Raw genomic sequence first — 72,089 nt, 5'->3', positions numbered from 1 at the left:
GAGTACTACTCAGCAATAAAAATGACGATTTTACATCCTTTGGGGTAAAATGGATGGAACTTGAGAACATTATGCTTAATGAAGTAAGCAAGGAAGTAAAGGAAAACCACAAAATGGTTTCACTCATGTAGAATTTAGAGAACTGAGCAAAGGAACTAAATGCAAACTTTAGACTGTGAAAAACTATAGTGGTTACTTAGGGGGTGGGGTGATGGGAAAGATGTGAAATTATAATCCTATTGATTTATATTCTCAAAAATCACTACTAATGTGACATGTCAGAGAGGAAATAGATGTAATACTTCAAGTTCTCTAGCTGCCTAGCCCACAGCTATAGGTATGAACATTTGCTTTAGCCTAAGTATTCAATACCTCAGATTCGTAAGATGATCAAACTCTGACACTGGACTTAAACTATTCAAGGACCTCTAATATATATATCTGCATAGATAGCCTTCTGAATCTAAATCAACTACAACTTTAGGCCAGACAAATCAAGACCATCTGGCCCTGTCAGTAAGTAAAATACAAAGATGTTCAGATACCACTCAAGGGCATGAAGCAAAGTGAGACCTAGTTTATTACTATAGATGCTAACCATTGAATTAGCATAAAAAGTAACCCCCAAGATATTGTGGTTTTAATAATGATTAATTATTGCTATCCTAAACTCTAAGAATACAAGAAACCCCTTGCATTCTCTTTAAGATCCTCATTTCTCCTAGAACTGGAACCTCCAGTACTATGTCCACACTTCTCGATAGTTCTTCTCTCTGATTCCTTACCACCACACCACACCACTTATGGTGAACGCAACCAAATCACTACAGTGCTGCCATCCCACATTATGCTGCTACTGAATTCTTATGGTGGACAGCAACCAGAGATGCGGAGCCCGAGATAGCAACCTTGTTCACTCTTCAAATGGTGAGATCTTTCCTAACACATGGGGCTACCTTCACCCACTTTAGGTGGCACATCATCTAACGAAGTTACAGAGACTAGGTATGGTGTAGTACTTAGGGTACTGGGCACTGATGTACATGTAGCCATAAGCTAGGGCAATTATATAACTCACAGTTATATAAAGTAATTGTATTCAGTAGTCCTTGATGATGAGACTTAGACCTAGTAAACCTGGAGCCCTAGTTGCAGTGCTTAAAGAAGGCATCATAAATTCTCTAATCTATTAGACTTAGACCAAATTAACTTGGCAGCCTAACAGAAAGGCCCAAAGAAGAGAGATCCCAAAAAACTAATTCTGGTTGGGATGAACAAATGCCACTCAATCCTTAAAAACTGGGAGAAAGTCTAAGGTCTTCAGACAACAGGCCAGACAGCAAAGTGGGAGCTGGGCTGGCTCGTTCCCCTGAGGAACCCGACAACTAGTAAGGGAATTCTTGGATTCCCACACAAATATGATGGGCCTAGATCGCTAATGGATCCCTCTCTGCACCACCACTGGTCACATCTATCAGGAATGTTACCACAAGCCCTCTTATGGCCCTTCCCAGGACCTTGGCCTCACCAAAAGGAAGCTGGGGTATCCTGCCCTGCAACTAAAGGAAAATTGGTCCTGAAATGAGTGCAGCCTGCAATGTTCCCAGCTGTGGCCATGAGATTCAAGCTCGGACCAATAGGGAGAGGTTACACAGGCTCTGGTGATAAATATAAATAGATATATGGGCCTTGGATTGTGTGGATGGAGATAAATAGTTAATCCTATCTACAGAATATTTTCAAGAATGGGAGCTACTTTCTGCCCTAATCCAACTCTCTAGTTCTTTTCTTTACTCTGACGCCATTTTCTCAGACTGATTTTAGTAAGCTCTTTAAATATTTTAATTAGTAGTCTTTCATCTGATATATGGTGTGTAAAGATAATCCCTTTCTGTCTGTACTGGTGATAATTTCCTTTGCTTTACAGAGGCTTTTTGATTTGATCTATCCCCATTGGTTTATTTTTGTTTCTGTTTTCCTTGCTGTTGGACTTGAGTTTTCAAAGACATTTCTGAAGCACAGTTTGAGAAGTGTTCTTCCAATGTCTAATTCTGTGCATTGGATGGTTTCTTAGATGCCCACCTTCCATCCACATCATTGGTCTTTTTGGTGACAAGCTCCCATCCTGAGTTATCCCCATTTAATTCAAACTCAGATGTGACCCATGAGGCTCATGAACAACATGACATGGGGAGCTAGAAGATCTTACCATCTCCTAAGAACCAGAGATAAGTGCCAAATTTTCCCCATTTTTTCTTTTATTTTTTGCCACTGGGGTTATCACCGGAGTGGTGCTTACACTACAAATCCACCACTCTCAAAAGCCGTTGTCTTTTCTTTTCTTTTCCTCCCCCATCCCCCCCACCAATATAGACAAAGAGGAATAGAGAATGGAGGAAGAGATAAAAGAGGATAGAGCAAGAGAGACACCTTGTTGTTTTCGATGGGTTAGGTTGTTTTCACCGGTCTGGCTTCATGGGCGGGTAACAGACGACCAGGGACTCATGGTTGAGCTGTAGGCAGTATCTCTTTATTCATGCAGGACAAAGCGCAATCTAAGCCGAGCTGAGCTAAACTAAAGGTAAAGTACAGTAAAACTCACAATGCTGTCTTTATATATACTTGCCAAGTAAGGTGGAAACAGGATGTGACATGGAGAGGGTGGAGAGAAAAGTGACTGGTGAAAATCAGAGTGTGACAAGGAGGGGGTGGAACAGGCGAGAATCCTATCACTGAACCACCAATGCCCTGGAGGGAGGGTGGTGCTTGTTAACAGTGGTTATGTAAATAGAATGAAGTGGTTATGTAAATAGAATAGTGTTAAGCAGGGGGGATTTAAACCAATTGAAACAGAAGGGGTCTCATGCATACCAACAACACCTGAAGCACTGAAGCATCTCTCCTATAGGTGGGGACTTAGGGCTTGAACTTGGGTCCTTGCTCACTATAATGTGTGCATTCTACTGAGTGCACCTCCAAAATTAAAAATCGTGTGTGTGTGTGTGTGTGTGTGTGTGTGTGTGTGTGTGTGATCTTTTTGTTGTTAGTGTTGGGTTGGTTAGAAACCCTTTGTTTTCTATTTAATCGAGTGAGTTAATGCCAAGAAAGATAACTGGAGTCATAATGAAGGCATTCCTGTTGAGAAGTTGCCAGATAAAAATATAGTTTTCTTCTCTCCAGTGAAACAGATGAAGGTGAAAGTCAAAATCTGGTTGAATCAGAGGAGGTACGACAGAGCTACCATTTTCACCAGGTTGTTTCATTTGCTCCATCCAATTGGTTCCATGCGTCAGTGACAGAGGAGGCAGGGCAAATTGAGGCCTGGGGCATCCATATAAACACGTGATCTAGAGGCTGCACACAAGGCATCTGTTCCTAGCCCACTAACCAGGGCTCATCTGTGTGATCATGCCCCGGTCCCCTGGAGTGGCAAGGTTGTCTCCAGCTATCACTTAAGGAATCTGCTTACTTGGAGAGTTGTATTTTTCTTTTCTTTCCCTCTATATTTCCATGCAAGCATTATTTACAGATATCTACCATGTTATCCCCTCAGGGTATTGCTAATTCAGTTAAAACCATTGCAACAGTTGCTAAGGATGCTTCCACCTTCCCAGCATGCCCTTTGCCTCTCTCCACCCCCTTTCCTAGCCTATCTCATCCTGACTTGCCACTTCTGGAATCCTCCCATAAAAGCCGCTCCTATTTCCGCTTTTACTCTTTTTGCTCTTCTCTCTTCCACGACCCAACCTGGAGAAGGGCTGTTGGGATAGTGGGAGGTGGCCATTTTGCTAGCTCCATCTGGCCTAAACCACTGTGCCCACTCATACCCAACTCTGGGGCGCCCGCTGAATAAAGATTTGTGTTCCCGCTCTGCCACAAATTCCTGGTCTCTTCTCTCTCCCCATGACGCAACCCAACATCCCCCTCTCTGTCTTCCTCTCCTCTCTCCATTTCTCTCTGTCCTATCCAGCAACAACATCAATAACAACTATAATAATAACCACAACAACGATAAAACAACAAGAGCAACAAAAGGGGAAAAAAGCCTCCAGGAGCAGTGGATCTGTGGTGCAGGCACCAAGTCTCAGCAATCATGCTGGCGGCAAAAAATAAAATAAAATAAAATAAATGCCTATAAAAAATAGATCTACCAGAGATCCAACAACTCTGTGCCTAGTTATTTTCCAAAGGACACAAAAGCACTCATCCATAAGGGCATATGCGCACCTATATTCACTGCAGCAGCATCCGCAGTAGCCGAGAGACAGTAACAACTCATGTGCCCAACGACAGAGGATGGATAAAGAAGATGTGGTATACGTATGCACAAGGGGTCCTGCCAAGCTGTCAGAAAGGATGAGAGCCTGTCGTCTGTTACAACGTGGAGAGAACTAGAGAATATAATGCTAAGCAAACCAAGAAAGTGAAGAACAATTTCCAGATGATTTCACTATTACATGGGATAAAAAGAAACAAAACAAAGAAACAGATAAATTGAACAATAAACCCTAAGGCCCTAATGCTGTAATGAGGATATTAAAGGGGAAAGGGAGAGGGGTGGGAGGGTGGAGGGCATCTAGTGAATTGTGGAGGAGGGATATGTATACCTTGATGGTAAGTGTGGTGTGGTAATAAAATTAGAAGAGAGGGGAAATCATGCCTTCTGTCTGTGTGTGTACATGTCGAGTGATATTACCTCAGTAAGACAAAACATTTGTTCTAGTGTAATTTTTAAGAGCTCTTAAGACCTTTCTGGGTAGACATTATATATAGCCACTATCTTTTTTCAGAGCGGAAAGACTTATGCATGCATGCCGCAGGGGTGGCGGTGAGGGGAGGGGAGTTAGCTTTTAATCCATAGCATTGGGGTCAATGGTTCACACCAGGGCTTGGGGAGTGTGAATGGGAGGGAGAGCATGGACTAGGGGGAAGACTCAGAAGTGAGGGAATGGGGCTCTATGGGTAAACTTTACCCCTCTCTAGACTTTCCAGGGATCTGCCCTGCTTGTGAGGAGTCCCAAAGCCTCTGCCGGTGGCTCATGATCTTTCCTCCTCTCTTTTCACATAATCCCAGGCCACCTTGAACAAGCACCCCTGGGCCTCCTGAAGCCTACCACCTAGCAGCAGTGACCACGCAAACTCTTTCTCACCTTTGTTATTTTCCTGTCCTGGTCTAGATAAAAAGTCTCTCTGAAATCGTTGCACAAGATTAACAGTAGTGTTATGTGAAGTGAAAATGTCACTTTCACTCATGAGATTTTCATTCTGCTTTCTCCCATACCTTTTCAGACTCTCAAAATTTGAAGGTTCTTGAAGGTGCCCCCTCCAGCCCCCTTCCCATGCACACCCCCTCAATACAAACAGCTGAAAATTAGGTCTGTCTTCACTGCACCTCTCACTTCACGGTTGATGGTGTTTTTCCTGCCTCTGGTGCTAATAAAAACAAGTCACAAAAAGGGAAGGTTATTCAGGCTGGCAACACATTTTGAGTACATAAATTAGTCTTGATTTAAATTATATAAACTCATTATCTGTGAGGAAACTGGGTTGCCCATAAGCCTATTAGAATGATGAATGTCATGTGTGCAGCCCCAATAGCTGTCCCTGGAGAGTAGAAGCCAGGAACAGAAAGAGTCCTGGCTCCCAGAAGCAGCACAAAACCTTGAGGCAACCCTGTCATCTAGCGCCTCAGTGTCTGGCTACATGACAGCAGGGGGAAGGCAGGGGCCTTACAGGGGAGGGACCTGATTCTGACTCTAGCTGGAGGCACAGCACAGTAGCTTGACTTCTTTCATCTTGCCTTACAGGCCTGACTTTCAAAGTGGCTGTTTGGGTCTGTGACTCTAGAAGCAGGGGAAGCTTGAACATGAGGGGCAGGGGGCCACTGCGGGTCCTGACTAGGGCTGAGGGGGCATGCAGGCTGTGAGTGCAGGTGGACTTCTGAGCACCTATGGCTTGACCTATGGAAAACTGACACGCTCCCTAGACAAAGTATTCCAGTTCTCAAAGAGAAAAGTATTTAATTCATCCAGTACAAATTAAATGAATGTGGGGCCAGGTGGTGGTGTACTTGGTTAAGCGCACACATTACAGTTCACGAGGACCCAGGTTCAAGCCCCTGGCCCCCACCTGTAGGAGGAAAGCTTCATGAGTGGTGAAGCAGAGCTGCAGGTGTCTCTGTTTCTCTCCCTCTCTTTCTTCCCCTCCCTTCTCAATTTCTCTCTGTGTCTACCCAATAATAAATAAATAAAACCATTGAAAACAAATTAAATGAATGTCTACTATAGACCAGGCATTGAACACACACATACACACACACACACACACACACACACACACACACACCTCCAAATGATCCAGGCACGAGGACCTGGCAGCATCAAAAGAAAAAGGATATATGTCGGGCTGGCTTCTCGGGCGGAGAGGGACTCATGGCTGAGCTGTACGTAGTATCTCTTTATTCATGCAGAATGCAGCACAATCTAAGCCAAGCTAAACTAAACTAAACTGAAAACACAATCCTATATATACTCACCAAGTAGGGCGAAACAGGATGTGATGCAGAGAGGGTGGAGCGAAAAGTGACTGGTGCAAATCAGGGTGTGCTACGAGAGGGGGCGGAGCAAAAAGACATCGTGAACCAGTGGGGATTAAACCAATGCCCTGCAGGCAGGACGGTGCTTAGTCATGTAAATAGAATAGTGTTAAGCAGGCGGGATCAAACCAAATGAAACAGAAGGGGTTTTTAGAAGCAGAATTAGAAGCAGACCAACAGATATATATCTCCAGAAAGATGACTTCTGTTCTTTCAATGTCAAACTAAACTTTGTTGACCAAAAGTCTCCCAACATCTTGATCCAACTACTATTACTACTAGCTAGGGTCGAGATCTTGGAAAGATCTAGGTTCTAGATGTTACTTTGTAGGAGAGTGTTAAGTTGCAGGTGTATTTTCTCTGGTAGAGCTGCAAATAAAGGTTTTAAATTTTTATTTTATTTTATCATTTAAATCATATGAAAGTGAGAAAGAGCCAACAGCATCACTCTAGTACATGAGGCATCAGTGGTAGAAGCATGAGCCTTAGGCGTGCGAGTCCAGCTGGGCCTTTGCTTGTTTCCACGGGAGAAGGAGGGTGACTTTTTGTTGACAGTAGGACATTCCACTCCTCTCAGTTTTGCATCCAGGCTCACAATCTTATTTCAGAATTCCTTCCTTCTTGGCTACATACAAATCAGCTTCTCATATGTCCCTCTGATCCCACTATCGTCCCATGGTTTTTCTTATTGATGAGTTAGATAAATCTTTAGTGAAGACTCCAGATGTGTTGGTAGGAGAGCTGTGCCTACAGCTTTCAGGAAGCTGCATGTTGATACAATATTAGAGATAAGGTGTCAAGGGATCATAGATAAGAGATAGCCAACTCAGGCTCCAGGGGCTTAGAAGACTTCTCACAGAGTTCACCAAAAGACACATGAAGATCAGACGAGATCCGGCATGCTCAGGGTGGTATGGCTGTCGATCTGTCAACACTCAGTGGGGAAGCAATTTCAGAAGCCAGACCTTCCACCTTCTGCATCCCATAATGACCCTGGGTCCATGCTCCCAGAGGGATAAAGAATAGGAAAGCTATCAGGGGAGGGGATGGGATACAGAGGTCTGGTGCTAGGAATTGTGCAAAGTTGTACCCCACTTATCCTATGGTTTTGTCAATGTTCCTTTTTATAAATAAAAGTTTTTTTTTTAAGTGATGAGTTCAAGTTTCACGTACTTGCTGTCCTCCTATTTAACTTTCCATTATGCCTTAACTCTTTTTGAACTGGTAACATGTTCTTTAATAAATTTACGTCATACAGAATTAAAAAAAAAAAAAGACACATGAAAAGGGTAAAGGAAGTAGATGCAAGTGGCGGTATTTATGAGCTAGAGGGCAGAAAGCAAAAAGGTGAGGCGCCTTCACTGCGCACCGGTCCTGATGTTAAAGAATGTGTGTGGTGGACAGGGGCAGATAGCACAATGGCTATGTAAAGAGACTCTCATGCCTGAGGCTCTGAAGTCCCAGGTTCAAACTCCTGCTGTGGGAGAGAGCAATGGCCAGGCTGTGGAGGACCCCGGGGCCTGGGGGAGTTGTGTACAGAGAGCACTAGGATGTGACTCAGCAAGTTATGAACAGGGGGAAGACATCTGGGTGGTGAGGCCCCTGGGTTCACGGTCTTAACACCAAGGTGGGAAGCACATTCAGTGAGGCTGCCTATAAAACGCCTACATACTAGCTTGCTAGAAAAGGCACTATGAATTTTTTTTAATAGAAAAACATAGAAAAAGAATACATCATGAAACTCCTAACAACCTAGTAATTCTGGCTCCATTCAATTTTCTCCATAACTATCACAAAAGAAAGTACCAAATACATAAACTTGTGGAGACACTTCTATGTTTTAGCTGGAATGTCAACAGTGAGTCTTGACCATCTATCAAGATTTGTTTTTCCTTTCTTTATTGGGGGAATTAATGTTTTATAGTTGACAGTAAATATAATAGTTTGTACATGCGCAACAGTTCCCAGTTTTCCCCTTAACAACACAACCCCCACTAGGTCCTCCACCATCATGTTCCAGGACCTGAGCCCGCCCCCTGACAGCCACCCCAGAATCTTTTACTTTGGTACAATACACCAGCTCCAATCCAGGTGATGCTTAGTGTTTTCTTATCAAGATGTCTTTCTCTCTGCTGGTAAAAATAGAAAATGCACATGTGCAGTAAAAGCTGGGATGACATATTTCAAAGTAAAACCCAGAGCAACAGGGAAGTCAGTCCTGGAGAAAGAGACCCCAGAGACCAGCTAGTAGGTAAAATCGCATTGCTCAGAAAGGTTGCTCATCCTTCAAGTTTCCTTGGCCAGATGCTTCCATCTCAGCAATAAATAGCAAGGCGATCTGCATTCTCAGCACAAAGGAACATCATTTGGTTGTGGTGCGGCTCACAGAGAACTGTTCAGCAGTCACAGCACTTTTGTTTCTCATCTCACTTCACCTTTCCAAGAGCCTACGAAGCAGAGGGACTATGTGCTATCATGCCCATTTCGCAGGTGAAGAAGCCTGTGCCCAGAAAAGGTAAGCGATCATCCCGGTACCACAGACCATAAGAGATGGAATGGGGGACACCCAGCTGCTGGAGTCCGGCTGGTACTGCCATGGAATTTCCACCAGATGTTTCCTTAAATGCAAGCAAGGAGTGATTGTGCTTTATTCTTTACTTTGTGAGTACTGAATATGTAGTTATATACCGAGGTATTAACTCCTTTATTAAGCTCACTAACTTAAGAGTCCAAATTGTACTGCTTCACTTGACGAGATCCTGTGACATGAGATAATCCAGAAAGAGAAGGATGAATATGGGATGATGTCACTCACAGACAGAAGTTGAGAAAGAAGAACAGGAAGTGGAAACATGAACTTGAACTGGAAGGGTAGGGGTGGGGTGGGGAGGGAGCTTTCGGGTCCCAGTGCAACATGGTGGAGGAGGACCTAGGCTGGGGGGTTAGAGTGTTTTGCAGAACACTGAGCACAACTGCATTTACCATTGATTGAAACCATTAATCCCAATAAATTTTTATTTTTTTTATTTAAGAAATGATAAATTAACAAAACCATAGGGTAGGAGGGGTACAACTCCACACAATTCCCACCACCCAGTCTCCATATCCCATCCCCTCCCCTGATAGCTTTCCCATTCTCTATCCCTCTGGGAGCATGGACCCAGGGTCGTTGTGGGTTGCAGCAGGTGGAAGGTCTGGCTTCTGTAATTGCTTCCCCGCTGAACATGGGCGTTGACTGGTCGGTCCATACTCCCAGTCTGCCTCTCTCTTTCCCTAGTAGGGTGGATCTCTGGGGAAGCTGAGCTCCAGGACACATTGGTGGGGTCTTCAATCCAGGGAAGCCTGGCCAACATCCTGATGACATCTGGAACCTGGTGACTGAAAAGAGAGTTAACATACAAAGCCAAACAAACTGTTGAGCAATCATGGACCCAAAGCTTGGAATAGCGGAGAGGAAGTGTTAGGGAGATACTCACTGCAAACTCTAGTGTACTTCTGCTTTCAGGTATATATTTTGCAGTAGTTTATGGATACATGTGAACATAAGCTCTCTCTCACAGAAATTGGTGTATATCTAGGTTTTGGGACTTTGTTAGAAAGTGAACCACCTGATATGAAATTAGAGTATACTATGAAAGGAAAGGTCTCACCTGAGTAATGAAGCTGAAGGGTTGTCATTCCACATGTGAGGTCTCTGGACACAGTCTGAGGTGAAGCATGTTGAGGTGGCAATCGTTGCACTGGTTAGGTTGTGGTCGGCGGATGCAATATTATTTGATATGGATTGGGAGAGGCATACGGGAAAGTGGGCCCTATCCAAGGGTTCCAGGACTGGGGGAAGTAGGGGCTCTATAGTGGAGATGTGAGGTTCCTGCTGTCTTAGGGTTCAAAAAGACAATCGATAGTTAATGTTATCATCACATTATTTGGTAATTGGGTTAACTTTGAAAAGTCCTTTTGTTATGGTTTGCTGTACAGTACCCACTAACTTGTATATAGCTGTGCTATTGGATGCTTCTGATCTACTTGGTCTAGGCTTTTGAGAGAGTCCGCATATCAAATAAAATTTTTTTTAAAAAAAAGACTTTACAGTTCCAGATCCAGGTCCTGCTACTAATAAGCTGTGTGTCTCGGGTCTTGGATAAGGTCTTGACCCTCTGTGTGCTTACCTAAGGGGTGTGCAATTCCGTAAGCAGTGCTCGCCTCTGTGTGGTGGTATATATCACAACAGTACAGGTGAAATAATGTTAAGTACAGAGCATATTAGCTTGTGCCTGTGTTTATATGTTGCCTGTGACAATACGGAACTCTTCCCCTCTACCCATGTGTGGCCTCTCGTGGAATACTGTTGTGGCCCCAGCCCCCCAACAAGTCCCCCTCAGCTGCGTCCATCTCCACAGGTATTTAGAGAGATGCTGTTAACATCTGGTGCTGCCCCTGGGCACCACTCCTCTGACAGAAACCTGAGACCTCCTGAGACTCCCAGCCCACAGTCTTCTTCCTGGGGCTGCTTTCAGGCAGACAGTAGTGGTGGCTGGCCGAAATCTCTCTGGGTGCTTCTACAGAGACGGTTCCGTCAACTGCCCAAGAAGCGGAGTGTTGCTGGGGGTTGATCTGGTCCCAGGGTGAGGAGGCCATCTGCGGTCCTGATCTACAAAGCATTAGTTCTTTGTTGGTGCTGTATTCTTTGATAACTCCATGGGCGTCCTGGCTTTCTGGAATCGACACTGAACTTAAGATGAATGAGTTTGGCTTTGAATGATGGCTTTGGCTCAGATTCTGTATGTCTGGGTCTAGCTGGCCTCTACATCCCATTAAAGTCAGACAAAGACTCTAGCTGTCATTTGCTGCTGGCTCCTATAGTTGTTTCCTTCATGTGGATTATAAAGACTGGTGAGGGTTTGACAACCTACTCTTGATTTAGAGCAAGCAGCTCCCTAATTGCCAAGATTCGTCAGGGTTAGGAGTCTCCATCGTTAATACACAGAGCTACTTATTCTCTGAAATGGAGGGCGCTTGACAGCAGGACTGTCCAGCCCACATGCTGTCCAGCCAGCTAGGCTGGTGTGGGCTAGAATTCTGTCCATACTTGGCTTGCCGACCAATCTGTCCTGACTCAGACTGAGAAAGCGTTTTCTGGGAATTTGCCCAAGTCTGAGAGATAAGTAGGCAGCAGGGCATGCTGGACAGCTTACCTTGAACAGGAGCTACAGAATCATGTTGGCCATTAGATGCTAATCTTCAGCAATTTTTACTCTCGAAAAGAGACATTTAATATAGAGTAGTGCAACCCTGGGCTACACGAAGATTCCTTTCTACCTCTTAGTCTTGACATCTCAGTCTCTGGAATGCCTGGGTGGCATGCCTTCAGCCAAGTACCTACCAGAATGAGTTTCTGTTTCCATTTTTAACCATAAGCACATACTGATGAGGTTTGGAATTCATAATTAGTGTCTAGCTGGTTTAAAAAATAACCCAAGTCCATAAAACTTGCCAATCTTTGTGAAATGTCCAAAATGGATGGATGTGTAACGAATGACTGCAGAAGGATAATGATTGCGTGAGGCTGGGACTGGGAATAGCTGGGAGGGACAGGTGAGGACATGGACTCTCTAGGATGAGAAAAGACTGAAGCTGTCTGTGGTGGTGTCTACACGGCCTGTGAACACAGCGAGAGCCACTGAAGGGCAGGCACATCGCACGCGGGCGATCCTGCGGCAAGCGACGTACATCTCCATTCAACTGCAGGAAGTGTGTGTTTTCAGTATTCTTCAGATTTTAACGCAAGGCAAAAACCTTAGTTCTGTAATGCACCTTGGTTATATGACACGCCTTCATTTGTCAAAGCCTCTGTTGAGGGTCTGAGACTGTTGAGACTAATGATTTGGCCAGGAACATCATGAACAGCTCCCTGGATGAGGCTGTAATTTGCCTCTGGCCTGAGGGGTTACGGTTCAGAAGGGACAGAGTCCTTCTAGGGGCTGAAATCAGCATCAGGCATCTTCATGGGCCAGACTCTCACTAGTGTCCACTACTGTCTTCCTAGGTCTGGATTCTAATGAGTGAAGAAACTGGATGCAAAAAAAAATAAATAAACACTAGTCTTTTTACTGACTCCTCATTCTTCTTTAGCTCTGCGCTGCTGATGTTGATAGTTCTGGACAGCTCACACCAACTAATCAGCCAGGGCAGGAACATGCCAGGGAGAGTGTGGGAGGGAGGGAGGCAGCTGGGAGGTGAATGACAGCAGTTGCCATAGTCCCCGTGCGACTGATTCTACTACAGGAGCTTCTGTGTCTGAACTGTCACTGGACGAGTTAGAAATGGACCAAAAGGTAGCTATTAGCCATCCAGACAGTCCACTGCAAGCCTTAGATTAATGTCCAAAGGGGTTATTTTGCAGCTGAACCTCACTGTTTACACTGTGCAAACCCTTTCATGTGACTCACTCTTCATCTGACCTCAGAATCAACAGTTTTCCCTTGAAAAGAAGGTGAGCTATTAGACAATCAGAGTTTCCCTGATGAGTTGGGAAAGTGATATGAAGATGGTCATCTAACAGATACATGGTGGAACCAATGAAATCTGTGTTAAGTCACAGGACTAGAAGAGCAGGGGAGGGGGTCGGGTGGTAGCACAGCGGGTTAAGCGCACATGGCACAAAGCATAGGGATCCCGGTTCAAGCCTCCGGCTCCCCACCGGCAGGTGAGTTGCTTCACAGGCAGTGAAGCGGGTCTGCAGGTGTCTTTCTCTTCCCCCTCTCTGTCTTCCCCTCCTCTCTCCATTTCTCTCTGTCCTATCCAACAACGACATCAACAATAATAATAATAACCACAACAACACTGAAAAAGAAAAGAAAAGAAAGAAAAAACAACAAGAGTAACAAAAGGGGAAAAAATAGCCTCCAGATTCAGTGGATTCACAGTGCAGGCGCTGAGCCCCAGCAGTAACCTTGGAGGCAAAAAAAAGAGCAGGGGAATGGGACATCCGGCATGGCCATGGAGTAACAGGGACCAGAAATGATCCCCCCCCACCTCACAAAACAACAAATATCTACAATTATCCACCTTAACAAAATCCACCAACTACAGCTGAGACATTTGCAGTCTCAGCCACCAAGTTGCAAACGCTATTATGATGCCATCCTGACTTCCCTGGGCAGACGACCTCACCAGTGTGTCCTGGAGCCTCCCCTCCCCAGAGCCCTGCCCCACTAGGGAAAGACAGAGACAGGCTGGGGGTGTGGATCCACCTGCCAACGCCCATGTCCAGTGGAGAAGCAATGACAGAAGCCAGAACTCCCACCTTCTGCACCATAAGTCATTTTAGTCTATACTCCCAGCAAGGGAGAATTGATAGGAGGAAGATGACCAGAGGGCTCTGAACTCCAACTCCATCAGGACCTGGAGAGAGAAGAGGAAAAAAGAAAGGCTGCTTAGATGTAGTAATCGGTGTAGGTGTGACTTACAGGTGTGACTTACTTAAAGGAAGAGAAGATGGGACCATGGGGGTGGGGGGAGGCAAATATATACAAATGTAGACAGATAGTTGTAGAGATAATAGTTCATCCAAATCTACAGCTGTAGGAGAAGTGCTGTAGCTTCCAATGAAGGGACTGGGGATCCAGAACTCTGGGGGTGGGAACGGTGTGGAGTTGTTGTACCTGTTATCTTGTAATTTTGTAAAGATTAAATCACTAATAAAAAGAAAAAAAGAAAAAAGAGGAGGAGATCAGGGGGAATGAAGGCAGGAAAACTTCTAGAAGTGAAGGAAATGTAACACCCAACTCCAGCTTCCAAGGCTGAATAGTAACCCTTCTCAGAGCAGTATTAGCTACAGAGATGAAGTAAAGTTTGAGCTAGAGAGGCAAGTATTTCTGCCATTACGTTTGGTTGCCAGTGGTTCCCTGTTCTAGGGTAACCAACTAGCCATGAACTCCCTGGGACTTTCCTGGTTTTTTTTTTCTTTCCCTCCAGAGTTATTGCTGGGGCTCAGTGCCTGCACTATGAATCCACTGCTCCTGGAGGCCATTTTTCCCAATTTGTTGCCCTTGTTGTTATTGTTGTTGGATAGGACAGAGAGAAATCAAGAGAGGAGGGGAAGACAGAGAGGGGAAAAGAAAGATAGACATCTGCTGACCTGCTTCACCGCCTGTGAAGAGACCCCCCCAACCCCCCGCAGGTGGAGAGCTGGGGGCTCAAACTGGGATCCTTGTGTCGGTCCTTGCGCTTTGCGCCATGTGTGCTTAACCTGCTGTGCTACTGCCAGCTCCCCAATTTTCTGATTTTTAATCCCAAAGTTTTAAGTATCAGGAATCCACTCATGACAGTCATTGGTCACCCTATTGCAAGGAAAGACATCTATCCCTGTGTGCTAAGAGAAGAAATTACCCAAAAGAACGCAGAAAACAAAGAAGTCACCTTCTACCTCCAGAGTTTCAAATTTGAGGCCTAGATATGAGAGAAGATGACTTTGAGATTTTAAGATTGTGTAAACAGGTGAAGTCTGAGATGGGGTGCTGGGTGGAGGCACACCTCTTTGGGTGCACATGTTACAGGGCACAAGGACCCGGCTCCCCCCTGCATGGGGAAAGCTTCATGATTGGTGAAGCAGGGCTGCAGGTGTCTCTCTGTCTCTCTCCCCCATCCTCTCAATTTCTGGCTGTCTCTATCCAATAAGCAAATAAAGATAATATAAAATTTTTTTAAACAAAAGACTGAGGTGGTGACAGTGGTCTATGATAAAAATCATTCTTTGCAGTGTGGTGTCACTTGCTACTCTTGAGCATTTCAGGTGTGGGTGATACAGCTTGATGTAAATCATGGAATGCTGAGGGCCGGGGGTGGCAAGCTGGTTGAATACACTCATCACCATACACGAGGACCAGACTTCAAGGCCCTTACCCCTCCCTACCTGTAGGGGTGTCTCATGAGAAGTGAAGCAGGACCAGTCTTCAAGGCCCTTACCCCTACCTGTGGGGGTGTCTCATGAGAAGTGAAGCAGGACCAGTCTTCAAGGCCCTTACCCCTCCCTACCTGTGGGGGTGTCTCATGAGAAGTGAAGCAGGTCTACAGGTGTCTATTTTCCTCTCTCGTCTCTCCATCTCTGCCTCCCCTCTTAATTTCTCTCTGCCCTATCAAATAAAATTGAAAAAAAAAAAAAGAAAAAAAAGAAAAAAATGCCCCTGGGAGTGGTGGATTCATAGTGCCGGCACCAAGCCCCAGTAGAAACCTGATGGTAATAAAAAATTATGCTATGGTATGATTCCGTGTAATTCTGATGATTTAAATGGTGTGGTTTAATGTAAGTGTATATAATTATGTATATATTTTAATATAAATGTAAACATGAATGGCTGTACCTGGCTAAGAGTACGACACTGAACAGCTAAGCTTCAGATACTGTTGAGAACTTCCTCTTCTCTGGAATCCTGAAAGAAAAACATTTGGCTGATACTGAAAACAGCATCTCTGGATTGGACTATGGAATCTAGAGCAGGAAGGACTTAAGTCTCATTGCTAGGCAATGGGCAGACTCCAAAAACCCTGAAGCCAAAAGAGCATAAAGCCAGAAGGTGTATCTGCAGGACGAGTCACGACACACTTGTCCCAGACGATGTCACAGAGGTGCCTGGCATGCAAGGCTAACTCGGAAACTGCTGTCTGTTGTTGTTATTTTTTTTTAATTAAAAAAAAACATATTTACTTATTTATTCTCTTTTGTTGCTCTTATTGTTTTAGTGTTGTAGTTATTATTGTTGTTATTGATGTCGTCATTCTTAGGACAGAGAGAAATGGAGAGAGGAGGGGAAGACAGACAGGGGGAGAGAAAGACACCTGCAGACCTGCTTCACCACCTGTGAAGCGACTCCCCTGCAGACGGGGAGCCAGGAGTTCAAACCGGGATCCTTACGCTGGCCCTTGTGCTTTGCGCCACCTGCGCTTAACCCACTGCGCTACTGCCTGACCCCCGGCTGTTGTTATTATAACAAGTAACCTAGACAAGAGTTGGCAGGTCTGCGGTTGTTTGGTGTCTGGAATCAAGGGAGGACCTAGCTGTGATCCACACAGAACAAAGATGAAATGGTCTTCAGGTTCCTATAGTGAACACCACTGCCGACAAGAACGGTGTGCAAAGATAGGCACACGCCTACCCTCTCACCTCTGCAGACCTGGGTCCCCTTCAGCTTCCTGAGCCTGCACAGAATCCAGGGGAGGCAACACATTGACTGGGTCCCTTTCTGTCACTAGAAGTAAAGGGGGGCTTAAACACCGACATTAACTGCAATACCTAAGGCTGAGTGAAAATTTCACAGACAACAGAATTCAGTCCATAAACTTACACGGTCCTATCATATACTGACGTTTCCTCCTTGTCAACTGTCGTGTCAAGTACTTGACAGACATTAACTGCTAGAACTGAGCAGCCATCTTTGAAGGAAGTCCAGCTTTCAGGCAACCAAGGCCCACACAGCTCTTATGACTCTGCTATAAACTCCTAAGTCTGATAACATAAAAACTTCACTCTAGGTTTGACTGGCTTTAAAATATGTAGCCTTGGGGCCAGGTGGTGACCCACCTGGTTGAGCACTTATGTTACAGAGCACAAGGACCCAAGTTCAAGCCCCCGGTCCCTAGCTGCAGGAGGAAAGCTTCATGAGGGGTGAAGCAGTGCGGCAGGTGTCTCTGTCTCCCTCCCTTTCTATACCCTCCTTCCCCTCAATTTCTGGGTGTCTCTACCAAATAAATAAAGGTAATTATTTTTTTAATACTGAGCCTCTAATTCATATTGAAATCTATGACCTTGTTGGATTTAAAGTCTTATTTTCTTTCTAGATGCTATCCTTTTGTTTTGGAGATGCCTTACTTTATTCCAAACACATACTTCGAGAAGGATTGCCATCAGGATAATTTACTCCCATGTCAGATGAGGAAAAACCAGGAGTATATATTCAAATTCTATTTCTGATTCCCTTTGTACTGATCGACCATGAGCCTGCATCTCCTAACCTCTGTTCCCATTAAATGGGCTAAGTGGATGAGGCCTAGAACATGGGAGATTCTTGTGTGTCATTTATAGGCACAGAAGGTAACCAAAAGATACAAATGAGGCAGAAGGACTCTTCACTCCTACAATGTAGGCTAACTCTCGGGGACGCACTCCACGGAGATTTCTAGACGGCGGCTGCTGAGCGTGCGCGGATAATGTGCTACATGCACGGTGTCCGGCAGACAGGGTGAGTCAAACTACATTCCAGCCCGTGGCCCATTCACCCGGCGAGGTGTCCAATCCATTCACCTAGTCGTCTATCCTAGATTTCCTCTAGCTGGGGCAAGGTGCTTAAATCTTGCTACTAAGTACCTGCTTCTCACCAAGCCACATATGTGTAAGCCTCTGCCTGATAGAGGGAAATGTACATTTTCTTCCTTTCCTTGGAAGCATTTTTTTTTTTTTCGGTCATGGAGGCTCTATTGTTCTGGGCTGAGTTCATATCGACAGAGACAGAGGGAGAAAGGGAGAGATGCCACGGCACCAACAGTTACTGCAGTATAGTAGCGGCTGGGCTCCAGACTTGCCAAGCAGGAGACAAAGCAGGCACTCCACCCAGGCGAGTGAACTTGCTGGCCCAGGAGCGAGCAGCTGTTCAGCATGTGCTCAGAGGGGCCGCATGGGCTGGAGGAGACTCTCTGTGCTGTCTGAGAGTCAGCTGGGGGCTGACCACTTCCCTTTAGTGGCCTCGCTTTTACAGATGGTTGAAACAGGAGGCTGTGTCTCTTCGAGTCTTTTACTGGAAAGACAAAAGGCCGAGTGAGTTTATGTCCAGAGAAGTGCTGGGTGATACTATCCGCTTCTTTCTCCTCTTGAAGGAGAGGTAAGAGGAGAGATGAGGTGCTCTCTGAGTGTGAGTGTGCCCACAGCTCTCAGGACTTTGAGATCGGCTGGAAACTGGCACCCATCCATCATTTTTCTTCTTGCCTCCTTGATTGGGTATTTCTAGTAGAGCTCCTCATTAAAGTGATATTAAGAAAACTCATAAATATGTAGATAGTCTCCTTAATTATCTACTGCTGGATACTACTCTGGTGCATTTGCATAATGAGCTTTTAAAAGATGCAGATGTGTTTTACAATTAGGGTCCAGGTGGGGGCTGGGAGACTGCCTGGAAGGAAAACTCAGCTCACTCTTAACAACACCAAAGGCGCAGGACCAACCAGAGAAAGCCTTAAGTCTGAGGAAGCAAATTTGTGCTCCTGGAGGGCTTAGTTCCTCCCCACAGATTTCAGATAAGATTAGGGAGGTTGTCAAGTTAGAATCAAGGCCAAGCAAAATGGAATTACACGCTGTTCCAAATGCTGACAGCAAAGCTAATAAATCAGAACAAAGGCAGTAAAGCAGTCAAGGCTGGAAAGCCAAAAATGGTGTGTGGGACACTGCCCTGTTCACTGGTTCTCTGACAGAGGAGAGCTGATGCCCTCCACTGGGGCGCAAAGCAGGGCACGCCCCCACCCCACCCCCACCAGGAAAACAGCGTGCCCATGAAGCCAACGGGCTCTGGCTAAAGAAACGTGAGCAGAGATGGTGTCGGTCATTTGGGGACAAAAATTCATAGTATTTGCTTTGTGATCAACATGATTTGCTCTTCCGCTGAGAATTTGGAAGGAGTGCAGATACTGGCGCTTTCTTACACCTGGGTGATGGGATGTGACAGTGAAGATGCCGAGGGAAGGAGGCTGCCACCAATACACACTGGGCACGGGTCAGAGAGAATCCTATTTTTTAATGGAACCAAGAATTTGGAGGGTTGTTGTTAAAATTTTCGGCGGCTCTTGCTGGCCGGGCTAGCTTCACGGGCAGGTAACAGAGACGCGGAGACAACGACTGGGCAGGGAAGCTGTATTTCTTTATTTAAGAACAACGATTCATAAACTAAGACAAACTAATCACCAAACAGAATTCTGCTGTCTCTTTGCGGCGGCGCAAGCTCTCTCTCTAACTCTGGAACTCTGCAACTCTAGAACTCTGCAACTCTTCAACTCTCCAACTCTGGAACCCTGGAACTCTGTCTCTCTCTCTTACTCTCGAACTCAGGAACCCTCTCGGGGTTCCTAGGGGCAGGGCCAAGCAGGCCCGCGAAAACTAACTGGACTGATCCAATTCTCTTGGCGGGGGAGAACTACCCAATGTAAAGCATACAACAGAGGGTCCTTGTTATAGCCAAAACAAAGCAAAATGAACAAACAAACAACAACAACAAAAGAAAACCAAGCCCATCCTGACTAGCAAAATAAAGATAAGGAAGGATCATGGTGTAGTCTGGTGGTAGAAAGTACATCACATAGCCAGGCTATGGATTTAACCTCTACAATGAGAGAGAGGGAGAGAGAGAAAGAGAGAGAGAGAGAGAGAGAGGGAGAGACACAAAACAAAATACCTGAGGCCAAGAGCATGGAACACTGTTCCAAAACCAGCCTTCAGAGTCTAGTTCAGAAACTGATTAAGGACACAAAACCAAACCACTTTTCTCTGTTCGCTTACAGGGGCCCTTCCTGGGGCTCTTGAATGCTTCTACCTAAACAGCATGGTACTTCCTGACGTTTCTCTCCAGCTAACGTGATTGATATTCACAACAAGTAAATGCATCTGACCCATGTGAAGGCTCATGATGAGGGTGAGTAGTGATCTGATAAATTCATTCTGTTAAAATAGAAACTGGATCCCCTTATATGAAAACTGTGATGTAAATCTTTGCTTGATAGTAATATCCCAACAGAGGAGAAGATGGGACACCAGTAACAGCGAAAGAATCCTAAATGAGACATTAATTTTGATGTGCAGAGGAGCAGCATCGATGCTGGCTATGGTTTTAGCACCATAAGACGCAGCAGGTCGCACAGTGACAGAGAGAAAGACTTCTGTTGGGAGTCGGGAGGTAGCGCAGCGGGTTAAGTGCACATCTTGCAAAGCGCAAGGAACGGCATAAGAATCCCGGTTCGAGCCCCCGGCTCCCCACCTGCAGGGGAGTCGCTTCACAGGCGGTGAAGCAGGTCTGCAGGTGTCTGTCATTCTCTCCCCCTCTCTGTCTTCCCCTCCTCTCTCCATTTCTCTCTGTCCTATCCAACAACGACAACAACAGCTATGACAACAATAACAGTTGCAACAAGCACAACAGCAAGGGCAACAAAATGGGAAAAACAGCCTCCAGGAGCAGTGGATTCATAGTGCAGGCACGGAGCCCCAGCAATAACCCTGGAGGCAAAAAAGAAAGAAAGAAAGAAAGAAAGAAAGAAAGAAAGAAAGAAAGAAAGGGAGGGAGGAAGGAAGAGAGAAAGAAAGAAAGAGAAAGAAAGAAAAGAAAGAAAGAAAGAAAGAAGGAAAGAAAGAAAGAGAGAGACTTCTGTTCTTGCAGTCTGAAGGACATAAAAGTAACTGGCTTTTTTCTATGGCCACCACACTTTTCTAAATGCTTTCATTATGTGCACCATTTAGTCACCATGAAACCCCGTGCGGTGCCCTCAGTTTAAATAGGAGCAAACAGAGAGATCAGAGAACCTGTTTTCTCTGTTTTGAACTCGGGCAGCCTAGTCTCGAAGTCCACGCTGATACGACTGAAAGAATCACAATCTGCAGTGCTTCAGTGTCTCTGACTTGCAGGCACTCTAAAAGGAATCACAATCTGCAGTGCTTCAGTGTCTCTGACTTGTAGGCACTCTAAAAGGAGTGCAGATTAGTAAGTCAGAAGGTGGAGAAAAAGGAGGGTGCATTTTAAGGGAAACTTGCTAGAGGATAGTGCTCCCTCCCCTCCCCTCCCCTCCCCTCCCTCCTCTTCTTTTTCCCTATAGTCACCAGGGTTATTACTGGGGCCTGAAGCCTGCACTCTGAATCCACCACTCCCACAGGCAATTCTCTCTCTCTGTTTTATTTGATAGGACAGAGAGAAATGGAAAGGGATAGGGATGGGAGAGATATGGAGGGAGAGAGACAGAAGACACTTGCAGACCTGCTTCACTGCGGAGTCCCCCCTCCCAGCCCCCACAGGGGGGAGTAGGGACTTGAACCTTGGTCCTTGTGCATAGTAATGTGTGGGCTCAACCAGGTGTGCTACTGCCTGGCCCCCTGATAATTTTCAAAATATGGCATGACTGTGACACTCATTCAAATAAAAAAAATAATTAAAATATCTGAGAGGTTTTATTTAACTCATTCCTTCACCTGGATAGGTGTTATGATCATTCTTTCAAAGCAGAATTAAAAATATCACATATACATGAATTGATAAGAAACTTAGGAAAGGAATTTACAGATGAATGCTAGACTAGAGGAACAGGACCATATCCAGAATGTGGGACCAATTGTGTTCCACTGGGTACAACCAGCACTCCATGAAATGATGGATTTATACTGATCTGCTCTAACTAGTTCTCTGGTTCTACAAACAGCCTGGTCAGGGCAAAGTGCACACATTTCTGGGATCTGATGATGCCTGGACATGCCACTGAAAGAAGATACAATGAAATCCTTTTTTCATTTCTAAAAAAGGTGCAATTTTATACAAAGAGTTCTATAGTTGCACCATAAACAAAATATTTTAAAAAAAAAAAGCGCCAGTTCCTGCTCAAATAGCGATATGGAGAAGCTAGAACCCTCCCCCCAAACCCAAACACTAAATTCACGTGATTTGTTTGGATTTGGTTTTTGTTTCTTAAAAACAAACAAACACCAGAGAAGTCCCTGGAATTGAATGAATGTATGTGTGTGTGTGTATATATATATATATATATATATATATATATATATATATATATATATATATATTAGTAAAGTACGCACTCCCTTGGGGAGCGCTGTCTTCCTACTCCTCTGCAAGGATTCTTATACTTGGTAAGGTTAACAGTTACTGCTTTAACACTTGCCTTCCAGGACCAGAACCATGTTTCCCTGCTAAAGGTCTGAAAGCAGCACTGACCCCAACAGCTTTCCTAAGGGAAGATGGAGCAGCTCTGCTAGTAAAGTGGCAGGCAGTCCACCATTGGTAGGAAGATGGCTGAAGGCCAAACTGCACTTCCTTTGTTGAACAAAAGTCTGTGTCCTGGTAATTGGCCACCTCTTGGTTAACCACAATGACAGCAACAGCAACAACAATAATAACAGCAACAATAAACAACAAGGGCAACAAAAGTGGGAAAAAAATGGCCTCCAGGAGCAGTGGACTTGTGGTACAGGCACTGAGCCCCAGCAATAACCCTGGAGGAAAAAAATAAAAAAGAAAGAAAAGAAAAGAAAAGAAGAACACCTTCCTAATAATAAAAGTCCAGGAATGGATGACTTTACAAATGAGCTCTATAAAACCTTCAGGAAACAACAGTTCATAGCTCTATTTTTAAAGCCCTTCCAAAAGATTAAAAACACAGGAATTCTCCCTTCGACCTTCTAAGGAGCCAACATCACCCTGATACCAAAAGCAGATAGGGACCCAACAAAAGAAAACCTACAGGCCAATATCTCTGATGAACAAATGCTGAAATACTGAACAAAAATCCCAGCCAACTAGATATACAGCAGTATATTTAAAAAATTGTTCATCATGGGGCTGGGTGGTGGCGCACCTGGTTGAGCGCACGTATTACAATGCGCAAGGACCCAGGTTTAAGCACCGGGTCCCCACCTGTAGGAGGAAAGCTTTGCGGGTGGTGAAGCAGTGCTGCAGGTGTCTCTCTGTCTCTCTCCCTTTCTATCACCCTCTTGATTTCTGACTGTCTCTATCCAATAAAGAAAGATAATAAAAAATAGTTTTTAAAAATTGTTCATCACAACCAAGTGGGACTTATCTCAGGAATGCAAGGCTTGTTCAATATACATAAATAAATCGATGTGATTCACCATATCAATAAAAGCAAATCCAAAAACCACATGATTATCTCAACAGATGCAAAGAAAGCCTTTGGCAAAATCCAACATCTGTTCATGATCAAAAACACTATAAAAATGGGAACAGATGGAAAATTTCTAAAGATAGCGAAGTCCATATACAGAAAGCCTACAGCCAACATCGTACTCAATGGGGAGAAACTGGAAGCATTCACCTCAGATCAGGGACTAGACAGGGCTGTCCACTACCGCCATTATTCTTCAACATAGTCCTGGAAGTTCTCACCGTAGCTATCAGACAAGAGGAGGGAATCAAAGGAATACAGACTAGGAGTGAAGGAGTCAGACTCTCACTGTTTGCAGAGGGTAGTATACATAGGAAAAAAAACTAAAGAATCCATCAGAAAGCTTCTGAAAATCATTAGGCAATATAACAAGGTGTACAAAACTAATGCACAAAAATCAATGACATTCCTTTTCACAAATTGCTCTTCTAAGTCAGAAGAGGAGGGTATCCAGAAATCACTCCCATTCACTATCACAGCAAAATCAATAGACTATCCAGGAATAAGCCTAACCAAAGAAGTGGAAGACTTGTATACTGAAAACTATAAGTTGCTATTCAAGGAAACAGAAAAATGATACAAAGACATATAAAGATTTCTCATGCTTGTGGACTGGAGAAATTATAATCATAAAAATGAATATTCTACCCAGAGCCACATACAAATTTAATGCAATACCCATCAAGGACTCACCAATTTTATTTAAGAGAATAGAACTAAAATTAAAATAATTTATCTGGAACCAGAAAACCCCTATAATCATCAAAAACAATCTTGAGAAAAAGAAGCAGAAATGGAGGCATCACACTCCCAGATCTCAAACTATATTATAAGGCCATCATCATCAAAACTGCCTGGTACTGGAACAAATATAGATACACAGACCAGTGGAACAGACTTGAAAGCCCAGAAATAAACCCCCAAACCTATGAACATCTAAATATTGATAAGGGGGCCCAAACAATTAAATGGAGGAAGGAGGCTCTCTTCAATAAATGGTGCTGGGAAAACTGGGTTGAAACATGCAGAAGAATGAAACTGAACCACTTTATCTTACCAGAAACAAAAGTCAACTCTAAATGGATCACAAACCTGGATGTTAGACCAGAAACTACCAAATACTTACACTGGTGGAACACTTTCCCATCTAAATCTCAAGGACATCTTTGATGATACAAACCAAATTGGAAGGAAGACTAAAGCAGAAACAAATCAATGGGACTACATCAAACTGAAAAGGTTCTACACAGCAAAAGAAACTATCACCCAAACAAAGAGACTCCTCACAGAGTGGGAGATCTTTTCATACCATACATTAGGAAAGAGACTAGTAACCAAAATATATAGAGCTCACCAAACTTAGCAACAAAAAAGCAAATGGCAAAAGATATGAAGAGAATATTCACTACAAAGGAGATACAAAAGGCCAACGGACATGAAAAATTGCTCCAAGTCACTGATTGTCAGAGAAATGCAAATAAAGACAACAATGAGATACTACCTCACTCCTGTGAGAATGTCAGACATCAGAAACAGCAGCAACAGCAAATCCTAGAGAGGTCGTGGGGACAAAAGATCCCTCCTGCACTTCTGGTTGGAATGTAAACTGGTCCAACCCTTGTAAAGAACAGTCTAAAGAACCCTCACAAGGCTAGAAATGGGCCTTCCTTATGACCCAATAATTCCTCTCCTAGGGATATATTGTAAGGAGTCAAGCACACCCATCCTAAAAGATTTATGTGCACCTATGTTCATAGCAGCACAATTTGTAATAGCCAAAACCTGGAAACAACCCCGGTGCCCAATAACAGATGATGGCTGAGAAAGCTGTGGTACATATATATACACAATGGAATACTACTCAGCTATTAAGAATAATGAACCCAGGGGCTGGGTGATAGTGCAGTGGTATTAAGCACACATGGCGCGAAGCACAAAGACCAGTATAAGGATCCCGGTTCAAGCCCCTGGATCCCCACCTGCAGGGGAGTCGCTTCATGAGCGGTGAAGCAGGTCTGCAGGTGTCTGTCTTTCTCTCCCCCTCTCTGTCTTCCCCTCCTCTCTCCATTTCTCTCTGTCCTGTCCAGCAGCAATAACAATAATAATAACAACAATAAAAAACAAGGGCAACAAAAGGGAAAGAAAATGGCCTCCAGGAGCAATGGATTCGTAGTGCAGTCACTGATAACTTGGAGGCAAAAAGTAAATAAAATAAATAAATAAATAAATAAATAAATAAATAAATAAATGAAATAATGAGCCCACCTTATCAAATCCCTCTTTGATGGCGCTAGAAGGAATTATGTTAAGTGAGATCAGCCAGAAAGAGAAAGATGAGTATGGGATTATCGCACTCATAAACAGAAGTTGAGAGAGATGAACAGGAAGGGAAAGGCAAAGGAGAATTTGACTGAGTTTGGAGGATTGCACCAAAATAAAAAACTCTTGGGGGAGGGGGAGAGTAAATTTTCAGCTTCACTATTGGGAGGGTGGAGGTAGGGAACACAGACCTTTGGTGGCAGAAATGGTGTTAAAATAGACTCTTATTAACCTATAGTCTTATAAATCATTATTTAATCAATACGTGAAGGGAAAAATAGATTGAATGTCTCAAAATTCTTGATGCATAGACCCCAGTTCTGAGTATATATTCCTTCGATCTAAGCACTGAAGGTTTCAAATTGGTAAGCTGATTGAATTTTAACAGTGCGCTTAAATTGTTAGTACATTTCTACTAATAATGACTTTTTAAAATACTAAATCACCTATAACCTTAGACCAGAAGCAACTGGTCTTGACAGTATATAAGATACAGTTATTTATCAATAGCATTAAACAGTATAAATCATGGTAAGGTCTAGCCATGGGATTTTCAAAGTAAACCAAATTTCCAGATAACTTGGTTATTACAATAACTATACATTGCCTCCTTAAGCTCTAAGACAAAAGGAACTTTCAGAGGTGGCTGTCCCTTCTTCTCCATCTGTCCACACTGGCATCTGCTAACGCCCTCCTTCCTGCCTGCCTCGTTATGAGTATACTCAGATGACCACCTGTCTTTCTGCCTAGACACCTCATCTAGCTGGATCCCTTGTATTTGGGGGTGGAGTAGGGGGATGCTGGGTGAACTCTGCCAGGCTTGCTCTGTGTTCATATCCTGCCCCTGAACTTCAGAAGCCAGGCAGCTGTATGTCCCACTGTTCTGATCCCCCCAAACCCACCTGCTGCTCCTGCTGCTGCTCTCCCAGGACGGGGGGGGGGGGGGTAGAAAGCAGATCCAGTATTTTCCCCAAGTAGATATCAATCTTCCCTTATACACTTCCTGTGCTGCAAACCAAAGAGCCATGATCTAGCCTGGGGTGAGGAAAATTGCTAGTTAATGATTACATAGCTTTTGAGAATGTCATGATATAAGATGCATGCCCTGAGTCCTTCAAGGTTGTGGCCCAAATCTTAAAATCTAAAAGCCAAGGTTCTGACTATTTTGTTTCTGTGTCACAATTCTTCCTTACGGTAGTAAACAGAGTAACCTATCTGGGGCCTGCGTGGGAGGGAGGTTTTAGAGGTCCCAGGAAGTCTGCAGCAGAGTATCGCCGAGGTGCGATGTCGCACGAAGATGCCATGTAGTGCACACTAATCTCAGCAGCCATGTGGGAGAAAGTGAAGGGCTTGAGTGGACGGGAGAGAGCGACGTGTGGCCGTGGTCGCCTGGGGTAGTCGGGGTAACAGGCGGTTACAGTCTCGTGTGAGCAATGCGACTGGGAAGGAGACAAGGACTTTGGAGAGGTGTGGTGTCTGAGGCGTGGTGTCCAGGCAATCTGGTGACTCTAAGTGGAGACTTGGGTGGGTGGAAACTAGGGAGACTGGTTTATGGCTTAGAAAGCTGGAAACAAAAACAAATGCAGAAGGAGCAGGTTTGGGTGGTACTCTCTGAAAGACCACACACACACACACACACACACACACACACACACACACCACTAGGTCACGCAGTAGAAAGAGTAATGATCTCTATTCTGTGTAAGTGACCACCAGTTTAATGGCTTTAGATGCCCATTTATGGGACTGAGCAGCGGCTTTCCCAGTAGACTGATGTCACCACGTGCATGCACCTGGGTCGCCATCTGCAGGGGAGGGCAGGGAGCTCCACAAGTGTTGAAACAGTACTGAAGGTGTCTTTCTTTCTCTCCCTATCTCTCTCAAAAAAGAAAAAACGAAAAAAAGAATGTAAGAAGGAAGGAAAGAAAGAAAAGAAAGAAAGAAAGAAAGAAAGGAAGAAAGAAAGAAGGAAAGAGGGAAAAAAAAAAAGCCTCCAGGAAGCCAAACAGGCACCAAGGCCCTAGCACTAACCCTAGCGGCAACACACAAATAAAACACACATTTATTGTCTCAGAGTTCCCGTAGGTTAGAAACCAGTGTATGGCCTAGCTGGGTTCTGCCCTTTACGTCTCTCATAAGGATGTGACTAAGATGTCAGCAGGGCCGGGGTCTCATCTAAAGGTTCAACTGGAGAAGCAGCAGCTTCTAAGTTCCTTTATGTGGTTCTTGGAAGGATTCAGTTCCTTTAGGGCCACTGGGCAGAAGCCTCCCTGCTTTTGCCTGGGGCCTTAGCTACTGTGGAAACATGCTTGATGAAATCTAGCAAGGCAAAGAAGCAACAGAAAGGGTTACTGGCTGAGAATTATTATCTCTTAGCAGCAAGCTAATCCTGGACATGGGATTCTATCACATATGCAGTATATTAAAATCGAGGCACATGCTGTTGCTACATTCAAGGAGAAGGGATTAATCAAGGGCATGAATGTCAGCGAGTGGGGCATGACTGAGGGCCATCCTGGAGCCTCAGAATTGGAATTCACAATCAGAATTGCAATTCACTTCTCCCTTTGCCACTTACTAGGTGGCAACTTTGAATACGTTCTTGGACTACTTGAAACTTATTTCCTCATCTATAACATGTTGCTACTTATCTCATTAGATTAAACTGACAATGTCTGTAATAGGCAGCACATTCTTTCTCCCTTTCCCATATGTATTAGTTTTCAAAGCAACCCCATCTAGTAGCCCGAGTCTCCGAGTGAAGTCTTCCCTGATGACCTGAACTTGCTCCCATCCCAACTGACCGCATGAGTGACAAATGAACCTCCCTGATGAAGTTGAGTAAGAAGATCTGAAAGGGAAACTAAAAGCAGGACCTGACCAAATTGTAAGTAGGGCACCAAAGTAAAAGCCCTGTGGTGAGGGGTAGACATGCAGCTTCCTGGGCCAGTGGGGGGTGGGAGTGGGTGGGAGGGATGGGTCACAGTCTTTTGGTGGTGGGAATGGTGTGTATGTACACTCCTAGCAAAATGTAGACATATAAATCACTAGTTAATTAATTTAAGAGGGGGAAAATCAATTGTATGTCTCAAAGTTTTTCAAAACACAAACTGAGTCTTTTTAATATATAGGCTGTGTAATTGATATGCGGACTCTCTCAAAAGCCTAGACCAAGTAGATCAGAAGCATCCAATAGCACAGCTATATACAAGTTACTGGGTACTGTACAGCAAACCATAACAAAAGGACTTTTCAAAGTTAACCCAATTACCAAATAATGTGATGATAACATTAACTATCGGTTGTCTTTTTGAACCCTAAGACAGCAGGAACCTCACATCTCCACTATAGAGCCCCTACTTCCCCCAGTCCTGGAACCCTTGGATAGGGCCCACTTTCCCGTATGCCTCTCCCAATCCATATCAAATAATATTGTATCTGCCGATCACAACCTAACCAACACAACGATTGCCACCTCAACATGCTTCACCTCAGACTGTGTCCAGAGACCTCACATGTGGAATGACAACCCTTCAGCTTCATTACTCGGGTGAGACCTTTCCTTTCATAGTATACTCTAATTTCATATCAGGTGGTTCACCTTCTAACAAAGTCCCATAACCTAGATGTACACCAGTTTCTGTGTGAGAGAGCTTATGTTCACATGTATCCATAAACTACTGCAAAATATATACCTGAAAGCAGAAGTACACTAGAGTTTGCAGTGAGTACCCCCTAACACTTCCTCTCCACTATTCCAAGCTTTGGGTCCATGATTGCTCAACAATTTGTTTGGCTTTGTATGTTAACTCTCTCTTCAGCCACCAGGTTCCTGACACAATCAGGATGCTGGCCAGGCTTCCCTGGACTGAAGACCCCACCAATGTGTCCTGGATCTCTGCTTCCCCAGAGACCCACCCTACTAGGGAAAGAGAGAGGCAGACTGGGAGTATGGACCCACCAGTCAACGCCCATGTTCAGCGGGGAAGCAATTACAGAAGCCAGACCTTCCACCTTCTGCATCCCACAATGACCCTGGGTCCATGCTCCCAGAGGGATAGAGAATGGGAAAGCTATCAGGGGAGGGGGTGGGATATGGAGATTGGGTGGTGGGAATTGTGTGGAGTTGTACCCCTCCTACCCTATGGTTTTGTTAATTAATCATTTCTTAAATAAAAAAAAGTCTTAAGATTTGGGGGTGAAAGCTACTCTAACAAAACAGCCAGTACATTCTTCCAAATGGATCCACATCCTATTGATTGATTGTCAATTCCTTTTCCTAGAATGGTGCTTTGCATTTCAAGACCCCTACCAGCTGTTTTTTTTTTTTTTCTTCACCGGCTTCATTTCTTAATACTGTCATTCTGTGCCCCAGAAATAAAACAGATCCCTTCCTGAGTTATTGTTTGCCCAGAGGCCCAATTTGGGTTATGGTGGGAGAGGTTGTCTTAGACAAAGGCTGCAATTTCCCAGTCTTGGGAGATCCTACACCAGCAGGCTGAGCAGTTTGTGAGGAACTAGGAGCTGAGGAGGGAATCCAATGTCACCAACAAGCAGAAAACATGCTCACGTGTTTTCTACTTGGGAGTCTGGCAAGGTTTTTAATTGTTTCTAAAGAAACAAGTCGGCTGATGTTAACCATATGGAACTGTTAAAACATGGGGGAACCGAATAATACGGTTGGATCATGTTTCTTTAGTTGTCTAGAAAACGGCAAGTAATCTGTTAAGCAAGAACAGGACCTCAACCAACAGTCACAACAACTTCTGCATCTGAAATTCTTCTGAAATGTCCTTGTCAAAATGATTCCAAATGGATGATACTTTTTTACTCAGTTTTTTACTCATTTTTCAATGGTACTTTTTATTTTTTTTTTAATTTTTAAATTACAGAATTACATGTTGACAGGGGTTTGAATCCACATCATTCCCACCACCAGAGTTCTGAATCTTCAGTCTCCCCACTGCAATCCACCACAGTTCTCCTAAAGCTGTAGGCATGGCCCCGCCATCTTCTCTGCAACTATCTGTCCACATTTATACATAGCTGTCCCTTCTTTTCCTGATTCAATCCTCTCTTTCCCTCTAAACCACTCATGACATCAAAGCTACCTCCATGTGTCCCTCTCCTTTTCCTTCCCTCTCTCTGGATGCTGATGGAGCTGGAGTGTAGAGTCCCTTTATCTTCATCCTGTCACTTCTCTCTCACTGGGAGTGTAGGTCAAGGTTGTTTATGGGAAGCAGGAGGTGGCAGTTCTGGCTTCTGTAGCTGCTTCTCCGCAGAGCCTGGGCGCTGGCAGGTCAATCCACACCCCCAGCCTGTTTCTATCTTTCCCTGGTGGACCAGAGCTCTGGAGATTCGAGGGTCCAGGGCACACTGGTGAGATCATCTACCCAGAGAAGTCGGGGTAGAGTCATGGTAGCATGGAGAACCTGGTATCTGGAAGGCGGCATGAGCTAAGTTGAGACAAGATGGTTAATGAACAGGAACCAGAAAGTAGGATCAGAGCAGATGAGATTAGGGATTTTAGGGCAGAAGAAAGCTAGGGAAACTATTTTAGGCGTGTTCCTGGGGGCACGCAACTATCATAGTTTTGCTTGAGTTTGGTAACTAGCCTGAGGTTGGAAGAGAGTGCTGAGAGAATGGTGTCAGAGTGGAGCACCAGGTTTGAAGAGCTGCGAGGTTGACTTCTCAGGCTGGTGTCTCAGGTGACAGTCCACAGTAGGATTTCAATAGCAGCATCATGCGGGGTGGCAGCACCAGTAGCGATTTGGTTAAAGTTGACAGGGTTGCTATGGCGGTCAGGAACCACAGAAAAGGAATTTCAAAAAGTGTGGGCATATCCTAGAGGGACCAGGACCAGGAGAAATGCAGGTCTTAAAGTGGATGCAAGGGGTTTCTTATAGTCTTAGAGAAAGTAATAATATCAAGAGTTGGGAGTCAGGTGGCAGCACAGCAAGTTAAGCGCATGTGGTGCAAAGTGCAAAGACTGACATTAAGGATCCCGGTTCGAGCCCCTGGCTCCCCACCTACAGGGGAGTCGTTTCACAAGAAGTGAAGTGGGTCTGCAGGTGTCTTTCTCTCCCCCTCTCTGTCTTCTCCTTATCTCCATTTCTCTCTGCCCTATCCAACAATGACATCAATAACAACAGCCATAATAACTACAACAAAGGCAACAAAAGGGAATAAATAAATATTTTTTTAAATATCAAGAGTTAATTATTATAGCCAGGTTAGTTGGGGTCTAAGTATCTGTGTTATTATACTTGACTTCACTATTATCTGAATGTTTCTAGTGGTATTCGAACCTCCTTGTATTTTAAATACTTACAAGATCAAAAAGTCTTGACCTGTCTGGCCTAAAGCTGGGATTGATTTAGATGTTTGCAGAGCTTTATTTTCTGATACATTTTTAGAGATCCTTAAACAATCAATCCCCTTATCAGAGTTTGATCATTTTGCAAATCTGAGATGAATCATGAGCAAGAGCTAGTATTTATGCTTAGGGCTCTAGTCTAGGCAGTTGGGGAACTTGAGATATTAAATCTATCCACCCCTCCCACAGGTCACATTGCTAGTGATAGGACTAAATAGTGATAAGACTAGAGTTCACATCTTCCCCACCACCAAAATTCTGTGCCCTCCTCGCTAGATAACCACAATAGTTTTCCCAATTTTAAATACGGATTGTGTTGTGTCTGGCTGTTTATTTTATGTATGTGTGTTCAGTTCTCTAAATGCCACATATGAGTGAGACCATCCTATAGTTCTCCTTCACCTCCTTGCTTATTTCCCTAAGCATAATGTTCTCAAGTTTCACCCATTTTATCCCAAAGGATGTAAAATCATCTGATTTATTGCTGAGTAATATTCCATCGAGTACATGTCCCATAACTTCTTCTTCTTCTAGTGTTTGCCCTTCTTCCGTAGCCAGTCAACAGCGTCAGGTTGAGCCTGATGTAAAGTTTCGAGACCTTTGAATCTGGAGAGGTGGCAGTCGTTGACTATGTGGGTCATTGTCTGTAGCCGCAGGGGCTACATAACTTATTTAACCAGTCATCTGTGGAGGGATATTTTGGTTACTTCCAAATTTTTTCTATTGTAGATAATGCAGCTATGAACATGGGGGTGCATATATCCCTCCAAGTTAGTGATATTATCTCTTTTGAATAAATGCCTAGGAGTGGGATTTCTGGGTCGTAAGGTATTTCCATCTGTATTTGCTTAAGGATTCTCCATACTGTTCTCCAGAATGGTTGTACCATTTTGCATTTCCACCAGCAGTGTATTAGAGTTCCTTTCTCTCCACATCCTTTCTAACATTTATCTTCTGTTTTGTTGATGAAGTCCATTCTTACAGGTATGAGGTGGTATCTCAGTGTGATTTTAATTTGTATTTCTCTGGTGATGAGTGAATTAGAGCATTTCTGCATATGTCTGTGGGCCATGCGTATCTCTTCTTTGGAGAACTGTCTATGCATGTCCTCTGCCCACTTTTTTATTGGGTTGTTCTTTTTATTTTTGTTGAGCCGAATGAGTTCTGTATAAATGTTTGATATCAAGTGTCTGTCTGAAGTATGATGTTCTCCCATTTGCTAGGTTTCCTGTTTATCTTCATGGAGTTTTCTTTTGATGTATGAAAGATTTTTAATTTGATATTAATTCCACTTGGTCAATCTTGCTTTTGTTTCCTATCAATGCCCATGTTCAGTGGGGAAGCAATTGTAGAAGCCAGACCTTCTACCTTCTGCATCCCACAATAACTCTGGGGCCATACTCCCAGAGGGTTAAAGAATAGGAAAGCTATCAGGGGAGGGGATGGGATACTGTGCAAAGCTGTACCCCTCTTATCCTATGGTTTAGTCAGTGTTTCCTTTTTATAAATAAAAAAATTTTAAAAATTGTTAGATTTATTCCTAGATATTTGATCTTCTTGGGTTCATTGTGAATGGTATTGCTTCCTTCAGTTTCATTTCTTCTGACCTATCTTTTGCATAAAGAAATGTCACAGATTTATGGGTATTGATTTTGTAGCCTGCTACTTTACTGAATTTATTGTTGACTTCCAATAGTTTCTTGGCAGAGTTTCTGGGGTATTCTAGGTATATCAACACATCCTCTGCATATAATGAGTTTAACTTCATCCTTTCCTATTTGTATTCCTTTGATATCTCTTTCTTGTCTGATTGCTATGGCAAGGATTTCTAGGACTATGTTGAATAAAAATGGTGAGAGTGAGCATCCTTGCCTAGTTCCTGCTTTTAGGGGAAAAAGCTTTCAAATTTTCCCCATTGACTATGACGTTAGCTGTGGGTTTATCATATATAGCCTTTATTATGTTAAGGAACTTTCCTTCCACTCCCAGTTTCTCAAGAGCCTTTATCATAAATGGGTATTGTACCTTGTTGAATGCTTTTTCTGCATTGATTGATAGAATCATGTGATTTTTATCTTTCCTTTTGTTGACATAGTGGATTGCGTTTATTGACTTATAGATAGTAAACCATCCCTGTTTCCCAGGGATGAATCCCACTTGACCTTGGTGGATTATTCTCTTAATATATTGTTGTATTCAATTAGCCAATATTTTGTTGAAGATCTTTGCATCAATATTCATCAGGGATATAGGTCTATAAATTTTCTTTTTTGGTGGGGTCCTTTCCTGCTAGAATGTATTTGAGAGTGTTCACTCTTCTTCTATTTTCTGGAAGAGTTTGAGGAGGATGGGTGTTAGTTATTCTTTGAATGTTTTGTAAAATTTGTTAGTATAGCCATCAGGACCTGGGCTTTTGCTCTTGGGTAGGTTTTTTATTACTGTTTCAATTTCTTTACTAGTGATTGGCCTGTTAAGTTTATCTACTTCCTCTTGTGTCAAGGTTGGTAGTGGGTATGACTCTAGGAATGTGTCCATTTCTTCTAAGTTGTCAAATTTGGTTCCATACAGGTGTCCATAATATTTTGCATAATCTTTTGAATCTCTATCTCATCTGTTGTAATATCTCCTCTTTCATTTTTGATTTTACCATAGCACTCTCTCTTTTTCTCTTGGTGAGTGTGGCTAGTGGCTTATCTATTTTATTTATCCTTTCAAAGAACCAACTCTTGGTTTCATTAATCTTTCTAATGGTCTTCTTGTTTTCTATTTCATTGATTTCTGCTCTGATTTTGACTATTTCCTGTCTCCTGCTGACTGTTGGTTCTTTTTTTGCTCCACTACTAGTTGGTTGAGGTGGGTTGTTAGATGGTTTACTAGTGATTTCTCCTGTTCACTAATGTGGGCCTGTATTGCCATGAACTTCCCTCTCAGCACTGCTTTTGCGGCATCCTATAGAGTCTGGTAACTGGTTTCTTCATTTACATTGGTATCAAGATAATTCTTAATTTCTTTTTTGATCCCTTCAATGACCCATTTATTGTTCAGCAGTATATTGTTTAGTCTCCGGGCTTTGGGGAAACTTCTTTTCCTTTTTTGGTTGATTTCTAATTTCATGCCTTCATGGTCTGAGAGGATGCATTTTATAATTTTAATATTTACATATCTGTTTAAACTATCTTTATGGCCCAGCATATGGTCAATGCTTTTAAATGTTCCATGTGTACTTAAGAAGAATTTGTATTCATTACTTTTGGGATGGAAAGTTCTGTATGTATCTATTAGGTCCATTTCATTTATGGTTTCATTTAAGTTTGCTATGTCTCTATTGATTTTTTGTCCAGATGTTCTGTCTCTTGCTGTGAGTGGTGTGTTGAAATCTCCTATTATTGTGCTGTTATCAATATCTCCCTTGAATCCAGTGTTTGTTTTACATATTTGGGTACTCTTAAGTTGGGGGCATATATATTAATGATGGTTATATCTTCTTGTTGGATTGAACCTTTAACCATTATGTAATGTCCTTCTTTATCTTTGATTACTTTCTTTGCCTGAAAGCCTATTTTTATTAGAGAATAGGATAGCTGTCCCTGCCCTTTTTTGTGAGTGATTATCTTGAAACATCTTGCTCCAACCACTTATATTCAGTTTCCATTCATCTTTTCTTTGGATGTATGTTTTCTGAAAGCATATAATGGATGGATCCTGTTCTTTAATCTGTTTGGCTACTCTGAATCTTTTGACAGGTGAATTTAGGCCATTCACATTTAAGGTGATTATTGATATGCGTGGTTTACTTATGTCCATTCTGATTTTTGTTTTATTTTAAATTGTTGAGTCTTTGCCCATTTGTTTCTGTCTAACCTACTGAGTGGATGAGTTTCTGTAGTGAATTCCTCACTAATGTTTCTTGTGTTCTCTGAAAATCTCTGTTCCCTGTTTCGTTCTGTGGTTACCCTGTGTGTAATAACTAGCATTGTGTATCTAGAAAAGTCTTTTTTAAGTTAATCTTGATAAGGCTTCTTTGTCTTTTAATTCCCTCCCATTTGTTTGTTGTTCTTTCCTATTTTATTGTGGTTTTGTTTCTAGTCTACTGTTGTTGAGGTGGTCTGGTGTCGGGCTGCACCGCGGAGAAGAGAGCGGACATCCAGAGCAAAGGGGTACACAGATCTTTATTATAGGATGGGGGGGGAGGTTTGGTTCAGACCACGTGGAGCCAGCCGGCAATGGCCGACCACGGGGGGAGAGCAGGGAGCGAGACCTCAGAGAGGGAGAGCCGAGAGCCCAGAGAGAGCGAGGGGAGGGGTGAGGGGGCTTTTTATTGGGCGACAACCAGGGGTGACGTGTAGGGCCAGGATTGGTTGAAAGGGGGCACTCTAGGATTTAGCGAGGCATAGAAAAACCTGGGGGCGGAGCCAGGATTGGTTGAAAGGGGGCACTCTAGGATTTAGCGAGGCATAGAAAAACCTGGGGGCGGAGCCAGGATTGGTTGAAAGGGGGCACTCTAGGATTTAGCGGGGCATAGAAAAACCTGGGGGCGGAGACTGCATCAGAATAAGTCCTCAGCAACATCTCCTCCTATCCCTTTATATCTAAATGGACACAGTAAAGAAAAATGGAGCATGCTTAAATGTTTTAGAGGAATGCCATGCTCAGGTGGGAAGATGTAGGACTTTCTGTGAAGGAGGGAAGGCTTAAATGGCTGCCAACCTTGTGAGATTTAAATGTCCTCCTGTGCTCAACCCCTCTTCAGAGAGAGAGACTTACCTGGAGAGACTCATCTCATAGGTTTAAGCGCAGCCTGCTCAACCATCTCTTCACAGTATCTCTACATCTTTTCTATCTTTCTATCTAGTAATTGCATAAGATGTACAAAGTCTATAAAAGACTATCATGGGGCAGAAACCTTTTGGACATAAGCCTAAATGACATAACAAAATAGGAAGGGACACGAAGGGGAGAAGTAAAAGTCAGTGGGGTGTGAAGGGAAGGATTGTTGTGTAAAGGAACATTCCCTGCTTGAGTGGGGAAAAGGGCAAGGGTACATAATGAGGGGGCGGCAGGAGGCATGACCCACCAAACAGAGGGGCTATTTGGCATTGTATAGTCCTCAAGGCAACAGTCTGTAAAGTCTATGAATTACTCAGGATTAGTCTATGAAAAACCAGCAGCGTGAAGGGAAATAAGCTGCTTCAAAATTGTGTAAAATGTATATAGGGTATGTCAGAAAGTCCGATACAAGTCTCAGTCCGAAGTAGATGGCTAGGGGAGGAATTGGCAGGGGATGCAACGCTGCATGAGGGAGGTCAGCCGCTGGAATGTTGCTCTTTTGTAGATAGCTAGCTGGAACTGCCAACACGTAACAAGCAGGTCAGAAGCAGGAACGGTAACCAGGCATGAAGAAAGTTCTGTCCTTGGAATTCGTGTATCAGGTTCTTCAGATCACGTTGAGTGACATCTAGGGTTTCGGGGGGTGTGCCACGGTAGTCGTGCCATCTAGTGAGTGACGTCAGGGTGTGCAGGGGTTCAGATGGTTTTTCTGGGATTCCTGTGAAAGAAACACAAACAATCTGCTTCTCGTGGTTAATTTGAACTGGTAACAAGTTATAGGTTTGTTATAGTTGATACCTCGATGATTATAATTGGTTTAGAATCTCTTTATGATTTATTAAAAGGTCATGTAATGTGACCTCCTGTAGCAGCCTCTACCGCAGGATCTTGAGACCAATTTTAGCTAAAATATGTATTTTAAACAGACTCAAATTGCTTAGAGAGTTAACGCATATTCGTGACAATGATTTTAACGTTTACAGTGCCAGATTGATGCCAGATCTGTTGTGGATTAATTTCCACAAGATAGTTTACAGGGCACCTTTGGGGGCCCTTCAAAGGTGTCCTGTATATAAAATTTATATAGTTTAGTTTTGGGAATGAATAGTCACGTTGAACATTTAGACTTTTACCTAAATAGTAAGTTACCTTAACAATTAATATTTACCTTGTCTGGTAAAAGTGTAGCTGTAGGGTTACACTTCTGACCGTTAAGTTAGTGTTACCAAACTTGAGACATACCCATAAACATTTAGTTATAACAAACTGGAGGAAAAAGAACTTTTGTTATAAAAACACATTATTTAAAAACAATTTTAAATCTGTCATTAGTCACACAGTTTAAGACTAAACACTTACATATATACCAATACTATATATAAAATTCAAAAGAGGGAGAAAGAAAAAAAATTTTTTTTGGAATGTTTCTGGACGTCTCCAGAAACTTTGGCTGCGTCCAGCATTTTTATATAAGGCCAATAACCTTTTAGAGTACTCCAAGCAGATGGGTCATGCAAAAAAAAGAAAAAAAAATTTTGACATTTAACACACTCATTCACAAAAACAACTGGCCAGTTATAACATAAGACATACAGGGAAAGGGTAGGAGAGAGGTCTCTGTGAGCCAGATTTGCAGGTTCTGCCATGTCGTATTACGGGTCCTGGGATGTATCCTGCATCTGGTCCTCTTGTAGTATTTCTTGTTCTTCAGGAATAACAGCGCCATCCTGCGGGTATTGTCGGACATGGCGGACAGGAACCCAGACAGGTTTAGAGAAATTTTGAGGGAAAATGCATGCGAAACCCCTTCCCATGGTCAATAATGGGTCAGGCCCTTTCCAAACTTTATCGAGTGGGTCTCTCCATTTCACCTTAATAGATGGGAGGGTAGATGGTGTTTGCCAGTGAAGAATAATAGGGGGTAAGGCTGAGTTATTGTAAATATTAAAGAGATTTAACGTAGTTAAGGCTTTTGCTAGCTGGATATTGGGGGGATATGTTCCTCCTTTATCTTTATTTAGTTGAGCCTTCAGTGTTTGATGGGCCCTTTCGACAATGCCTTGTCCCTGTGGATTGTAGGGAATGCCCGTGGTATGAGTAATATTCCAGAGGGAACAAAAATCTTTAAATTGTTTGCTTGAAAACATAGGTGCATTGTCTGTTTTCAAAAGTAATGGGACCCCCATAACGGCAAAACAAGAGAGCATATGGCTTACAAGCTTTTTAGCACTTTCTCCTGTCTGAGCTGCAGCCCACATAAATTTAGAAAAGGTATCAATTGAGACAAACACATATTTTTGTTTGCCAAAGTTTGGTATGTGGGTGACATCAATTTGCCAAATAAAAAAAAATGCTTTAAAAAGCATTAGCTTTTAAACCTCGGGGGTTAACCCCAAGGGTCTGGATAGCAGGTGTCTTTATGAGATTTGCACAAGAAGAGCATGTAGCAAGGATATGTTTTAACTGTGGTACAGGAACATCAGGGAATCGAGCTTGAAGGCCTTTAAGATTAACATGGGTTAGAGAGTGAAAATTAGCAGGATCAGAGACAGAGACTGGGAAAGTTCCTGTGGAGGCAAGGCGGTCAACTGCGGCATTCCCTTCGGACAGGGAACCAGGAAGAGGGCTGTGGGAACGAAGGTGTTGAATATACAGTGGTTGGGTTCGAGAACAGAGCATAGAGGCGATTTGAATCAAGAGAGGGGAAAGTGGGTTGTCATCAATTTTCACATACGAACGAGCAAGCCATGGAAGTAAGTTAACAGTATACACACTGTCAGAAAAAAGGTTGAAGGATTCTGGTACAGCTTTTAGTGCAAGAAAAACAGCATAAAGTTCTTTGTACTGAGGGGAATTATCAGGAAGCTCAGTAAAGAGAGGTTTAGGAGATTGTTTGTCTGGGTAATATATAAGGGCAGCAGCTCCCCTTTTTCCGCCATCAGTAAAGATTGTAGGAGCAGAGGGAATGGGATCCCGAGAGAAAAGTTTAGGTGCTAGTAGAGGCAGAAGAGGTAAAGAAGCTATCAATTTATTAGCAGGAAAATGGTTATCTATTTGTCCTGGAAACCCCACGAAGCTTATGGCAAAGCGGGAATGATGGCGTATAAGCCACTCTGTATCTGTGAGAGAAAAGGGCAGAATGATTAAATCCGGTTCTTTCCCTAAGACCTGCACAGACCTATTTCTCCCTTGGCGAACCATGAATGCTAACGCATCTATCTCAGTGAGGAGTCTTGGAGCTCCTCCTACTGGCGTGTGAAGCCATTCGAGAACCCCATGGTCTTGCCACAGTGCCCCTACTACTGTTGGGGTGGAGTTGAAGATTAGAAGGTTTACTGGAGAGGAGGGGGAGAATCGAACAAGGTGCATGTCCTGGAGGGCCTGGTTAACCCTTTCCAGTGCCAAGGAGGCCTCGGGAGTTAACTTACGTTTTGAAGAGGGCTGTTTGTTTCCTTTCAACAGGTCAAACAGTGGTTGGAGGCAGCTTGTGGGCAGATAGAGATACTGCCTAAGCCAATTTAAATTTCCTAGAAAACTTTGTAAAGAAGCAAGAGTAAGGTTAGAAGGGAAGGTAACATTAGGTTTTAAGGGACGAATTTGCGTTAGAGAAATCTCTGAACCTAGGAAGGATATTGGAGGGATTAGCTGTATCTTCTCAGGGGCTACATTAAGGCCGCTTTTCTTTAATGCAGGAATGAGAAAATCACGTAAGGCATAGAGATCTGTATCTGATTTTCCCCATATTAAAATATCATCTGTATAATGAAAAATATTAAGGCCCTTATGAATATATGGGACAAGGGCAGATTTAACAGCCTCCTGACAAATTGTAGGACTATTGGCCATACCCTGGGGCAGCACCACCCATTCAAATCTGTCAGCGGGGCTGGCATTATTAATAGACAGAACAGAGAAGGCAAAACGTTTACAATCTCGCGGATGCAAGGGGATAGAGAAAAAACAATCTTGTATATCAATAGCTATGATTGGAATTCCCGTGGGAATTGCAGAAGCAAGAGGCAAACCCCTTTGGGGGGAGCCCCAGACCTGCATGGTTTTATTTACTGCACGGAGATCTTGAAGGAGGCGCCATTTTCCCGAGCGCTTTTTAATCACAAAGACAGGAGTATTCCATGGGCTTCGAGAATGACGAATGTGTCCCAAGGACAACTGCTCTCGGACGAGCTATTTTAAAATTTTTAGCTTATCCCTAGGTAAAGGCCACTGTTCCACCCAGACAGGCTCATTAGAAAGCCAGCTTAAGCGGGGTGTTTGGCTACGAACAGTGGCATTTAGTATTGGGGGTGCTGAATAGACCTGGTATCGCGGGAATGAGTTTTACGCTCTGCAGAGGCGTCTGTGGATATCCTAACATTAAGACATTCCAGAAGATCCCTGCCCAGTAAGTTGGTGCTAATATTAGCTACCAAAGGGCGGAAGTGTCCGGTAGAACCTTCTGGGTCTTCCCACATAAGCGAGTCTCGTGTGCAAAATGCTCTTGTCATCCCTCCTATTCCATGTAAACTGGGTCCAGGGATGAGTTCCCAATCTTGGGGAACCTCTTCTTGCCTTAAAATCGTCTTTGCTGCCCCCGTGTCAATCAAAAATTTAAAAGGAATATTGCCAATCTTTACTGTCATAGAAGGGTGACCTTGTTCTAAAACAGGAGTGGTCCACAAAATCTCAGGCCCCGAATTTGTACCATTCAGGGGCGAGCCATCTTTATGAAATTGGGACCAACAATCTCTCTTCCAATGAAACCCCTTACGACATTTTGGACAAACAGTACGTGGTCTCTGGCTCCCTGACTGAAAGCGGGGTTGCTCTGGCTGGAGGCGTGGTTTCCCTGACCGGAGGTGTGGTCGCAACTTATCAGGACATTGGTTACGCCAATGTCCTTGGCGACCGCACTGAAAGCAGGCCCCGTTTTGCTTACGTGGGGCAACTGCATAGACCTGCGTCGTAGCGGGTGTCCCATAATTGCCTGATGTAAGCTCCTGTGTTGCTAGAATCCAATTATCTGGGTGTAGGTGTTTAAGATTAAGGCATACCTGACAGAATTGTGGTGTCATGCCTTCCCAGACAATAGAGCGCAGGAGTAGTGTGCGGACGTCAGGATTATAAACCTTTCTCTCTAAGCTTCTCTTCACCCTTGAGATGAAGCTCGCCAATGACTCATCAGAGCCTTGGTGAAAAGAGTTAATGGGAGCTGATGGATCTACATCAGGTGTGGTCACCCTTTCCCATGCTTGTGTTGCACAGATGCGTACCTGTTCAAAATAACCAGTTGGAAACCTGGCTTCTGCCTGCTGAGCTCCAGATTCATAAGCTCCTGCTCCAAACAAAGCATCAGAATTCCATTCTATCTGTTTGTTACTATTTTCCTGCGATTGCCTAGAGCACTCATCGCGGAAACATGCCTGCCACTGAAGATAGAGAGGGTCTGGGAGTGCAGCACGAGCCAGTTCTTTCCAGTCTTGTGGTGTATTTAAATGCTGGTAAAAGCTTCTCAAAACGGACTTGGTCCATGGAGAGTGCATACCGTCCTCCCTGACTGCTTGCCTGAGCGTTCCAAGTTCTTTCGAGGAATATGGCTGCCACGGCTGAGGGTTTTGTTTAGAAGGGGCCAAGTTTACCGGGAATGTGTGGATTTGGTCCGGTGGCGCGGGAGAGGGAGCTACAGAAGTGGAAAGTTCAGTAGAAACTGCTGTAGTGGCTGCAGGGGAGACTAAACGCATATCTACGGGGACGGAGCTCCCGGGGTGGACTGCACATGGTTTAAAATCCTTAAATGCTGAAAAAATATCCTTTAGCTCTCGTATCTCAGCCACTAGATCTCTTAATGGTGATGTATCAGCAGGGGGCGGGGTCAGGGACGAGGAAGCCTCAGGCGGAGCTGAAACCGCGGCAGCAGGGGCCGGGGGCGGGGTCAGGAAAACGGAAGCTGCAGGCGGAGCTGAAACTGGGACAGCAGGGGCAGGGGCGGGGTTCAGGAATGCAGAAGCTGCAGGCAGAGTTGAAACCGCGGAGGCAGGGGCCGTGGGCGAAGCTGAAACCGGGACGGAAGGGGCAGGGTTCAGGAATGCAGGCTGAGCTGAAACCGGGACGGAAGGGGCGGGGTTCAGGAACGCAGGCGCCTTAGGCGGAGCTGAAACGGAAGCTGAAACCGGGACGGAAGGGGCAGGGTTCAGGAACGCAGGCTGAGCTGAAACCTGAACGGCGGAAGGGGGTGGGGTCAGAGGAGGAGCGTCCGAACACGTGTGCGTGTCTGTGGGAACGGAATTCTTGGGTTTAGCCGCTGATCGCTTAGGATATCTAAGTCTTAAGCACATGTGATTTAACTCTCGTACCTCAGCCTCAAGGTCACTTATCCTTATGGCATACCACGTTTTACATATCTTGAAAGTGGCGACCACAGTTAAAAAAATCCAAGGGGTAGCGAAAATTAAACCTTTTATGACAGCGGGAATCTGTCCCAGGTCAAGAGATAATGACTGGGACACCTCCTCATAAAACGAGAAATTTCCCATAGTGGAGGGAAACGCGGGGCCACAGAAGTGGGCGGATGCCACTTACCTGTGTCTGGGCGGTTTCGGAGACCTCAGGCCGGGCGTGGTGTGGGTACGGAACACGATGGGCGCCAGATGTTGTTGAGGTGGTCTGGTGTCGGGCTGCACCGCGGAGAAGAGAGCGGACATCCAGAGCAAAGGGGTACACAGATCTTTATTATAGGATGGGGGGGGAGGTTTGGTTCAGACCACGTGGAGCCAGCCGGCAATGGCCGACCACGGGGGGAGAGCAGGGAGCGAGACCTCAGAGAGGGAGAGCCGAGAGCCCAGAGAGAGCGAGGGGAGGGGTGAGGGGGCTTTTTATTGGGCGACAACCAGGGGTGACGTGTAGGGCCAGGATTGGTTGAAAGGGGGCACTCTAGGATTTAGCGAGGCATAGAAAAACCTGGGGGCGGAGCCAGGATTGGTTGAAAGGGGGCACTCTAGGATTTAGCGAGGCATAGAAAAACCTGGGGGCGGAGCCAGGATTGGTTGAAAGGGGGCACTCTAGGATTTAGCGGGGCATAGAAAAACCTGGGGGCGGAGACTGCATCAGAATAAGTCCTCAGCAACAGTCTACTGCTGTTCAACTTGCTGAGAACATGTGTTCCTTGTTTTCCTCCTTTTCTGTAAGACTACATTCAATATTTCTTGTAAGGTGGGGTTGATTGTGGCAAATTCCTTTAGTTTTTGAGTATTTGGGAATACCTTTATTTCTCCCTCATACTTGAAAGATAATTTTGCTGGGTACAAAATTTGTGGCTGAAATTCCCTCTCCTTTAATGCCTTGAATATGTCATTCCACTCTCTCCTTGCTTCTAGAGTTTGTAAAGAAAAAAATCTGATGAAAGTCTGATATTTCTCCCTTTATATGTAACTTCTTTCCTTTCCCTAGCAGCCTGCAAAATTTTCTTGTCGTTGAGTTTTAATAATTTTACAATAATGTGCATTGGTAGTGATCGTTTTGGATTTGTGAACCTGGGTGATCGATGTGTCTCCAAAAAATGTGTATTCTGAGGACTGCCTAGGAGAGGGAGATTTTCATCTAAAGTTTCTCTGAAAATTACCTCTGGACCTTTGACCTGGTCTACTTCGTCAGGTATCTCTATAACTCATATATTCAACCTTTTTATGGAGTCTGCAATTTGACAGAGAGTAGCTTCATTCTTTCTAAACCTTTCCTCTCCCTCATCTTTGAATTGAAAGAGTGGGCTAATTGTGTCTTCTAGACTGGAAATTCTTCCTTCTTCATGTGTGAGTCTCTTACCTAAGCTTTCTACTTGAGATTGAACTACACTAAAGATGTCTTGCAGTCCGTGTGTCGTTAAAGTTCAGAGGCTCCAGCAGGCCGGGCTAGTGCTGGGAAATTGTGCCGATGCAGTCACATCTGCCATGTTGTCCCCTCAGGCTACTGCTAGTTCCCGCGAGAGTTGGGACATTCTCGGAGTGCCTGTTCAGCCATGTTGTGCCCTCAGGGCATTGTCTATATCCCTGCGATATTTGGAGTGCTTTGGTTACTCCTCCCCCCTCCCATTCTCACGAGAGTTATTATCCTATCCTGGAGTGCTATGGTTACTCCTCCCCCTTCCCATTCTCGTGAAAGCTGCTCCTAAAGGGTGACCCCACCCAATGTAGATTCATCAGTTCCCATTAACTATCTTCGCCAAGGCACTGATGAATCATTAGTGAGCTTCATCTCAAGGGTGAAGACAAGCTTAGAGAGAAAGGTTTATAATCCTGACGTCCGCTCACTACTCCTGGGCTCTATTGTCTGGGAAGGCATACCACAATTCCGTCAGGCACGCCTTAATCTTAAACACCTACACCCAGATAATTGGATTTTAGCGACACAGGAACTTACGTCAGGTAATTATGGGCACCCGCTACAACACAGGTTTATGCAGTTACCCCACGTAATCACAATGGGGCCTGCTTTCAGTGCAGTCACCAAGGACACTGGCGTAACCAATGTCCTGATAAGCTGCGACCACGCCTACAGTCAGGGAAGCCCTGCCTCCAGTTAGAGCGACCATGCCTCCAGTCAGAGCAACCCCGCTTTCAGTCAGGGAGCCAGAGGCCACATACTGTTTGTCCAAGATGTTGTAAGGGGTTTCATTGGAAGAGAGATTGTTGGTCCAAATTTCATAAAGATGGCACGCCCCTGAATGGTACAAATTCGGGGCCTGAGATTTTGTGGACCACTCCTGTTTTAGAACGGGTCACCCTCCTATGACAGTAAAGATTGGCAATATTCCTTTTAAATTTTTGATTGACACGGGGGCAGCAAAGACGATTTTAAGGCAAGAAGAGGTTCCCCCAAATTGGGAACTTATCCCTGGACCCAGTATACATGGAGTAGGAGGGGTGACCCAATCATTTCGCACACTAGACTCGCTCATGTGGGAAGACCCGGAAGGTTCTACCAGACACTTCCGCCCTTTGGTAGCTGATATTAGCACCAACCTACTGGGCAGGGATATTCTGGAATGTCTTGATGTTAGGATATCCACAAATGCCTCTGCAGAGTGTAACACTTGTTCCCGTGAGACCAGGTCTAATCAGCACCCCCAATACTAAATGCCACTGTTCGTAGCCAAACACCCCGCTTAAGCTGGCTTTCTAATGAGCCTGTCTGGGTGGAACAGTGGCCTTTACCTAGGGATAAACTAGAAATTTTAAAAGAGCTCATCCGAGAGCAGTTGTCCTTGGGACACATTCTCCATTCTCGAAGCCCATGGAATACTCCTGTCTTTGTGATTAAAAAGTGCTTGGGAAAATGGCACCTCCTCCAAGATCTCCGTGCAGTTAATAAAACCATGCAGGTCTGGGGCTCCCCGCAAAGGGGTTTGCCTCTTGCTTCTGCAATTCCCACAGGAATTCCAATCATAGCTATTGATATACAAGATTGTTTTTTCTCTATTCCCTTGCATCAGCAAGATTGTAAACGTTTTGCCTTCTCTGTTCCTTCTATTAATAACGCCAGCCCTGCTGATAGATTTGAATGGGTAGTGCTGCCCCAGGGCATGGCCAATAGTCCTACAATTTGTCAAGAGGATGTTAAATCTGCCCCTTTTCCATATATCCATAAGGGCCTTAATGTTTTTCATTACATGAATGACGTATTAATATGGGGAAAATCAGATACAGATCTCTATGTCTTACATGATTTTCTCATTCCTGCATTAAAGAAAAGTGGTCTTAATGTGGCTTCTGAGAAGATACAGCTAATTCCTCCAATATCTTTTTTAGGTTCAGAGATTTCTCTAATGCAAATTCGTCCCTTAAAACCTAGTGTTACTTTTCCTTCTAACCTCACTCTTGCTTCTTTACAAAGTTTTCTTGGAAATTTAAATTGGCTTAGGCAGTATCTTCATCTGCCTACAGGCTGCCTCCAACCACTGTTTGACCTGTTAAAAGGAAACAAACAGCCCTCCTCAAAATGTAAGTTAACTCCCGAGGCCTCCTTGGCACCGGAAAGGGTTAACCAGGCCCTCCAGGACATGCACCTTGTTCGATTCTCCCCCTCCTCTCCAGTAAACCTTCTAATCTTTAACTCCACCCCCACAGTAGTAGGGGCATTGTGGCAGAACCAAGTGGTTCTCGAGTGGCTTCACACACCAGTAGGCGGAGCTCCAAGACTTCTCACTGAGATATACACGTTAGCTTTCATGGTTAGCCAAGGGAGAAATAGGTCTGTGCAGGTCTTAGGGAAAGAACCGGATTTAATTATTCTGCCCTTTTCTCTCACAGATACAGAATGGCTTATACGCCATCATTCCCGCTTTGCCATAAGCTTCGTGGGGTTTCCAGGACAAATAGATAACCATTTTCCTTCTAATAAATTGATAGGTTCTTTACCTCTTTTGCCTCTACTAGCACCTAAACTTTTCTCTCGAGATCCCATTCCTTCTGCTCCTATAGTCTTCACTGATGGTGGAAAAAAGGAGCTGCTGTCCTTATATATTACCCAGACAAACAACCCCCTAAACCTCTCTTTACTGAGCTTCCTGAGAATTCCCCTCAGTAGAAAGAACTCTATGCTGTTTTCCTTGCATTAAAAGCTGTACCAGAATCCTTCAACCTTTTTTCTGACAGTGTATATACTGTTAACTTACTTCCATGGCTTGCTCGTTCGTATGTGAAAATTGATGACAACCCACTTTCCCCTCTTTTGATTCAAATCGCCTCTATGCTCTCTTCTCGAACCCAACCACTATATATTCAGCACCTTCGTTCCCACAGCCCTCTTCCTGGTGCCCTGTCCAAAGGGAATGCTGCAGCTGACCGCCTTGCCTCCACAGAAGCTCTCCTAGTCTCTGTCTCTGTCTCTGATCCTGCTGACTTTCATTCCCTAACCCATGTTAATCTTAAAAGGCCTTCGAGCTCAATTTCCTGATGTTCCTTTACCACAGTTAAAACATATCCTAGCTACATGCTCTTCCTGTGCAAGTCTCATAAAAACACCTGCTATTCAGACTCTTGGTGTTAACCCCCGAGGCTTAAAAGCTAATGCTATTTGGCAAATTGATGTCACCCACATACCAAACTTTGGCAAACAAAAATATGTGTTTGTCTCAATTGATACCTTTTCTAAATTTATGTGGGCAACAGCTCAGACAGGAGAAAGCTCTAAAAAGCTTGTAAGCCATATGCTCTCCTGTTTTGCTGTGATGGGCTTACCTCTTCAACTGAAAACTGACAATGGACCTGCATTTACCAGCAAACAATTTAAAGATTTTTGTTCCCTCTGGAACATTAGTCATACCATAGGCATTCCCTATAATCCACAGGGACAAGGCATTGTCGAGAGGGCCCATCAAACCCTTAAGGCTCAATTAAATAAAGATCAAGGAGGAATGTACCCCCCCCCAATATCCAGCTAGCAAAAGCCTTAACTACGTTAAATCTCTTTTAATATTTACAATAACTCGGACTTACCACCTATTATTCTTCACTGGCAAACACCATCTACTCTACCATCTATTAAGGTCAAATGGAAAGACCCACTTGATAAAATTTGGAAAGGGCCTGACCCTCTATTGACCATGGGAAGAGGTTTTGCATGCATTTTCCCTCATAATTACTCTAAACCTGTCTGGATTCCTGCCCGCCATGTCCGACAATACCCTCATGATGGCACTGTTGTCCCTGAAGAACTAGAAATAATACAAGAGGACTAGATGCAGGTTACATCCCAGGATACATAATATGACATGGCAGAACCTACAAAACTTGGCTCACAGAGCCCTCTCTCCTACACCTTCTCTGAATGTCTTATGTTATGACTGGCCAGTTGTGTTTTGTGAGTGTGTTGAATGACCAAAAATTTTTGTATGACCCATCTGCTCAGAGTACTCTAAATGTTAAAACCATTGTCACTAACATGCGTTAACTCTCTAAGCAACCTGAGTCTGTTTATAGTCCAAAGTCAATTATAGTAAACCTCTAACTTGTTGCAAGTTTTATTTTTTTTCACAAGTAAGTGATTATAGCTATGAAGCCTTCATATGAGGAATCATCTGTAAGGTATTAAACTGTAAGAAGTTTCTCCATATCCAACCTATGTAAATTAGCAACATTCACATATTCTTGTACACTTAACTGGTGTATCTTGTCTTGCCACCATAGGCCTGCCTTTGTCAGCCAACAATTTAAAGATGTTTCCCTTTATAACATCACCCATGCCACGGACATCCTTTACTACCCCCAAAGACAAATGGCTGTTCCCCTGGACATCACCTCCACTGACTGCTTCCCTTAGACTTAAGATATGATCCCACCTCTTCATACCAATGGATACATTCCCCCTTCCTTACCTGTCTACCCTTAGTTGTGGGACCCTAGCTTGTTTTACTTCTTCTGCTCACAATAGGTCCTATAATTATTTTTTTCAACATTTTAATTTATTTATTAATGAGAAAGAGAGGAGGAAAGAGAAAGAACCAGATATCTTTCTGGTACATGTGCTGCCAGGGATCGAACTTGGGACCTCACGCTTGAGAGTCTAACGCCTTCTCCACTGTGACACCTCCCAGACCATGGTCCTATATTTCTTAACAAGCTCATGGCCTTTTGCAGCAACAGATTGATGCCATAAAGATGCAACCTATACAAACTCACTATCATAGGCTGGACATGGCAGAATATTGAGTTGCTGTGGAGGATTTGCCCTCCTCCATCAGAATGTCCACCATGTAGAGGGCTGGCTAGCCAATGACGGGTAAGAGGAAACTAGCGCTATCCAGTCAACCTAAGACAGGGCACCTGGTACTACTGGGCAAAAATGACCAGGTGTTCCAATGACGGGTAAGACGGAAGGCTGATCCCCAACCTAAGACAGGCACAGTCCACCCTGCCACAAAACAAAGTCCGCCAAACATCAAAACATGATATAAGACAGGGGGACATGTGGGGAGCCACATGTGCCCTCAAGGTTGCTATTGGCATGGCCATAGAGTTTATGTTAAAAGATAGTTCCTGGGAATCGGGTGGTGGCGTAGCGGGTTTAGCGCAGGTGGGGCTAAGTGCAAGAACTGGCTTGAGGATCCCAGTTTGAGCCCCCGGCTCCTCACCTGCAGGGGAATCACTTCACGGGCGTGAAGCAGGTCTACAGGTGTCTTTCTCTCCCCCTCTCTGTCTTTCCCTCCTCTCTCCATTTCTCTCTGTTCTATCCAATGACCACAATATCAGTAATAACAATATAATTACATACAATAAAACAACTAGGGCAACAAAGGCAAGATACAAAAAAAAAGGGGGGGATAAGATAGTTCCCGCTTCCCTATACCTTAGAGTCTTTGTTAAAAGGTAAATTCTTTTTCCCCATGAGTCACCCAGGACCTTCCAGATAATGGCTGACTACCATGACAAATAATATAAAATATAATCATAAATGAATAGGAAAGATACATCCCCCAATACTCAAGTTGGTCAAGGCACCAAACCTCTTTTTCTATAAAGCATTCAAATCAGATGCCCTGCTAACCACGAGAAGCAGATTGTGTTTCTTCCACAGGAATCCCAGAAAAAAACATCTGGACCCCTGCACACCCTGACATCACCCAATAGATGGCGCGACTACAGTGGCACACCCCCCCAAAAACCCTAGATGTCACCTGACGCGATCTGAAGAACCTGATTCACAGACTCCAAGGACAGAACATTTTTACTGTCTGTCTGCCTTTCCTGCTTCTGCTTTGCCTGTCACGTTTGGGCGGTTCCAACTCACAATCTACAGAAAAGCAGAATTCCAGAGGCTGACCTTCCTCATGCAGCATTTCATCCCCTGCCATTTCTCCCCCTAATCACCTACTTTGGACTGAGACTTCTATTGGACTTGCTGGTATACCCTTTGGACACTTTAGACAATTTTACAGCAGCTTCCTTCCCTTCATGTTGCTGGTTTTTCATAGACTGACCCTGAGTAGTTCATAGACTTTACACACTGTTGCCCTGGGCATTAGATAAATGGAAAGGGGGAGATGCTGGGAAATTGTGCCGATGCAGTCACATCTTCCATGTTGTCCTCTAAGGCTACTGCTAGTTCCCGCGAGAGTTGGGACATTCTCGGAGTGCCTGTTCCGCCATGTTGTGCCCTCAGGGCATTGTCTATATCCCTGTGATATTTGGAGTGCTTTGGTTACTCCTCCCCCCTCCCATTCTCACGAGAGTTATTATCCTATCCTGGAGTGCTATGGTTACTCCTCCCCCTTCCCATTCTCACGAAAGCTGCTCCTATAAAAGCCTTTCTTCTTCCGCACCTCGTTCTCTTGCCAGCGCTTCACTCCGGTGTTCAGACGCAGGAAAGTTTACTGCATGAGGCGGCCATTTTCGCTACCTCCACGTGGCCCAACCTGCTTCTTTAGCACCCAACTCTGAGGTGCCAGCGCAAATAAAGATTTGTGTCTCCTCTTCGCTCTGGACCCCTCCTCTCTCTCTTCTCCATGGCCCGTGCACAACAACAGGCTAGTGTCGCGGCGGTAGACAGAGACAGAGACTCGGAGACACACGGCTGGGCTGAGAAGCTGCAATTTAATCTTTATTCATGAACGGGAAAATCACCACACCATGTGCTTCCCCTTCATTCTCCCTCCGTGGCTGCTGCTGGGACTCTGGACGTCCTTAGCATAGGGGGCAGGGAGAAAGCAGGGCAGGAAACTAGCAAGGGCCAAACCAATTCTCTCAGAGGTCGGGGGGAAGGGGAGGAAACCAATATGAAACATACCAACACTGTGCAGTTTTGTTTGAAATCTTTCCTCCATGCTGTTTAACTGCTTGGGTGAACTGTACTTTGAGTTCTTCTTTTATACTTTGTGGCTTCTTATCAAATTCCAAAGAAAAATGCTCTTTCAACTCTTGCTTATATTCTTGTAAAGTTCTCATAAGATTTCTATAGTTTGTCTCTGACTCTCTGTATCTGGAATTTCTTGGATTTCACCTGATTTATTTTTCTGTTTGGTGTGACATGCTTTTAACTTTCTGCCTCTTTGCTTTCGCATGTATGGTGTTGGTTATGTTGGCCAGCAGGTGGTGTTGTTGTGGTCTTTGCTTTCCACTTATTTGAATTTGCAGCAGTGAGTGGGGGAAGGGGTATTTTGGGCTAAGTTTTGTCTTTGTCTTAAACTCAGACTGAGAAAAAAACAAGAGCAAACAGAACCCCGAGTCAAAGATTGAGAGATTTTAAGCTCCAACTTTTTTTGGGGGGGGAGAGGGGGAGTTGGCTAACTGCATTACTGCCCAAGATGGTGCAGGTTGGTGCTGAGCACTATCAGCCCAGATTGAGGTCTGCAACTGTTAGATCTAAAAGTACCCCAAAAGTCAGCAATTATATTTAAAAAAGAATCCTACCATCTTGCCTTACAGCAAAGCAATTTCAGTTCATATCTCAGTGTTATTACAAATCGCTATGTCTCATGGACTTCTCAGAGCCCTCCCCCCCTTTTATCAGTCCCAAGAACCAGAACTTCCTGATGCTGAAGGTTAACTGAACATACTAAACCTAACTGGTAACTAAAACGCCCAGAGATAGTGATTCATACCTGGAGTGCGACATGTAACAACACAAAATTATTTTATACTACCACCATTTGTTTAGTGCCTGTTGGGGGTTGTACATAATATGGGATTCTAAAGTCAAATTCCTGAGCTCAAATCCTACTTCTACAGTTGATTACAGCTGAGTGTCTCTGCATAAGCTGCTTAATTTTTCTGTGGCTCAACATTCCTTTGCATTAAGAGTTAACATCCACAGGAGAGAGATGATGGACCAACTACACTCAGTGTGGTCTTGGCTGACAAATGTTAATTCTCATGGTCATGGTGTTGCACCTGGAGTCAGAGGTAAATGAGTGATTCTCACTCTCCTCTCAGTCCAGGTCGCCTTAACCAATCAGCTCTCTGGGGGGAGCACAGTGCATCACAAGCTTCTCAGGCTTCCACGTTGGTCTCCAAATTCAACCACAGCAAACACTGTGTTTTTCATGCCTCATCGCCCGTTGCCCATGCTCCCCAGTCTTCCCATCTCTCCATCTCTCCCTTGTTTTCACTAACAGACTCGTTTTGGGAATGGTCTCAGAATTGACAGAGAACTTGAGATGATAACACAGAAAATTACTATAGACACTGCAACCCTGAAGCTTATGCAGTCTCCCTGTGTGGTGTGTTTGCCAGTCAGTGCACAATACATACATCATGCCGCCGACCACCCAACTGGGGGCTCAGCAGGCCGATCCAGGGAGAATGAGACTTATAGGTGGGAGGTGGATTTGGCGCGACAGACAACACTGAGACACATGAGTTTCAATGCTGCTGCGATCTTTTACTGATATAGAGATTCTTTTTATAATAGCATAACAAAGAAGCATAAATCAAAAGCTGGCCAAGTCAGTTGACCACAAAGTACGCAGGGTACATTTTTTATAAGTAACACAGACAGGAGGAACTGAAGGCATACAACTACCAACAAAACGAAAGCACAGCCATACTGTTTTTTTATGGGTTATTAACCACATCTCTTTGGTTTCAGACAAAAGTCAATTTATCAGTAAGAACTAAATGTTTTCACTGCTCTCATTTATCTAAAGGGCTATTTTTTCTCTTTTTAAGCACTGGACCTTAATACCCAGAATAGGGGGGGGGCACTAGTGGGAACACGGCGCCTTGCTCTGATCTTTAAGCCAAGCTCACTTTTTTGTAAACTACCTAAGACAATATGCAGGTGCATTTCAGGGTTGTTATGTAACATGTTTTCTGGGAAAGCTAAAGGACCATTGTCTGTATGATTGAATGTAATATTTCTGAGAATAGTGCTCAGTCTTTGTTCAACCTGGATAGCCAAGTCATTGGGGCTTGAAGTGCTGGGATTTACTGTTGTAAGGGGCTTTTCATCCAGTGGGGTCCCATCTGGAATGTCCAGACTAGACTTGGGGGGTTGTACTGTAAGCGTCTCTGGAGTCTCCTGGACATTCCCTGGGTGGCCTGTATAAAGCATGATAAACAACAACAGTAAGCTTTCAGAAGCGAAACCAAGTCCACCTAGCCCTCCAAGGCCTTTCCGCCAACCGGGAGACCCAGGGATCTGTCCACACAAATATCCAGGCTTCTGTCCACCACCTATCTTGGGTACGGTCTACCGTACAGGAGCTTGTAAGGCCCCTGTCCGGTTTCCTAACCAGGTCACCCGCACTGTTTTGTCACACCGCGGTCGTGGCCTGCCTATCTGGCCAGACAGGTGTGGCAGTTCTCGGTTTTTTGTTTTTAAGACGGAATTTCTCTAGGTCTCTCTGGGTGGTTTTGATGGCCAATAGGAGAGCTCTGAAAAGACAAGGAAACACCATGAAAACCACTATGATTATTATTAGGGCAACAGCTGCCACTATTGCATAATGTCACCAAGTGAAAGGATTGAGAGCAGAGACATTTTCATAGAGCTGTTGAGCTAGGGATTTGAATCTAAAATTATTTAAATGAGCAGTGCTGGTAGCAGTGATATAATCTTGTACCTCTTGAAAATCATGAGTTAAATCATTATCTTTTTAGATTTTTAGTAAATGTGTTTTTGTCTTATTTTAATTTTTTGTATCATTATATTTAGTTGGGGTGACACAAATGTATTTAAAGGAGACGTGACACTTTGTTGTCATTTTAGCTTTTATGTTAGCTATATCTTGCCCCAGGGCTATAACCACTTTTTCAAGAGCGTTGAGTTTTGTTTTTAACTTTTTATCTATAATATGTTGTTCAGCAAGTATTAAGGAAATGTTTTTATGCATGTCATTTACAAAATGGGCTGTCTGGATGTTTTTTACTAAAGCTGTTGTCGAAACGGCGAAAGAGGTAAGGATAGCTATTAAGGCTGAAATTTTTAGGATAAGTGCTGCCACAAATCTTTTTGGCCGCAATAATTCATTTAGTCTTTGTACAACCATGAGTCTTGTATCTTTAAACCATGTTTTTTGTTTAAGGTCTACAGGCATCATAACATAAGCAGGTCTTTTTATTAACAGCATAACATCAAACTCTTTTTTAAAATCATTTTTTATGCAATTTGTTAGAACACATTGTAGACATTTAATATGGTATGAGTTGTTTGAAATGGGGCAGACTGAGAAGAAAGAGCGTTTTGTCATCAAAATGTCAAAGGGATACCCAACACATGTCTTAGCTCTTATTGGCTCAGGGTGTGTAGCTTTTGGTTTGGTCTATAAAATCATATCTGTTGCAGCAGCCAATCTGAACAGATCTATTTGTATTAAGGAGGAACCGTCGGTGTTCTTAGTTATCTAAACAGGTTCCACAAAGCCTGTTGTAAAAAATCTATGAATAACTTTGTCTTTGGAGTTATAATTATTAAACTTTTCACTATTATTTTTAAAATAACCAGCTTGATTATAATTAGGAGATGAGACCGAAAAGTCTCATACTGTAGTGTTAGTTTTTGTAACCACATAGGGGATTTCCCTTTTCTGGAATCTATACGAGAGCCAATTAGGGGTCTGATCATCATATATCTACTGAGAGTCTTGATTTTTATATTTATGCAGACAGTCAGTGATGGGTAACGTCTCTGTGGTACTCGCAGTCTCATTTTTTGTATACCATCTCAAAGTTTTAATCTGTAATTTTTAAACCAACCTTTTTTTAGGTGTTGGTATTTTTACAGACTCCGGGGCGTCAGTCACAAAAGTCCTATATGTCACTGGCAAGCAACCAGAGATTGAGAAGCCTAAGAGGCTGAAGCATATAGGGGCGGAGTCTGCTCTGCCCTCGTAAGTTAATGTGGAAGACTTTATTGGGCCCACAGAGAATATTGGAGTTCTCCCTAGAATATCAGACACATTAGTCATAACCTTTATATGTTTTTTTTTTTGTCACGTAACGGGATGAATTAATGGAGGTTTTGGAACATATGCCCAATATGAATCACCTTGTGTTGGAACTGCTGAAAGTAAAAGCATGCAAGCAAGGAAAATGTTAGCCATAGAAGGGGGTTTCCCCTCCTCATGTACTGCCTGTGTGGCCACTTGGATCAACCGCTGTATCTGGCTCATGGTTGGGAGCGATCTCGCCATCGGCTGTGGCGTCAGTGTGCACTTTAACAGTTTTTTCCGTAGCTGTTTTATCTTCTTTTGGTTTCGGTTGTGGCGTCGCGACGTGCCTGATGAGTCGATCTGGGATCCAGATGGGAGATTTTCCATCCTGTGGAAAGACACAAGCATACCCTCGCCCTGAAGTTATAAGAGGGTCTGGCCCTTTTCACAGTCTTGTAAGTTGATCTTTTTATTTTACCAAGGGTTTGGGATTATCTTGGGAAGGATTTTAATGTCTCTCCATTTTTGACTGGCCTGTGTCATTGAGATTTAAATGGTTAAGAGTAAACAAGGCATGAGACAAAACATGGTGGGGGGTTAAATAAGGGCTGGCTTCTCGTAATTTCTTTATCTGTGTTTTTACATCTTGATGAGTTCTCTCAATTATAGCCTGTCTCTGTTTTTACAAATTTTATTATAGGGTGCTTGGGCAGATGATACTTAATCTGTCTTGTATATCTCATCAAGGCCAAACCCTAATCATCACTTTTTTGTAACAATTGTTCAAATTGTAACCTAGAGTAAGGAATTACTATTTTTTGTATATCTCTTTTAAATATTTTTTTTGATCTTGTCTTTTTCTTGACTATCAATTGGGCTACCAGGCTCGGATATGAGACGAGACCTTTTGATGGAGAGTGGGGCAGATGGACCCATTCTAGCAGGGCATCTTGCCACAGGCATCTTGTGGGTGTATAAGCAGTTTTTATTATGAGCAATGTCCAAGGTATGGCGTAATTCACTTGATGCAGTCTAGTCTGTTTTAGCCTTTTTTCTACCAATTGTAGTGCAGCTGTGGCCTCAGGGGTCAGCTGTCTTTTTGACTTAGGATGTGAATCTCCATGTAATATATCAAATAGGGGGCTTAATTCTTTGGTTGTGATTTTCAAATATGGTCTAACCCAATTAATGTTTTTCAGCAATTTTTGGAAGTCATTTAAAGTATTTAATTTGTCCCTACGAATGTGGGCATGCTGAGACGTTAAATATCTTTCATGTATCTTGTGTCCCAAATACTGAATTGGTCTATTTTCTTGTATCTTGTCTGGGGCTAGACTTAGCCCAAACTTTTTTAGAGACACAGTCATTTCTCTTAATATTTGTCTAGCCTGATTAATGTCTTCATGTCCAATCAAAATATCGTCTATAAAATGTATGATATATGTCTCTGGATATCCATGTCTAAGGGGGGACACAGCCATATCTACAAATTTTTGGCACAACGTAGGACTGTTTTTCATGTCTTGAGGCAACACCTGTCATTTATATCTTTTACAAGGCTCTTTATGATTAACTGAGGGAACAGAGAATGTAAACCTTTTACAATCTATGGGATTTAATTTGATAGTAAAGAAACAATCTTGCAAGTCTATAACTATAATATGATAATTTCTAGGAATAGCCACAGGAGAAGGAAGCCCCGGCTGCAGGGCTCTCATGTCTTCCATAGTGGCATTAACTGTTTTTAAGTCTTGCAGCAATCTCTATTTGTCTGATTTTTTTTTAATTACAAAAACCGGTGTATTTTAAGGACTATTGTTTTTTTTCAAATGTCTCTTATCTACTTGTTTTTTCACAATTTGTTGTATGGCTTTTATTTTTTCTATGGTGAGGGGCCATTGATTTTGCCATACAGGTTCAGATGACTTCTATGGAATGCTATCTGCATATAAATTATCAATGGCCCCTATGAAAAATATTGGTCCTCTATATTGTCAGTGGTCAGGGCGAGATTTAAGTCCTGCATAATGTCTCGCCCCCACAAAGAAAAAGGCAATGAGGGAATTACATAGGGCTGTATATGCCCTGTCTTTTTTTCATGTCTCCAGGGAATGATCCCAGAGCTTTTGGCCACATTAGCTGCCATCTCTAGACCCATTAAGATTGAATCTGTTTTGATGACTGGCCATGCCTGAGGCCAGTCTTTTCTTGTTATACAGGTTTTATCTGCTCTTGTATCTAACAACCCTTTTATAGGTTTTTTCTGAATGTGTATTTCAAGAAACGGCCTTGCTGTAGTAATTTCTTGAGTCTATGCCACAACGTCAGAGGAGCCAAACTGCCCCTCTCTGGACTGCATCAAAATTGGATTGGGCAAATTTACATAGGGGAGCAATATGATCTGTGCAATCTTTTGTCCTTTTTTGATGATTACAGCCTCTCTCAGGGCTCTACACAAAATTTTTATATCACCTCGGGTATCTGCGTCTATCACTCTTGGTATGACTTCTACACCTTTGTCTTTTCCAGAGCTTTTGCCTAAAATCAACCCAAACAGCCCTGATGGTAAGGAGCCCTTAACCCAAGTCTCTATTACCACTATTTCATCCAGGGGTGACAACACATAGTCCTTTTGTGTTGTGAGATCAAGCCCTGCACTACCCGGGGTGGCTCGAGGAAGGTCATGAATAGTTTTAGAGGGGGGCTCAATCTGTGTCCCTGTGTCTGGACATTCTGTCTCTTTTGGATCTTCTCTTGGCGTGGGGCTGAGAGGCAGCCCCTCAATTAGTTTTTTGTCTCTGTTTCTTTTAAAGTGGTCTCATCTTTGTGGAACTTTGACCTGTATTTATTTTTCTAATGTCTCTCTTTATTACATCGGGGACATATTCCTGGTGTCACACCCTTACTGGCCGACTCTCTGTTCTGGCCTTTATTGGGACATGTTGTTCTTTTATGACCAGGCTTACCGCAACCAAAGCAGTTCAGGTCTTTGTCTGACCGCCCACCCCCATAAGTAGTCTTGATAAATTTGGTAATGGGGGTACGATGCATTGCAGCTGTATATGTCATTTCCTGTACCACCGCAGGTGAGGCATCAGCACAGGCTCGTATGTAATCCTGTAGGGACCCTGTCCTACGTATGGGACGAATTAGGTCCCGACACAGCTGATTGGCATTTTCCCAAGCCAATTGCTTTAATAATATGGCTGTCCCTTCACTTTGGGGCATCATCTTATTTATGGCTTCTTCTAACCTAGCAATGAAACTCTGATAAGGTTCCTCAAGTGACTGCTGGATACCTGCTAAGGCAGTACCTGTTGTTCCCGCAGGTGGAATGGCTCTCCATGCCAAAACAGCATTTGTAGTGATTTCTTTCAATACCTGTTTTGGTATTTTTACTTGTGCCTGTTGTTTTATGAAGTCTCCTGTACCCAACATCATGTCCATTGTGGGAGATTTACCTCTCCTGCCTGATATGTTCTTTTTTACTGAGTCTTTACATCTTTCCTCATAATCAGTGCGCCACAAAACATAATCTCCTGGGCTAAGCACCGATCTGGCTGTTTGATGCCAGTCACTCGGGGTTAGCCATTGGCTAGCCACCAAATCTACCAGTTGCAATGTAAACGGCGCGGACGGCCCTGAGGCTTTCACGGCCGCTTGCAACTCTTTTATGGTTTTCAATGCCAATGGTTCCCATTCAGCTTCCCCTCCGTCCTCATTAAAATCAAGGGCAACAACAGGGAAACTGAAAGTAAGATCACCTGTCCTGCGAGCCTCCTGAACAGCAGCCTGAAACCCGACAGGAGGAAGTAGCTTCCTTTGTGGTTTAGGTACGGGTGGCTGTTTACTTTTTCTGGGTAATGGGACCATCGCCACCACCTCATGATCCCTCTCATCAGGATAATGCTGGTCATTATATTTCTGTTCTTTTTCAGCTAGATCATCTCAATCATCAAACACCTCAGTGTAAAGTGGCGCGGTGGGGTGCTTGCCCTTTTCTTTCTTTCTCAGAACCGTCCCGTACCTGTTTTCACCTTCTGAGTCAATTAGTGGCTGACCCTCTTCGAGGGACATTACTTTCTCTGCAAGGAGTTCCAAGTCTGACTTTTCTGTCAATGCGTCCCTGATTTGTAACCATATAGGAAACATCTGTTTGGGCACAGGAGTATCCTCATGCACAGTGGCATACCTTTTTAAGTCTTTCCCAAGTCTTTTCCAATCTGGGAGAGTCAATGTTCCCTCCTGTGGAAACCAGGGGGCCGCCTTCATCATATATTTATAAAATTCTGCGGCAGTGTCTTCTGACACTCGGAGCCCACGCTCTAACAGCATGTGCCGCAATACTGAGAGGAACATACGTTTTCCCTTTGATCCTGACAATCCCATACTGTTAATGATTACCTGTCCTTAACCAAATACTTCTGGCGGGTCTGCAGCACCCTCCGGCAGGAACCGATCCCCTCCTGACAATATACTCACCTGTCTTCAAGTCCCTGTTCGGGCGCCAGGTGCCGCCGACCACCCAACTGGGGGCTCAGCAGGCCGATCCAGGGAGAATGAGACTTATAGGTGGGAGGTGGATTTGGCGCGACAGACAACACTGAGACACATGAGTTTCAATGCTGCTGCGATCTTTTACTGATATAGAGATTCTTTTTATAATAGCATAACAAAGAAGCATAAATCAAAAGCTGGCCAAGTCAGTTGACCACAAAGTACGCAGGGTACATTTTTTATAAGTAACACAGACAGGAGGAACTGAAGGCATACAACTACCAACAAAACGAAAGCACAGCCATACTGTTTTTTTATGGGTTATTAACCACATCTCTTTGGTTTCAGACAAAAGTCAATTTATCAGTAAGAACTAAATGTTTTCACTGCTCTCATTTATCTAAAGGGCTATTTTTTCTCTTTTTAAGCACTGGACCTTAATACCCAGAATAGGAGAGAGACACTAGTAAAAACACGGCGCCTTGCTCTGATCTTTAAGCCAAGCTCACTTTTTTGTAAACTACCTAAGACAATATACAGGTACATTTCAAGGTTGTTATATAACATGTTTTCTAAAAAAGCTAAAAGACCATTGTCTGTATGATTAAATGTAATATTTCTAAAAATAGTGCTCAGTCTTTGTTCAACCTAGATAGCCAAGTCATTGGGGCTTAAAGTGCTGAGATTTACTGTTGTAAGGGGCTTTTCATCCAATAAGGTCCCATCTGGAATGTCCAGACTAGACTTGGGGGGTTGTACTGTAAGCGTCTCCAGAGTCTCCTGGACATTCCCTGGGTGGCCTGTATAAAACATGATAAACAACAACAGTAAGCTTTCAAAAACAAAACCAAGTCCACCTAGCCCTCCAAGGCCTTTCCGCCAACCGAGAGACCCAGAGATCTGTCCACACAAATATCCAGGCTTCTGTCCACCACCTATCTTGGGTACGGTCTACCGTACAGGAGCTTGTAAGGCCCCTGTCCGGTTTCCTAACCAGGTCACCCGCACTGTTTTGTCACACCGCGGTCGTGGCCTGCCTATCTGGCCAGACAGGTGTGACAACATCACAACTGGTGGAGTCTACAGTTCCCTCAGATTCCTTAGCTTCCGCCTAAATGTACTTTTTTTCTGTCCCTAGGATTCATAGGACCAATTTTCCAGATTTTTCTCTGGTTTTGATGATCTTGACAGCTGTGAAGGTTACAGGTTAGGCATATCATGGGATGCCCAATGTTGAGACTTCCCTGAAGTCTTTCTCATGGGGTTATGGGCCTGGTGAGGAAAACCACAGAGAGCAAGTGCCATTGTCAAACCACTGGACAACAGGATCATACTCTTAACCTGATCTGTCATTGTTGATGTTGACCTTGAACTCCTGTTAGGAGAGTTTATCAGCTTTCTTCAGTGTAAAGTCCTTCCCATGCCCCCGCCCCTTCTCCTACTGTTGTTCTCTTTGGAAGGAAATCACTGTGTACTGCCCTCACTACTGAAATAGGTTCTCCACTTTTAAAGGAGCACAGAACAGTTCTGCTGTATTTACATACGTTTATAAAAATATGAGATTTGGTGACTATGGGCTAGCAAGACAGGAGACTATTATTGTTCTTGTTGTTTCTGTTGTATGATTTCTGCCACCAGGGTTATCATTAGGGCTCAATGTCTGCATGATTCCACCATTTCTGATGGTCTTTTTCCTCTTTTATTTTTGAGAGTTGTGGCACTATGTGAAAGCTTGGTAGAGCTTAGGGGTGTTCTCCCATCCTTGGATGGAGGTCTGGAAAGACACCCTGCTTGTTAGCCTCTCTCTTTATAGAGATGAGCCAAGAAGAAAAGTCTCCCAGACTCATTTTCTCCTTGTTAGTCTCTCAAGCTCACAGAATGCCTGCTGCCTCTCATACCTAGTTTATTCTCCTGCTAGCAGACTAACTGGCTTCTTGCTTCAAAGTTCATTCAAAGGGAGTCGGGCTGTAGCGCAGCGGGTTAAGCGCAGGTGGCGCAAAGCACAAGGACCGGCATAAGGGCCCCAGTTCGAACCCCGGCTCCCCACCTGCAGGGGAGTCGCTTCACAGGCGATGAAGCAGGTCTGCAGGTGTCTTTCTCTCCTCCTCTCTGTCTTCCCCTCCTCTCTCCATTTCTCTCTGTCCTATCCAACAACTACAACAACAATAATAACTACAATAATAAAACAACAAGGGCAACAAAAGGGAATAAATAAAATAATTTTTAAAAAGTTCATTCAAAGTTCACACATTCACTATAACTTCACCTTTTGATCTTATAGGAGAACACATTCTATCATACACCCCTGGCAGTACCCAGCAGTGAGACCCCATATTCTATTTCCTTGTGCCCTTTGATATATGTGATTTACATCAAGTTTTGTTTTTCTCCTTCTCTACCTCACCTTACTGGTTTAACCCCTGTGCTTCTCTCAAATACCTTTGGATAATTAACTTGCCTGCATCATGGAAACTAATTATCTTGACTTTTTTGTATCTCATCAAATTTTGTCATATCAGCCCCCTACCATGGGGGCAAGCTGACCCCTAAGAAACTTGTAATTTCTGACATATGTGAAAAATGTTCTTTGTTTAACTCAGTATAAAATCCTGTACCCATCTCCAAATAAACGGATGTTCGTATCAGAATATCTCCTGATGCCTCTTTCTATTTCACACAGTCACTAGAACTGGTGAGGGAGGGTCAGCGGCTTACCTTCCCCCTTGGAGCCACCTCATGTGAGCACCAGCAGAGAGTGATAGATGAAAGAGAGTTGAAGAGAGAAACAAGAAGAGACACCTGCGGCATTGTTCTGCTTGTGATGTTCCCCCCTTCAGGTGGGAGCCTGGGTCTTGAACCTGGGTCTTGAGCACAGCAGTATGTGTGCTCTATTGGTGAGCAGGGCATTCCATCTCAGTGGAAGGCTGAGCTCACAGCCCATGAACAAACATGCAACTAGAGATGAGCCTTAGTTTCTCCCAGAGGGGTAGACACAGTCAGCTGAAGTAAAACATTAGGATGACAGACAGGTGGAGATGCTGGTTGTGGTGTTTGTGGAGGTGAGGGCCAGACAGATGTTCTTCTAATTAATAAGGTATATGATTAAACTCTCTTCATAAACTAAGGTCAGTGGTAGGTCTTTGAGTTCCAATGTAACTGTTATTCATTTACTATTTAAGGAGTTATTTTTTTTAAGCTGTCAGTTTGAAAAGGATTAGAAGAAGTGAAATCATTTTGATACTTTACAGAACTCATTTAGCTCCTTCCTAATTAATCAGTCTGTTTTCTGAGAGCAGATGGCTATATAATTACTGAAGGGGGAGTGCAAAGGGGTATTACTCTTTAAAAGCCCCAAATTCTCCACAGGAAAACATGATTTCCCCACCGGTGCTCAGAAAGACCTAACCTGCTTAACATGGACGAACAGCTATTAACAGGGTGATTCCCATCATCTTGTCACTAAAGGTTCATCATAGTATAGAACTCCCTCTTTATGGAAAGTGTGTACAAGGGGAAAGAAAACACAATCCAGCTGATTGGCAGTGAATCTCAAACCTCTCCAGCAGACCAATCATTCTCACTACATTAATACTCTTCTCCCTGTTGTGAGAACTGCACTCAAGAGTTCCAGATGATTTTCCTAAGTGTGTTTTGAGATAGGATCTCCCATATGATAAATGCAAGTTTTATTTAACAAGCTAGCCAGCCAGCATCTGAAAGCAAGACTGCAGGCTGATACTTAACTTCCAGGAATTCTGCTGGGGATCTATTGTTTCTATAGCAACATTTTGTTGTGGAATAAACTAAGTTTGAAGAATGCTGCAGGCTTTGCTTCTGTAATGCTGTGTTTCTTTCACCCCAGTACCACATCTTAGCGTCTCCAGGTTTTATGTGTCTCCTATCTACATAGCATGCATGTTAAATATTTTCTCATCTGAAAACCCACGTTAACGACCGAAATCTTTCTCGTGCCTCAGGGGGGAGAAACTGTGTAAGGAAATGGTTATTCCCTGTTCAAAGCTGAATGTTCCTATGCAAGGCATTTGATTTCTTCAATAGTAATATGGTTCCATCACCAGAAAATTGAATGTCTTAAGTCCGAGAGAAAAAACCAGGACATCATTAAAACTACTTGGAAGGCTGGGTGGGGACTGTACAGTAATTTTTAACCTAATGGTGTTCAAACAGTGGCATGAATGTTCTTGATTATCCAGACTTTGATGATGGGTGCAGGTCTTTTTAGTTAATTTTAATGGCTGAAACTGGTCTACTTCAAAAGAAAAAGATTTGAGATATCAGAGAAAATTATTTTTTCCTCATCTACATGCTCCTGAGACCTTTATTTGTAACTTTGATAATTACATTGTCTGTAACTTCATTTCTATAGAAAATGAGGTTTTAATAGGTGGAAATTAAAATTCCTGCAAGGGGAGAGTGGAGTTAGAATTAGTACACATTTTATTTCTCACTACTTACATATAACTTTTCTACTTCTTATGACCCAGAATCATAATCTTTCCATTGTAATGCCATAATCATTGCATGGTAACTAATAAAATATCTAAATTTTAGTGATGTAAAAGCACAGGTTTGGACTATTTCCCTGTGGATTATCACTGGTTAAAGCAAAGATGAAATAAATATAAGATGGAAAAATTACATATATACATTTTCCCTTAGAAATTCTATTGAATAAACCCTGCTCCAGCTCTTCGTGTTAAAAACTCGTTCTTCATGTCTTTTGTTTTTCTGCATGCCACCTCTATGTCATTATTTCCTCTTCTGTGAACTGAAGATAGGTGAATCTTTCTTTGTTGTTCATTTTTTCATTGGGGGGATTAATGGTTTATAGTCGACAGTAAAATACAGTAGTGTGTACATACATGGGTAACATTTCTCAGTTTTCCACTCTAACCCCCCATCTAGGTTCTTCTCCACCATCATATTCCAGGACCTGAACCCTCCCCACCACCCCAGAGTCCTTTACTTATTCAGAACTAAATGATGAAACAGCAAGGATTTGGAAATGAGGATCAAGAAAGTGACAGAAAGCACTGACTTTTGAATGTGGCTTCTTTTCAAGTATTGTACTTCAAAATCAGTCTAAGAAAATCTTTGTGTAGTCCTTAATGTTTCTGTTGGATGGGAAAAAACACAGTTTAACTCTCCATCCAATGCCTACAACGGTCATCTGGAGGAAACAACAGGTGCCTAACTGTTCCTGACTCATATATTAACATCTGAAATTCTACACTTAGAATATAGAGATTACTCTAGAAAATAGTGCAGAGAAGATAGGGTATGCTGGGGAATAAAAACTCAATTCTTAATCACAGTTCTACTACTTACCAGAAATTGAACTTTATTGTTTTTTAAAAAAATAATTTCTGGGAGTCTGGCGGTAGCGCAGCGGGTTAAACGCACATGGCTCAAAGCACAAGGACTGGTGTAAGGACCCTGGTTCAAAACCCAGCTCCCCACCTGCAGGGGAGTCATTTCACAGGCAGTGAAGCAGGTCTGCAGGTGTCTGTCTTTCTCTCCCCCTCTCTATCTTCCCCTCCTCTCTCCATTTCTCTGTCTTATCCAACAATAATGACATCAATAATAACTACAACAATAAAAAACAAGGGCAACAAAAGGGAATAAATTAAAATATATAAATTAAAAAATTCTTTTTCAAGTTTTTTATTATCTTTATTTATTGGATAGACACAGCCAGAAATCAAGAAGGGGAGATAGAGAAGGAGAAACAAAGAGATATTTGCAGTGTTGCTTCACCACTGGCAAAGCTTGCACCCTGCAGGTGGGACCCAGGGGCTTGAACCTGAGTCCTTGGGTACTTTAACAAGTGCACTCAACCAGGTGTGCTTCCAGCTGTCCCCAAAAGTAGAACTTTATACAAGTTTGACCTCACTTGTAATTTAGGGATAATGATATCTATGGAGACATTATCTTATTTATTTTATTAGGGGAAATTAATGGTTTACAGTAATTACAGTTGTTGGTTCATATATAAACTTTCTCAGTTTTCTGCAACACACCCTCAACCCCTGCAGCCTAAGTCCTCTTCCACCATCATTCACCAGAATCTGGCAGCCCAGTCCAAGTTCTGGTTTGTATTTCCGCTTTCTGTTCTTGTTTCTCAACTTCTGTCCATGAGTGAGATCATTCCATATTCATCTCTCTCTCTCTTTGGTTTATCTCACTTAACATGATTCCTTTAAACTCTGTTCATATTCAGGTGAAGAGGGTAAGTTCATCATTCTTAATAGCTGAGTAGTATTTCATTGTGTATATAGACCACAACTTTCTCAGCTACTCATCTGTTGTTGGACACCTCGACTGTTTCCAGGTTTTAGTATTACAGCTGTGCTTCAATGAGCATCGGTATACACGATCTTTTTGGCTGGGAGTGTTTGGTTCCTTGGGACATATCCCTAAAAGAGGAATTGCAGGGTAGTAAGGTGGGTCCATTTCGAGCCTTCTGGGAGTTCTCCAAACTGCTCTCCCAAGGGGTTGGACCTACTGACATTCCCACCAGCAGTGCAGGAGGGTTCCTTTGTCCTCACACCCTCTCCAGCATTTGTTGCTGTTACCTTTTCTGATGTCTGACATCCTCACAGGAGAGAAGTGGTATCTCACTGTTGTCTTGATTTGCATTTCTCTGGCCATCAATGGGGAACATCTTTCATATGTTTGTTGGACTTTTGGATCTCATCATTGGTGAACATTCTGTTCATATCTTTTCCCCATTTTTGGATGGGGTCATTTTTTTGTTGATGTTCCTGAGTTTGGTGAGCTTTTATGTATTTTAGTGATTAGACTTGATTAGATCTTCTCCCAATCTTTTTGTTTAGTGGTGGCTTCGTTTGCTGTGCAAAAGCTTCTTGATTTGATGTAGTCTCATTGATTTATTTTTGTGTTAGTCTTTCTTGCAACTGAATATGCCTATAAAATTTAGACAGAAAAGAGTTCTGCCAATATTTTCCTCTAAGTATCTGATAGTTTCTGGTCTAACATCCAAGTCCTTGATCCATTTGGAATTTACTTTTGTGTGTGGTGAAATGTAGTAGTTCACTTTCAGTCTTCTGCATATTTCAACCCAATTTTCCTAACACCATTTGTTGAAGAGACTCTCCATAGTGGAGTCACTGTGTTGGATCTACATTCTAGTTAATCCCTAACTACTTTCTCCATCCCTTACTGCAGCTCACCACTCAGACTGGAAAAACCAACATTCTTGTTCTATCATCTGCCTGAAGATACAGGCAGCAGCCCACCACTGAGACCGGCTACAAATCAAACATTCCCATGACTCCTCCTTAGGTCAGTCAATGTATTAGAGTGTTCACGAAGTTCAGAAAAACACTTTTTTTTTCATTTAAATTTTTGGAGGGTTTTTCTTTTTCTTTACTGGGGGAATTAATGGTTTACAGTTAACAGTAAAATACAGAAGTTAGTACATGTGTAACATTTCTGTTTTCCACATAACAATTCAACCCCCTCTAGGTCCTCCTCTGCCATCATGTTCCACGACCTGAACCCTCCCCCCAATTGCAATACACCAACTCCAGTCCAAGTTTTGCTTAGTATTTTCTTGTTTTTCAACTTCTTTTTTTTATTAGTAGTAATTTCTCTTTTTTAAAATTTCTTTATTGGGGAATTAATGTTTTACATTCAACAGTAAATACAATAGTTTGTATATGCATAACATTTCCCAGTTTCCCATATAACAATACAACCCCCACTAGGTCCTCTGTCATCCCTGTTGGACCTGTATTCTCCCTGCCCCCACCCACCCCAGAGTCTTTTACTTTGGTGCAATATGCCAACTCCAGTTCAGGTTCGACTTGTGTTTTCATTTCTAATCCTGTTTTTCAGCTTCTGCCTGAGAGTGAGATCATCCCATATTCATCCTTCTGTTTCTGACTTATTTCACTTGACATGAATTTTTCAAGGTCTATCCAAGATCGGCTGAAAACGGTAAAGTCACCATTTTTTACAGCTGAGTAGTATTCCATTGTGTATATATGCCACAACTTGCTCAGCCACTCATCTGGGATGAACACATAGATACTATGGGCCTAGACCTCTAGTAGGTCCTTCTACTTTCCATTACTGATCATTCCCTACAGGAATGTCCTTATTAGCCTCTCCAGGACCTTACCCTAACTATAAACTAGCAGTGGTAAGGACTACCCCACTCTTTAAAGGGAGCCTGGGCCAGCCTACTCTGCCACTGAAGTAAGACTTGTCCTGTAAGGTGTGTATTCTGGAATGTTGTCTGCAGTGACCATGGACTGTGAGCTCAGACTAACAGGAGCTTGGAGATCAGACAAGCTCCTGTTCTAAATATGAATATACACTGGCCCCGGGTAAGATCAGTGTCATAAAGTTAATTGTATTAGTGTATTTTTTCAAGTCTGGAAGACACTCTCTGCCTTAACCTGTCTTTCAAGTTCTATTCTCTTCTCTCTCATCATCTTCCTAGACATTATTTCTAGTCTGCCTCCATGTTAGCTATCGAGCTCAAGAAAAGATTAATAAAGACCTGGGATCCTAGGAACGAACATACCTAAACTAGACATCCTAGTTTCTTTATCCCCTAAGGTCTCTGTTTCATGCACTCTGTTACTACTCTTTGGTTCCTGCTTATTAAACATTTTGTCCTGCCTTTTATCTTACTGTCTTTTGGCCACTAAGTTGCAGATACTACTATGATTCCATCCTGACCTCCCTGCACAGGTGACCTTGCAAATGTGTCCTGGAACCTCACCTCTCCAAAACCCTACCCCACAGGGGAAAGACAGAGATAGGCTGGGGGTATGCATTGGCCAGCCAATGTCCACGTCCAGCAGAGAAGCAATTACAGAAGTCATAACTCCTTCCTTCTGCACCCCAAAAAGAATTTTAATCCATACTCCCAGAGGGGAGAAATGTTAGGGGAGGACAACCAGAGAACTTTTTTAAAAAAATTTTATTTATTTATTTATTCCCTTTGTTGTCCTTGTTGTTTTATTGTTGTAGTTATTATTGATGTCATCATTGTTGGATAGGACAGAGAGAAATGGAGAGAGGAGGGGAAGACAGGGAGAGAAAGACAGACACCTACAAACCTGCTTCACCACCTGTGAAGCGACTCCCCTGCAGCTGGGGAGCCGGGGGCTCGAACCAGGATCCTTACGCTGGTCCTTGCACTTTACGCGGCGTGCGCTTAACCTGCTGTGCTACTGCCAGAGAATTCCCAACCAGAGAACTCTTAACTCAAGTGCCACTGGAAACCACAAAGTTTATGACTAGGAACCTTTGTTTTTATGCCCTCACTGAGAGGGAAGAGAATCTAGAGAACACCTGAGGAAGTCAGGCACTGTTTTCCTTATCTGAGAGAGAAGAGGAAAAAGGAAGGACACCTCAAAGCTGTAGTAAGTGCAGATATGCCATAGAAGTGGATAAAAGTGGGGATGGGGCATTCAAAAGATTTGAGACATTCAATCAGTTTTTCCCCTCTCATATTAGTTAAATAGTGATTGATGAGACTACAAGTTAATCAATCAACACCTCAGCTGAATAGGGGCCCCGGATCACGTCAAATCGATGGGGTCTACAGTCAGCAATATTTATACCCCTTTCCCATATTTGGGAGCTACTCTCTTTTCTGATCCAGGTTTCTGGTCCTTTTTCCAGCCATGACATCATCCCCCCAGACAATAACTTGGGTCCACCTGCATATCAGATGTCAGGCTCAGGGGAAAAAAAAAAAAACTAGTATAGTCATGGGCTCTTTGGAATATAACTAAGCTATACCTACAAACTATCTACAAAATGGAGACCCCCAAATCTTCATATGCAATATTCCAGACTTTAGGTTCATGATTAGGCAACAACTTGTTTGGCTTTCTGTGTTAACTTTTTTCAGCCACCAGGTTCCAGATGTTAACATGATGCCACCCTGACTTCCCTGGGCAGATGACCCCACCAATGTGTCCTGGAGCCCTGCTTCCCCAGAGCCCTGCCCCACTAGGGAAAGAGAGAGGCAGGCTGGGAGTATGGATTGACCTGTAAATCTATATTGTTCAGCGGGAAGCAATTACAGAAGCCAGACCTTCCACCTTCTGCATCCCATAATGACCCTGGGTCCATACTCCCAGAGGGATAAAGAATAGGAAAGCTATCAAGAGAGGGGATGGGATACGGAGTTCTGGTGGTGGGAATTGTGTGAAGTTGTACACAATTCCTATGGTTTTTGTCAGTGTTCCCTTTTTATAAATAAAAATTTAAAAAAAAAAAAAAAGAAGTAGTGGTATACGGGACTGGGAGGTGGCATACCTAAATGAATGCACATGTTACAGTGCACAAGGACACGGGTTCAAGCCCCCAGTCCCCACCTGCAGGGGGAAAGCTTCACAAGTGGTGAGACAGGGCTGCAGGTATCTCTCTGCCTCTCTCCCTCTCTATCCCCCCTTCCTCTCTATTTCTGGCTGTTTCTATCCAATAAATAAATAAAGATAATAAAAATAAAACAATGGGAATGGGAGAAACACACACACACACAATCAACCCATACCTATGTCCTTGGGAGAACAAGGTGGGTACAACTGCAGAAAGAGGCATGGAGCTTCAATGGTAGGAGTGGAGGAGTGTAGAATTATGTTTTATTATCTTACAATCTTATAAATTACTGTTGAATCACTAATACAGTTACAATAAATAAATAGTAAAAATACTTTTTTGGAAATTAAAAAAATGTGCCTATGTTATACATAATATAAAAATGTACATTTTTTTAGAAAGACGCCTTTTCTGGGGAGCTGGGCAGTGTAGCACAGCTGGTTAAGGGCACACATCACCATGTGCAGGGACCTGGGCTCCCACCTGTAGGGGAAGCTTCAGGAATGTTGAAGCAAGTACTGCAGGTGTCTCTCTGTCTCGCTCCCTCTTTATTTCTACTCCCTCTCAATTTCTCTCTGACCTATGAGATAAAGCGGGGTGGGGGGTGGAGAAACGGAAAAGATAGCTGCATGGTGCTGTGGGTTCATCATGCAGGTGCGGAGCTCCAGAGAGAACCCTGGTAACAAGTGAAAAAGGAAGGAAAGTAAAGAAAAGAAAAAAACCTTTTCTGTTGGAAAGGATGATTCAAGGAAATGTACCTAGTTCATATTTTTATTTTCTACAGCACTATACCAGTACAAATGTGTAAGCGCTTAATAAAATCGAACTTGCATATGACATGCATGTGTGAAATTGTTTCCCCAGATCTTATAATTTTCTAAAGCCCTGCCAATCCCAATCAATACTACACTTTAAGAAACACAGCCACAAGGCTGCTGTGAAGTTCTCTATGCATGTTTTCATGGTTCTATGGTTTTCATCTATTCATTTATTCTTTTTTTCTATTTTTATTTATAAAAAGGAAACACTGACAAAACCATAGGATAAGAGGGGTACAACTCCACTCAATTCCCACCACCAGATCTCTGTATCCCATCCCCTCCCCTGATAGCTTTCCTATTCTTTAACCCTGTGGGAATATGGACCCAGGGTCATTATGAGGTGCAGAAGGTGGAAGGTCTGGCTTCTGTCATTGCTTCCCCACTGAACATGGGCGTTGACAGGTGGATCCATACTCCCAGCCTGCCTCTCTCTTTCCCTAGTGGGGCAGGGCTCTCGAAAATCGGGGCTCTCGGTCA

The sequence above is a fragment of the Erinaceus europaeus genome, chromosome 7, assembly GCF_950295315.1.
Source record: "Erinaceus europaeus chromosome 7, mEriEur2.1, whole genome shotgun sequence".
In the NCBI taxonomy this organism is placed as follows: domain Eukaryota; kingdom Metazoa; phylum Chordata; class Mammalia; order Eulipotyphla; family Erinaceidae; genus Erinaceus; species Erinaceus europaeus.
Note: the sequence above shows the minus strand (reverse complement) of the source record.